This window comes from Aegilops tauschii, chromosome 4 (assembly GCF_002575655.3).
Source record: "Aegilops tauschii subsp. strangulata cultivar AL8/78 chromosome 4, Aet v6.0, whole genome shotgun sequence".
In the NCBI taxonomy this organism is placed as follows: Eukaryota; Viridiplantae; Streptophyta; class Magnoliopsida; order Poales; family Poaceae; genus Aegilops; species Aegilops tauschii.
This window is the reverse complement of record NC_053038.3, coordinates 348,311,441-348,383,529: the sequence shown is the minus strand read 5'-3', so window position 1 is coordinate 348,383,529 and position 72,089 is coordinate 348,311,441. Positions and strand designations below refer to the sequence as shown.

General features: G+C 44.0%; 1 pseudogene; it reads left to right on the top strand.

The window, feature by feature from the left end:
* The first annotated feature begins 25,642 nt into the window (after positions 1-25,642).
* LOC109783820 (AAA-ATPase At5g17750-like) lies at positions 25,643-50,463 on the top strand (annotated as a pseudogene).
* Positions 50,464-72,089: the final 21,626 nt, after the last annotated feature.

The window sequence follows — 72,089 nt, the reverse complement described above, 5'->3', positions numbered from 1 at the left end:
AGCAAATCCCAATCTCGAGCTATCAAGTCACTTAACATACTTTCCCATGAACCCATAAGCCGCCGTAATAGCCATCCAGTTACGGATGACGTTTAACAAACCCCAAAGTTCATGAAGCAAGCATGAAGAAACTCGATACTCTCATGGTCTAAGGAATTATGCAGACATTAACTATCTCTGTGTTATAAACCATTAACTTGTGACGAATGTATCTCATAGCATAACATCAATTCGGGTCGATTCAACACAAATGTCCTTCCTGACATTGTGCCCTCAAAATTGCTTGGCATAGACATGCCCATGATTGGGAAAACATAATCATCATGCAACACTTGAGCTAGTCTTAGAGGCACGACTAGGAATACATTTTACCGTTTATTATTCCACACGTGCATATGGGTTCTCCCCAGAGCCTTTATGGATATACGGGCTCAGGAACCACAGCAGTTATAGCATGGAACATAAACATAATTATGAACAGGGAGATAATCAATAACATTTATTATTGCCTCTAGGGCATATCTCCTACAGACTCCCACTTGCACTAGAGACAATAATCTAGCTTATGCTAATGCACTTCACACCTGTGGCACACCGGTGTAAATATGCTTCGCTTGTGGTATAGCCTGATGTCCAACGGATCTGACGACTTCAACTCCGTGTGTATCTTTGCATGTCCTCGCGTTTTCATTGTTTCACAAAATTCATATTTTGTGTGGACTTGGCTTTGTATGTATGTGAATCACAGGTCGAACCTGGATTCCTCAGACTGAGTTATGGAGCAACTATCTGCAGTAGTGGCCCATTGTCAAAAACCATCTTGGAACCATACTAAGTTCATGAATGAACTATATGATTCAACATCTTCTTTGTCACTTCTAAAGCTTCAACATACTTAGCCCTTGTTATAGAATTCGCCACAGTAACTAGTTTGAACAAATTCCAACTAACTATGCCACCACATTGTGTGTTACACAAAACCCATAATTTAAATCGAAAATCGCATGGAGAAAAGATGAAGACTGTATCGATGTAACATTTCACAACGAACTCTTCATGATCTCTGCTTGCGAGAAAACCATGTCATCAGTACTTACTCTAGTACTCTGTGACATCTTTCACTGTTGTCCCATGATCAGTAATTTGATCACTTTGGTATCCATACTCGCAACACCTTGGGAGTATCGGACATATCTGGTTGTTTTACATACCATGGAATACATGATTAATCCAAACACAAGAGTGTGTGGAATCTCCATCATGTATTTTACTCATCAGTGTTTTGGAACACCGAGTCTTGCAAAAACTCTTTCCATGTGACTTCGGCAAGAATCATGTAGCGACCAGACCTCAAATGGCCTGTGCTGCTGTGCACCAGTGTCATCCCTGGATCAGTAATGCTGACACGCACAGTACAAATGGAGGATTTATAACAGAGTAGCAATCACACACTTATTACATCGGATATCTCCATAGAGACTAAGTATGATAAACATGGCTTAAGGCCATCTAAAGCGATAACAGCGGAAGACTTGGAAGATAAGTGAGTCCATCAACTCCAGCGGCATCACTGAGTATAAGACCACGACCTAAGGCACCTTACTCGTCGTCTGAAAAGTCTGCAACATGAAACGTTGCAGCCCGAAAACGGGTCAGCACATAGAATATGCTGGCAATGTAACACATAGAGAGCAATGAACAATAATAATGCTATACTACATGCATATATGGCTGGTTGAAAGCTCTATGGTTACAGTTTTGCGAAAAGCCAATTTTATCCTACTTCAAAGGAATAATTTTATTTAACTATCATGGTGGTTGTGAAACATTGAGATGGTTGACAGCATCTCAATCCCAATTAAAAGATCATCAATAACCCAACCAAATTAATTAGAAGTAACATAGTGTTGAGATTCACATGATAATCCAAGTACTAGATACTCAAGTTGTCCATAACCGGGGACACGGCTAATCATGATCAGTTTGTACACTCTGCAGAGGTTTGTGCACTTTTCCCACAAGACTTGATCGCCTCCGTTGGATTACTCGCACTACATGGTGTTTGAGTAACGGATGACCAAGACACAGTCTTTCAGAAGTGTGCACACCTTACGTATGGGTAGACCGTTACACCTACTTTCCCCTACATCTGCTAGTCTACCACTGTAAGAGTTCACACAACTTAGTCAACTATGCTAGAGCCCATAATAGCTTGCGGCTGCACACGGAAGTTTCTAGCATGAAAAATCTCATGATCCCTTTGAACCTGGGTGGCGGTCCAAAGAAAAACAGGCAATCCTGGAATACCCAGGTACCTCAATCCACCCAGATGTGAGTTTAAGTTGCCACCTTAAGTAAACCATTAATTAACAATCTCACATCTGTCATGAATTTCACTCAAACCCAATCCACGTCTACGAGCATAGCATGGCAATAAAATAGCAACGTAGAAGTAACTCCCAAGGGTTTGATAGATAAAACAGGTAATAGGTACTACCTCAACTACTTACCAATACCCACAGTTTATTAGATCCTAATCATGCAATGTGTTTGAAGAAAACAGATCTAATGCAATAAAACTGGGTATGAACGGGGTATGATCAAAGTGTTACTTGCCTTGCTGATGATCCGCAAAACCTAGCGATTCGAAGTAACAAGCGGCACACTCCGGGTACTCTATCGCAAACAAACAAGCATACAATCAGTACTCAACTAATGCACAGGTAAAACTCGAATGAAAGATCCAACCAGAAAGTTCAACTTAAGAACTCCGGTTTGCAAAAAGAATCAACTCGAAAGAAGCAACGAAAGTCAAACGGCGGAAGAAAGAAACTTCGTTAGCTAATCTGGATCTAGGTCAAATTTTACTGTAGCAAAAACTTGTTTGAGTAGATTAAACGGAAAGAGAATTTCGAGACGAAACTCTAGGCGTTTGAATCGCCTGAATCCGATGAACGAGCGAGAAGTTAAACAGAAACGAAGATTCGATCAGAAATCGAATCTGAGAAAATAACGAGAAAATCCGCCGAAAAAGAAAAACGGACGAACGATTAAAGAACGGACGTTCGTTAACAGAGAAAAACCGACGAACGCGTTCGTTAAAACGAACGGTTCGGTGAACGCTCGTAAAATAAGAAAACCGAAAAAAAAACCTATCTAGGGTTTTTTTTTAAAACGAAGGGTTTTTTACGGTCAACGGGGCGAGGTCTACCTCGTCGGGGTAGAGCTCCGGCGGGGCTTGGGCTAGCTCCGGCGAGGGCGGCGGGGCTCGGGGCTCGGGGGGCGCTCGGGGCGGCGAGGGGCGGCTCCGGCGGCGGGGTGCGGCGGCGGCGGCGGCGGGGTGCGGCGGCGGGTGCGGCGGCGGCGGCGGCGTTCGGGGAAGAGGGAGAGGCGAGGGGGGGTATATATGAGGGGGGGTTCGGCGGCTTGGGGGAGGGGCAAGCCGAGCGGCGGCGTAGCCGGGGCGGACTCCGGCGGCGATCCCGTCTCCGGGACGGAGACGACGGGCGGCGGGGTTGGGCCGTCGGCTGGGCCTTTGGCCCAGTCGGCGCGCGGGCGTTTTTTTTTTAAATAAGTTCCGCGAAGAAAAATGCGTAGAAAAATAAATAAATAATCAGAAAAATATGAAATAAATTTTCCCCGTCTAGTTAGAAAATCTAGAATAGGGTGAACATTTTTAAAATCAAAAATAAATATTTTGAAAACATGCATATTTTTAAATGCAATAAAAAATACAAATAAAATCCAAATAAATTTCAAATAATGCTTTTAAGACTTTTCCTCCAGTATTTCAATATTTTGGAGAAGTCATACTTTTTCCTCTCATTTATTTTAAGAATGAAATATTTTTCCGGAGAGAAAAATAATTAAAATACCAATCCTCGTTTGAAAAATCAAATATGAAAATTCGAGAAAATCCCCAACTCTCTCCGAGGGTCCTTGAGTTGCTTAGGATTTATCGAGGATTTGTCAAAATGCAATAAAACATGATATGCAATTATGATCTATGTATAACATACCAAATTGGAAATTTGGGATGTTACAAACCTACCCCCCTTAAGATGAATCTCGCCCTCGAGATTCGGGTTGGCTAGAAAACAGGTGGGAGTGGTTTTTCCGTAGATCTTCCTCTCGCTCCCAGGTGGCCTCATCTTCCGTGTGGTGACTCCACTGAACTTTGCAAAACTTGATAACCTTGCTGCGGGTAACTCGGCTGGCATACTCGAGAATCTTAACTGGTTTCTCCTCATAAGTCAAATCACTTTCCAACTGAATCGCTTCCAGTGGCACAGTATCTCTCAGTGGTATCTCAGCCATCTCTGCGTGGCACTTCTTCAACTGCGAAACATGAAATACATCATGTACTTCAGACAATCCTTCGGGCAATTCCAGCTTGTAAGCAACTTCTCCCATACGTTCCAACACTCTGTATGGTCCGATAAAACGGGGCGCTAACTTTCCCTTAACTCCAAAGCGCTTCACTCCTCGAAGGGGTGATACTCGATACACTCGGTCTCCGACTTCGTGAACTGTCTCTTTTCGTTTAGAATCAGCATAACTCTTCTGCCTGGACTGGGCTACCTTGAGCCTATCGCGAATCAACCTTACTTTCTGTTCAGACTCCTTAATCAAATCTGGTCCAAACAACTGACGGTCTCCAACTTCGTCCCATAACAACGGTGTTCTACACCTCCTTCCGTACAAAGCTTCGAAAGGGGCCATCTTCAAACTGGTTTGATAACTGTTGTTATATGAAAACTCCGCATATGGCAAATTCTCGTCCCAACTTGATCCATAATCTAGCGCGCAAGCTCTCAACATGTCCTCCAAAATCTGGTTGACTCTCTCGGTCTGTCCATCTGTCTGTGGGTGAAATGCTGTACTAAATTCCAGCCTGGTTCCCAATGTTTCATGTAGCTGCTTCCAAAACTTCGAGGTAAATTGGGTTCCTCTGTCTGATACAATAGTCCTCGGAACTCCATGCAAACATACTATCCTGGTCATGTATATCTTTGCCAACTTAGCACTGGTGTAGGTGGTCTTCACTGGAATAAAATGAGCTACTTTCTACAATCGATCAACTACAACCCATATTGAGTCATAGCCTGAACGAGTCCTGGGTAATCCTGTGATAAAATCCATGCCTATTTTATCCCACTTCCATTCGGGTATCGGCAATGGTTGTAGCAATCCTGCTGGCTTCTGATGCTCTGCCTTCACTCTCTGACATACATCACAAACTGCTACATACTCCGCAATATCCTTCTTCATTCCGGTCCACCAGAAAGTATTCTTCAAATCCAAATACATCTTGGTATTCCCTGGGTGAATCGAGTACGGTGAATCATGGGCTTCTTGCAAAATCAACTTTCTGATCTCCGGATCATTTGGCACATATACGCGGTCCTCAAACCATAGGGTATCGTGCTCATCCTCCCGAAATCCCTTGGCTTTTCCTTTGCTCGTCTTCTCCTTTATCTCTTTAATCTCCTTGTCTGACTTCTGAGCTTCTCTGATCCTTTCCATCAAGGTAGACTGAATCTCCAATGTCGCTAAATAGCCTCTTGGGACTATCTCCAAACATAGCTCGCGAAGGTCCTCGGTTAACTCCTGAGGTAACTCTCCTGTCATGAGGGTGTTGACATGACTCTTGCGGCTTAACGCATCTGCTACTACGTTAGCCTTTCCAGGGTGATAATGCAATCTCATATCATAATCCTTGATGAGCTCCAACCATCTCCTCTATCTGAGGTTTAAGTCCTTCTGCGTGAAAATATACTTCAAACTCTTGTGGTCCGTATACACCTCACAATGGTTTCCGATGAGAAAGTGTCTCCATGTCTTCAATGCATGCACCACGGCTGCTAATTCCAAATCATGTGTAGCATAATTCTTCTCATGGGGTTTAACTTGTCGTGAAGCATATGAAACAACTCTTCCTTCCTGCATAAGCACTGCTCCAAGTCCTCGACGAGAAGCGTCGCAATAAACTTCATAGTCCTTGCGTTGATCTGGCAGAATCAACACTGGTGATGTAACCAATCGTTTCTTCAACTCTTGGAAACTAGCTTCACATTCCTCAGTCCAATTGAATTTGGTGTCCTTCTTCAGTAGTTCAGTCATGGGCTTAGCAATCTTCGAGAAATTCTCGATAAATCTCCGGTAGTATCCTGCAAGTCCAAGAAAACTCCGGATTTCTCCAACTGTCGCGGGTGATTCCCAACTTGTCACTGTGTCAACCTTGGCAGGGTCTACTGCTATTCCTTCTCCAGAAATAACATGTCCAAGAAATCCAACTTCCTTCAACCAAAACTCACATTTGCTGAACTTGGCATATAACTGATGTTCTCTGAGCTTCTCAAGTACCAATCACAAATGCTCCTCATGCTCTTCTTCATCCTTGGAAAAGATTAAAATATCATCAATGAATACCACAACGAACTTATCCAAAAACTCCATAAACACTTTGTTCATCAGGTTCATGAAATAGGCAGGCGCGTTAGTCAGTCCAAATGACATAACGGTATACTCATATAATCCATATCTGGTGGTAAAAGCCGTCTTGGGTATATCCTGCTCTCGAATCTTTAACTGATGATACCCTGATCGTAGATCGATCTTGGAAAATACTTTAGCTCCTTGCAGGCGGTCAAACAAATCATTTATCATTGGCAGTGGGTACTTGTTTTTGATGGTCACTTCATTCAATCCTCGGTAATCAACAACCATCCTTAGTGATCCATCTTTCTTCTCCACTAGAAGTACTAGTGATCCCCAAGGTGACGAACTTGGGCGAATATAGCCTTTATCCAGTAACTCCTTGATCTGCTTCTTAATTTCCTCCAAATCCTTAGCGGGCATCCCGTACGGTCTCTTAGATATTGGCCCGGTGCCTGGCAAAAGTTCAATCAAGAACTCAATGTCTCTATCCGGTGGCATGCCTGGCAACTCTTCTGGAAATACATCCAGATAATCCTTCACCACTGGTACTTCCTCCTGTACAACTCCTGATAAGGAATTCACTTGAGTCCTCTTCGGCATATGCCTGGATACATACTTGATCCGTTTTCCTTCTGGGGTGGTAAGAAAAATCGTCTTGCTGGCACAATCGATGTTTCCTCCATACAACAATAGCCAATCCATTCCCAGAATCACATCCAAACCTTGCGATTCCAAAACAATGAGGTCTGAGGGGAAAACATGCCTACCAATGGCCAATGGTATCTGAAAACATCCTTGGGTGGCCATATACTCTGCTCCTGGCGAGGTTACTAACATAGGGTTTCTGAGAACTTTGGTGGACATCTTAAACTTATTCACGAATCCCCTTGATATGTATGAATGCGATGCACCAGTATCGAAAAGAACAGTTGCAGTAAATGACTTAACCAAAAACTTACCTATTACTGCATCAGGCTGAGCTTCAACCTCCTCCACGCTCACGTGGTTCACATGTCCTTTGTTGAACGGGTTCGGCTTCTTCCCAGAGCTTCCATTGCCATTTCCATTTTGGGCTTCGGGACATTCGTTGGCATAATGTCCCTTCTTCTGGCACTTAAAACAAGTGACTTGGCTCAGGTCCCTCTTGGCTGGGGTAGATGGGTTGGTGCGGTTCTGTCCGTTGCTTCCTCCATTCCCATTTCCATTCTTGGAGCCATTATGGTTGTGCGAACTACCTCCTCCATGGGTATGCTGAAACTGTCCTCCCGGCTTCGGGGTAAAACGGGGCTTCTGCTGGGCTCCTGAGTTATACTTCCCTTGTCCATACTTCCTCTTACGGTTTTCAATCTGCTATTGCTTCCCTTCAATCATGAGAGCTCTATCTACCAGTTCCTGGTAGTTGTTGAAGGTTGCTACCATCAACTGCATACTCAGCTCATCATTCAATCCTTCCAGAAACTTTTCCTGCTTGGCTGCATCTGTAGCAACGTCATCTGCTGCATAACGTGCTAACTTACTGAATTCCTCCACATACTGGCCTACGGTGCGTCCTCCTTGGCGTAGGTTACGAAACTCACGCTTCTTCATAGCCATAGCTCCTGCTGAAACATGAGCTGTACGGAAAGCTTGCTGAAACTGGTCCCATGTGACAGTGTCAATAGGGTGCGTGGCTGTATAATTCTCCCACCATGATGCTGCGGGTCCATCAAGCTGATGTGCGGCAAAGTGCACTCTTTCCGCATCTGTGCATCCTGCGGTGGTCAACTCCCTTCCAACTTTGCGGAGCCAATCATCTGCAACAATCGGCTCGGTGCTACTGGAAAACACCGGCGGGTTTAACCTTAGGAAACGGGCTAAGTGATCAACAGGTGGTGGTGGCGGTGGGTTGTTGTTGTTGTTGTTGCCTTGGTTCTGAACTAACATTTGCATCAGGGCATTCTGTTGCTGAATCAACTGGGTGATCTCTGGCGGAAAAACAAATCCGGTGTCGCATCTCGGAGGCATCTGATGGGTTTAGAAAAAGATGAGAATTAAGAATAGAATGAGGTCTAGAGAGAAAACACTACCCATATGCTCATGAGACGAATTCAATCAATATCACTCAATCAATCCAAACAAGACAAAACAATCGATCTAACTAGCGTTACAAAGTGCTTGAACTATACTACTGAATGGAGGTAAAACTACTACTGGTAGGGTGGTCTACTAGAAATTTTGATCCGTTGAAGACTCCATGATGTCTGCTCCAGCTTCATCAATCCATTCGTCTTCACTTGGTTCCGAGTCGGTGTCGTCGATGATGATGTAGTTATCCGGACAAGTGCATTCGTCGACTTCTGCTTCTGGTACTGGATTTCCCACGGATGCTCCAATCTTCTTCTCCAGGTCGTCAACCTTCCCGACTAGTGCGTTGATTTCCTCCAAATAATCTTCGCGTGTAGTCTTGAGTTCTTCTTGGAGTTCCTTGATCTTCGTAAATGCCTTCTTTAGTTCTTCCTTGTCCGTGCACATCTGGTTTTCCTGGCGACGAATATGTTGGTTCTGCTCCTGGATGAAAGCTGCAATTGATCCATCCTTCTTGGTCTTGATCATCTCCCATTGCGCGTCTCGACATCCACAAATTTGATAAATCGTATCCTTAAGCTCCTGGTGGTAGACTTCTCCAATGCGTCCCATGGCGATGTGTGCGGCCATGCTCTTCCCTAAACTCCAAGTTGGTGCTTCAAAAGCCAATCTCATGGGTTCCGTAATTGGTGCGAACGTCCTTCCTGGAATGATAACTTGAATCTTCCAGCTCTCCTCTTCAGGTAATGTGGCGTTGTAGGTTCCGGTGACGCTTGGTATTCCTATGTTCAAGTACTTGGTGACTTCCTTCAAATGTCGTCCAAACGGCGTGTCTTCATCTGGTTGCATGAACTTGCTCTTTGCATTCGCCATTCCTAAAAGAGTAGAAAGTGGAGAGGAGTCAGAAATGAGAAGAGAGAAGCTTTCTAGGGCTTAAGCTTAGTGGTCGTGTCCTATAGTCAGCGTGTGCTCTGATACCAACTTTGTAGCGACCAGACCTCAAATGGCCTGTGCTGCTGTGCACCAGTGTCATCCCTGGATCAGTAATGCTGACACGCACAGTACAAATGGAGGATTTATAACAGAGTAGCAATCACACACTTATTACATCGGATATCTCCATAGAGACTAAGTATGATAAACATGGCTTAAGGCCATCTAAAGCGATAACAGCGGAAGACTTGGAAGATAAGTGAGTCCATCAACTCCAGTGGCATCACTGAGTATAAGACCACGACCTAAGGCACCTTACTCGTCGTCTGAAAAGTCTGCAACATGAAACGTTGCAGCCCGAAAACGGGTCAGCACATAGAATATGCTGGCAATGTAACACATAGAGAGCAATGAACAATAATAATGCTATACTACATGCATATATATGGCTGGTTGAAAGCTCTATGGTTACAGTTTTGCGAAAAGCCAATTTTATCCTACTTCAAAGGAATAATTTTATTTAACTATCATGGTGGTTGTGAAACATTGAGATGGTTGACAGCATCTCAATCCCAATTAAAAGATCATCAATAACCCAACCAAATTAATTAGAAGTAACATAGTGTTGAGATTTACATGATAATCCAAGTACTAGATACTCAAGTTGTCCATAACCGGGGACACGGCTAATCATGATCAGTTTGTACACTCTGCAGAGGTTTGTGCACTTTTCCCACAAGACTTGATCGCCTCCGTTGGATTACTCGCACTACATGGTGTTTGAGTAACGGATGACCAAGACACAGTCTTTCAGAAGTGTTTGCACCTTACGTATGGGTAGACCGTTACACCTACTTTCCCCTACATCTGCTAGTCTACCACTGTAAGAGTTCACACAACTTAGTCAACTATGCTAGAGCCCATAATAGCTTGCGGCTGCACACGGAAGTTTCTAGCATGAAAAATCTCATGATCCCTTTGAACCTGGGTGGCGGTCCAAAGAAAAACAGGCAATCCTGGAATACCCAGGTACCTCAATCCACCCAGATGTGAGTTTAAGTTGCCACCTTAAGTAAACCATTAATTAACAATCTCACATCTGTCATGAATTTCACTCAAACCCAATCCACGTCTACGAGCATAGCATGGCAATAAAATAGCAACGTAGAAGTAACTCCCAAGGGTTTGATAGATAAAACAGGTAATAGGTACTACCTCAACTACTTCCCAATACCCACAGTTTATTAGATCCTAATCATGCAATGTGTTTGAAGAAAACAGATCTAATGCAATAAAACTGGGTATGAACGGGGTATGATCAAAGTGTTACTTGCCTTGCTGATGATCCGCAAAACCTAGCGATTCGAAGTAACAAGCGGCACACTCCGGGTACTCTATCGCAAACAAACAAGCATACAATTAGTACTCAACTAATGCACAGGTAAAACTCGAATGAAAGATCCAACCAGAAAGTTCAACTTAAGAACTCCGGTTTGCAAAAAGAATCAACTCGAAAGAAGCAACGAAAGTCAAACGGCGGAAGAAAGAAACTTCGTTAGCTAATCTGGATCTAGGTCAAATTTTACTGTAGCAAAAACTTGTTTGAGTAGATTAAACGGAAAGAGAATTTCGAGACGAAACTCTAGGCGTTTGAATCGCCTGAATCCGATGAACGAGCGAGAAGTTAAACAGAAACGAAGATTCGATCAGAAATCGAATCTGAGAAAATAACGAGAAAATCCGCCGAAAAAGAAAAACGGACGAACGATTAAAGAACGGACGTTCGTTAACAGAGAAAAACCGACGAACGCGTTCGTTAAAACGAACGGTTCGGTGAACGCTCGTAAAATAAGAAAACCGAAAAAAAAACCTATCTAGGGTTTTTTTTTAAACGAAGGGATTTTTTTTAAAAAAAACGGTCAACGGGGCGAGGTCTACCTCGTTGAGGTAGAGCTCCGGCGGGGCTTGGGCTAGCTCCGGCGAGGGCGGCGGGGCTCGAGGCTCGGGGGGGTGCTCGGGGCGGCGAGGGGCGGCTCCGGCGGCGGGGTGCGGCGGCGGCGGCAGCGCAAGGCGGCGGCGGCGGCGCGGCGCGTGTGGGCGGCGGGGTGCGGCGGCGGCGGCGGCGGCGTTCGGGGAAGAGGGAGAGGCGAGGGGAGGTATATATGAGGGGGGGTTCGCCGGCTTGGGGGAGGGGGCAAGCCGAGCGGCGGCGTAGCCGGGGCGGACTCCGGCGGCGATCCCGTCTCCGGGACGGAGACGACGGGCGGCGGGGTTGGGCCGTCGGCTGGGCCTTTGGCCCAGTCGGCGCGCGGGCGTTTTTTTTTTAAATAAGTTCCACGAAGAAAAATGCGTAGAAAAATAAATAAAAAATCAGAAAAATATGAAATAAATTTTCCCCGTCTAGTTAGAAAATCTAGAATAGGGTGAACATTTTTAAAATCAAAAATAAATATTTTGAAAACATGCATATTTTTAAATGCAATAAAAATTACAAATAAAATCCAAATAAATTTCAAATAATGATTTTAAGATTTTTCCTCCAGTATTTCAATATTTTGGAGAAGTCATATTTTCTCCTCTCGTTTATTTTAAGAATGAAATATTTTTCCGGAGAGAAAAATAATTAAAATACCAATCCTCGTTTGAAAAATCAAATATGAAAATTCGAGAAAATCCCCAACTCTCTCCGAGGGTCCTTGAGTTGCTTAGGATTTATCGAGGATTTGTCAAAATGCAATAAAACATGATATGCAATTATGATCTATGTATAACATACCAAATTGGAAATTTGGGATGTTACAAACCTACCCCCCTTAAGATGAATCTCGCCCTCGAGATTCGGGTTGGCTAGAAAACAGGTGGGAGTGGTTTTTCCGTAGATCTTCCTCTCGCTCCCAGGTGGCCTCATCTTCCGTGTGGTGACTCCACTGAACTTTGCAAAACTTGATAACCTTGCTGCGGGTAACTCGGCTGTCATACTCGAGAATCTTAACTGGTTTCTCCTCATAAGTCAAATCACTTTCCAACTGAATCGCTTCCAGTGGCACAGTATCTCTCAGTGGTATCTCAGCCATCTCTGCGTGGCACTTCTTCAACTGCGAAACATGAAAAACATCATGTACTTCAGACAATCCTTCGGGCAATTCCAGCTTGTAAGCAACTTCTCCCATACGTTCCAACACTCTGTATGGTCCGATAAAACGGGGCGCTAACTTTCCCTTAACTCCAAAGCGCTTCACTCCTCGAAGGGGTGATACTCGATACACTTGGTCTCCGACTTCGTGAACTGTCTCTTTTCGTTTAGAATCAGCATAACTCTTCTGCCTCGACTGGGCTACCTTGAGCCTATCGCGAATCAACCTTACTTTCTGTTCAGACTCCTTAATCAAATCTGGTCCAAACAACTGACGGTCTCCAACTTCGTCCCATAACAACGGTGTTCTACACCTCCTTCCGTACAAAGCTTCGAAAGGGGCCATCTTCAAACTGGTTTGATAACTGTTGTTATATGAAAACTCCGCATATGGCAAATTCTCGTCCCAACTTGATCCATAATCTAGCGCGCAAGCTCTCAACATGTCCTCCAAAATCTGGTTGACTCTCTCGGTCTGTCCATCTGTCTGTGGGTGAAATGCTGTACTAAATTCCAGCCTGGTTCCCAATGTTTCATGTAGCTGCTTCCAAAACTTCGAGGTAAATTGGGTTCCTCTGTCTGATACAATAGTCCTCGGAACTCCATGCAAACATACTATCCTGGTCATGTATATCTTTGCCAACTTAGCACTGGTGTAGGTGGTCTTCACTGGAATAAAATGAGCTACTTTCTACAATCGATCAACTACAACCCATATTGAGTCATAGCCTGAACGAGTCCTGGGTAATCCTGTGATAAAATCCATGCCTATTTTATCCCACTTCCATTCGGGTATCGGCAATGGTTGTAGCAATCCTGCTGGCTTCTGATGCTCTGCCTTCACTCTCTGACATACATCACAAACTGCTACATACTCCGCAATATCCTTCTTCATTCCGGTCCACCAGAAAGTATTCTTCAAATCCAAATACATCTTGGTATTCCCTGGGTGAATCGAGTACGGTGAATCATGGGCTTCTTGCAAAATCAACTTTTTGATCTCCGGATCATTTGGGACTAATTTTCATGTGTTGCTTTTCATAAGCTCAAACAAATATAAGTGAAGATCATGAGCTTAAAAAAAATTCTTTCTCTCAAACTAATTTAAGTGAAGCAAGAGAGAATTTCCTGAAAATTTTACTAACCCTCAAATATATCTAAGTGAAGCAAGAGAGCATTTCTTCAAAAATACTAAGCACACCGTGCTCAGAAAGATATAAGTGAAGCACTAGAGCAAGTCCATAGCTCATAAAAATTTAAGTGAAGCACAGAGAGCAATTCTAACAAGTCATGACATAATTTTGGCTCTCTCAAATAGGTGTGTCCAGAAAGGGATCAAGACTTAAAACACAAAATAAAACAAGCAAATACTCATATCATACAAGACGCTCCAAGCAAAACACATCGTATGTGACGAATAAAAATGTAGCTTCGAGTAAAATACCGATGGTCGTTAGAGGAAAGAGGGGATGCCACTCGGGGGCATCCCCAAGCTTAGTTGGTTGCTCATTTTTGGGGATATCTTGGGATGCCGGGGCATCCCCAAGCTTAGGCTCTTCTACTCCTTATTCCTTCATCCATCGTAAGATAACCCAAAACTTGAAAACTTCAATCACACAAAACTCAACAAAACCTTCGTGAGATCCGTTAGTGTAAGAAAAATAAATCACTACTATAAGTACTGTCCCAAACCAATTAATATTTTGTTTTTGCATTATATCTACTTTATTCGAATTTTTCTATGGAAAAAAATCATCAAAGAAAACCATAGAGCCATCAAAATAAGCACACAACGCAAAGAAAACAGAATCTGTCAAAACCAGTCTGTAGCAATCTGATTTGTTCGAATACTTCTGGAACTCCAAAAATTCTAAAAAACTAGGACGACCTGGGTAATTTGTATATTAATTTTCTTCAAAAAGAATTCGCATTTTAGCACGCTCTAATAAAAAATAAGAATTGTTTTCGTGAGCGCAAAAGTTTCTGTTTTTTCAGCAAGATCAAACAACTATCACCCAAGAAGATCCTATCGGTTCTACTTGGCACAAACACTAATTAAAACACAATAAACACATTCATAACAGTAGCATAATTGTGCTAAAACTCAAGAACAGAAAGCAAAAAGCAAAAATAAAATTTATTCATTGGATTGCCTCCCAACAAGCGCTATAGTTTTACGCCCTTAGCTAGGCATAAAGCAAGAATCTAAGTTTTGTCATCTTTGGTTCGAGATCCATAAGATGCCCTTACGATTGATTCATATGGTGGACTAATTCTTGTTCTAGGAAAGTGTTCCATACCCTTCCTCAAAGGAAATTGGAACTTAATATTGCCTTCTTTCATATGAATCACGGCACCGATAGTGCGTAGAAACAGTCTACCAAGAATAATTGGACAAGACGGATTGCAATCAATATCAAGAACAATAAAATCTATGGGCACATAATTCTTATTTGCAAGAATAAGAACATCATTAATTCTTCCCATAGGCATTTTAATAGTGGAATCTGCCAAGTGCAAATTCAAAGAACATTCTTCAAGATCGGTAAGACCAAGCACATCACATAAAGATTTCGGAATTGTAGAAACACTAGCACCCAAGTCACACAAAGCAAAAAACTCATAATTTTAATATTGACTTTGATAGTAGGTTCCCGTTCATCATGCAATTTTCTAGGAATTGATACTTCTAATTCCAATTTTTCTTCAAAAGCTTTCATCATAGCATCAACAATATGTTTAGTAAAAGCTTTATTTTGTTCATAAGCAAGGGGTGAATTTATCATGGATTGCAACAAAGAAATACAATCAATCAAATAGAATCACTCCTTGGCGTTTTAAATGCTAAAAGGTTTTAGCATCTTGTCAATATGTATTCATTGCTTAGCCCCATTAGGTAAATCTATCTCCATAGATCATCATGCCTAATATTGAGGCTATTTGGCCTAAGCACTTCATCAAAAAACTATTTGCAAATGAAGTCCTAATTCGTGTCAAGAAATTTATTTCCAATTACCAATGTGCCAAGCACATAAGGTTTTTAGAAATATTATTACGCTCCCACTTACTTTCTTGAATTACAAGCATCTTCGTTACCCATTGATAAAGTCAAACCCCTTTGACCATTTCATCAAAGCACGAAGATTCCAACTGCATTTTGCTCTCTTCTGTCCATCCCTGGAACTCTGAAGTTTGCACCCTTACTAGCATCCTTTGGATAGACAAAATGCCTTGGACTGTAACACATGCAAGTCCTTGGTTTCATTTCCATCAGATGGAAATCCTATTGTCATCCATGTTTCATATCTCATGATTGAAATATGTATTAATTGCTAGTTCAACCCGAACCGACTTTAAGCATCGCTACGATGAAAACAACATCATCGTAGTCAACTCTTGAACTTGTTGTTTCAACAAGTCGAGCTTTATGGATAAAACATTTTTATCCATATCAGTTTTAAGTTCCATAAATATTCGTTAGACTCTAAGTCTTCCGAAAGGTGTATCAAGGTTTAAATCTTGAATCACTTATATGGAAACTAACTCGGGTTGTATTGGCATTTAGCCAATTCCGGAGCCAGGGCCCATCAACGCTTCCTTGTGTATCGTAGGTATAATGTTGTCTAACAACAATATCTCGTTTGCGCACCTGAGAGGTTTGCACGAGCCTTGCCTACGTGGTTCAGCTGCAAGTTCGACCGAAGTTCATACATTTTATTGTAGAGACTTCCGTATCAGTCACAGTAGGAAACTCTGGAATTACTTCCAAGGTCTCTTTCCTTTGATCTGATGACGTAGATACTGTTTATCTCGTCGAGTTGCACTATTCTCCCACTCACCTTTTTGAAAGAACCATTCTATTTAAAAGCACACCGTTTCGCGGCAAAACTATTTGCCTCGGTATAGTGAGGGAGGAATACCCAACATTTTGGTATAACCTACAAAGTAGCACTTGTCTGATTTGGAATAGGTTTGTAACCTTTTACACAAGCCCCATATTCCAAATGTTAAGAAAAGATATAACATGGTTGGGCGTACCATACCATGGCTTCATTTCAACAGACCCGATGTAGCTCTTTTTAGTGTAAAAGCCGCAGTCTCTAAAGGATCACTTTAAAAGGGATAATGGCAAATTTATTTATGTCATCTTTGACCTTACCATGTCATAAATGGTTAGATTACATCTCCACGGACTTTTCACTTGCAGTGGTGTTCCAGGAGGTGCAAGTTATGGAACCCCTTTCACAACTCATCAGACATTTGCTAAACATGTAACTCAAATATTCCTTTGTGCAATCAAATTGCAGAAACATAATTTTCTTGTTACAATAACTTCTACTTCATTTTTGAAAACCTTTCGAATGATTTCAAACGATCCAGACTTACGTCTCATCAAGCAAATATCCATATATCTACTTGAGTCATTTCTGAAGATATATAAATCCACTACTTGCAACAACATTTATTGAACTACACACATCGAAATGTATGATCACCAATAAGTTTGTTGCTCGTTCCTTATGGCCTGTGAACGGTATTTCAGTCACTTCACTTTTCGGAGAAAAGTTGCAAGTGTCAGATGATTCAAAATCAAACGACTTCAAAATCCATCATAATGGAATTTTTCCATGCGCGTTTCTCCAATGTGACCAAATACAGGCCACACATGTGTGGTATTCTCATAGTCTTGCGACATTTAGCGTCAGTGTTATGGATGTATTATATTACCATCAATATTCATAACATACATCCATCTTGGATGGAAGCATGGCCCTTCATGTTATTCATAATACTTAACAACAATTGTTGTTTTTATGAACAACTCTTTTGCAACAAACATTGTGCAATGGGCTAGAGTTTATGAAACTCTAAAATGAATTATGAAAGTAAACCCAGAGGTATTGTATTATTATCAATATTCATAACATACATCTCATTCATAATGAAAGTATGGCCCTTGTGTTATTCATAACATCGAACATAAAAAGTTCTCTTATGAACAACCTTCTTGCAAGATACCTTATGCAATGGGATAGAGTTTGTAAAACTCTAAATGAATTATGAAAATAAATACAGACGGCAATACACCGATGGAAGGTATAGTAGCATTTACTATGTTCCCTGTGTATACCTTAACCTCATTTCTGGCTAGCCTTTTAGGCCATAGTAGTTGTTACATTGATTCGTAACAGAATGCAATCGAGTGGGTATCTTTGTGATTAACTCACAATACCCAAGAATTAGTGATTAACATGTTTAACCATAATTCCCAAGAACTATATCTTTGACCAGCCTACTATACATCAAAAACTTGTATGACATTCATACATGAGCTGGATATTCCAGTCATCTTTCTTTCTGCCTTTATACTTCTAACAGTTTAACTTTTAGTATTTCTCCTACTCGCAAAAGAAGCACCCAACTTAAGGGTGGCGTTAGCCCCGGACTTCCTAGGCGTGTAAGTCATACTAACACCCTTTGGACACTTCCTTTCTCTTTAAGTTGTTGTTTTATTCACCTTTCATTATATGACAGGCGTTCTTCTGGATCCCTTTCCCAACAGTCAAATGCATAGTAAACAGTTTTACTAATACTTGCAAACAAACATTGCTTTGTTTGTATCTGAAAATAATTTTCAGTTCCATGAATATCATATAACTATCCCAACTTTCAAAGTTTGGGTTTCATGGAAGCAAACATATTCCACTTGACCGTAACAGAATTCTAGCTTTTGGATCGAAGGACGAGAGTCACATGATCCATAGCATTAGCGGGAGGATACGGAAAGCATGCGATAGGACAAAGTCCTTCTCGGCACTTTTGAGGACAATCCTCATATTACGTTACCAATCGTAAAGTTTTAACCAGATATTTAACAGCTATGCAATTTTAATAAGGAAGGTGGAAATGCGAGCCATTATTCTATAACTATTATGCAAACCACACTTAGACAGTGTTCAAAATTAATTGCATTGAGAATTAAACATGTTAATTCAACAGTGCGCTCCCACTCAAATCAATATCTCTCGAAATTGATTGTGAGTGTTACAAGACCCACATTTCAATTGTTCGTCATTGGTGTAACACCACTGATGACGAAAAATCTCAACCGGTAGGCCAACTTGCCAATCACATCTCTATGTGACTCTTGTTCATCTTTCGATGCGTGTGTTCCGAGCTCATGACGGTCATGCCTGAACGTCAAGACAACCAAGTGGTCTCGCTGCGAGGTCTCAACTCACCCGCCTCACACTTCTCTAATCGTTCGTACCCGTGTGACACGGCGCACCCCGAAAAGATAGGTGCCGTGACGGTGCTACACTTGGGAGAACACTAACTACTTGGTATTTTTGTGAGAGATCACCCTAATAAAAAGCGACTACCGCGCAATCAAGAAGGGTGCAACATAAGGGATAAACATCTCAGGCAATTCATAATAGCATGATATGGTATAGCCCTTTCTGACGGAGAAGTATTTCATTTCTTCGTCTTCGGCATTCGTGTTGGTGTTCACCTTCGCGAAGATTGCCACCACCTTGTCGATGCACCAGATAATATTGCTATCTCCATAGCGTATAAAATTAATGCATTACTTAAGGTTGACACGCAGGTCATTAAAGTGCAATCATATGGCTCCAGCCATCATGCCGAACCATGACACGCAGGTCATGTTAATCAAATTACATCATATAGTCATCTCATACATAATCGAATTAGTATGAGCACTGCTATACCACATCACATGCACATCCTGCAAAACCAAGTTAGACGCCTCTAATCGGTTTATGCAAAATTTATTTTACGTGGCTTCTAAGGTTTTGACTTAAACCGCAGCGACCAACGTTCATCATCAAGTATGATAGTTCATGTCGCTAGATTAACTTTGCAGGGTGTATGAAGCACGAGACAATAAAATCTCGAACCCCATACTAAAATTCGTCATACGCATGACCCCCGTGCAGATCATATCTGCATTGCCGTGTCGTCTGCGAATTTCATCTTTCTTTTGACTACGGCAGAACCCAAAGAACTGATAGCACTTCCATGATCAATCAGGATCACGGATTGCCAGAACTTTGTCAAATTCCACCATGCTGTCTCGAGATTGAGCAAACGCAAATTCTAGGGAAGCAACAAGAACACCGGGTAACAGATTTCATCTGTCACCCGCATAAATAATTTTCAGCAATAGATCTCATCTACTACCTAATTATATTATGCAATACCCATACATCTCTACGTATTCTAGATCGCAACCTGCATCTACGCATAGCACGGCTCATGATGCCACTGAAGGGTAACGCGGCAGAAAACAAAAAATTTCCGACCTACGCACCAGCCCAGGACCACTATGGAGACTGCATACAAGGTTTGATCTTTTTCGTTACCGACTCGTAGCGCAGCGGGAAGTAGAGTCGATGACGATCGGCGGTGCAGATCCCCGCAGCTAGGATTTACAACCTCCCAACCGCGAGGATGTATACCTTCATCTGCTCCTCAGACAGCCCTCCGGGAGGCGGTCGAACAGCCCCCCGGACGGTGTCGCGGACAGCCCTTCGGGAGGACCTTCGAAACTCGAACGGTCACTCGGACAGCCCTTCGGGAGGACCTTCGAAACTCGGACGGTCACACGGACAGCCCTTCGGGAGGCACTCACGAACTAAGACCGAAACTACGATCTCTCTACAGAGTTGCACACATACGGTGTCATCTATTCGGCAAGGCTTCGCCGTCCAGAACTAGTTCCCACCGGAACCCAGACAGCCTTTCGGCTCTACGAAACTATTTCGCTGGGAGGGAGAGAGAAGCCAGATCATGCATGGCACTTGTATGTGAGAAGGGATGATCCTTTAGGCAGCCCCCTCCACCCCTATTTATAGGCCAAGCCCAAGGGTGGCTTCTCCAAGAAGCCAAGGGGGGAAATACCAAAAAGGCCCTCAAGGTGGCTTCTCCAAGAAGCCAAGCAAAAAGCACTTTCACTATTCATGACGACATTTTTCAGCGTCCGTTCGAACTGAAAATATTTATGTGGGCTCAGAACATTTCCAGTACCCACTAAAATAATTTTCAACGTGTTCCGAAACAATTTCGGTTTAGTGATTTTCATCTGCGAAAAGCAAACAAGAATGCGTTTTCACTATTCATGAAGACAATTTTTCGCGTCCACTAAATCCGAAAATATTTCTGTGGGTCTTAGAATAATTCCAGTACCCACTAAAATGATTTTGGATTCGTTCTGAAACAATTTCAGATTAGTGAATTTCATCTGCGAAAAACAGCCAAAGCGGTACCGGCAGCTCCGAAACATTTTCGGTTTTTATTTCTGAAAATTCCAAAAAGTTTCCAGAATGATTCTGGCACCCTCCAAGAATTATCAGGCATGTGCCGAAAACATTTTGACTTAATGGCATACCCCGAAACCACTTTTTCGGTTTCATCGAAACTCATCCGATGACCTCTTTCTGCGGAACCTTTTCCGCTGTCCGAAACTTTTCCGGTGTCCGAAACTTTTTCGGTGATTTTCTCTCAGACTCCTTGTCTAGTATTCAGCAGATAGATGACCCTTAAGCGTGTGACCATATAGGTTCGGTGAAGTATAGACATGACCCGGAACCCCTTCCGATCAATGATCAACATCGGAGTCGTGGACACCCATATTGACCCCTATACCCACACGAATAAATATTCGAGTGAACCTCCAGTTGCCGTGTGCTATTCCTGTTGCTTCGCGATATGTTACAAATACCCGAGGTGAGACATGTTGGCATTCCCGTGGATCAACAACTTGTCCACTATGCTAGTTACCTCGTTACCGGTTTTGTTCTCTTTTCTTGTTTCGTGTTCCGGCATCCCCATGATCAAATCACAAAGTGTCTGGCCAGACGATGATGGACACCGTAACACCGAGAGGGCCCGAGTATATCTCTCCATCGTCGGAGGAGCAAATCCCAATCTCGAGCTATCAAGTCACTTAACATACTTTCCCATGAACCCGTAAGCCGCCGTAATAGCCATCCAGTTACGGATGACGTTTAACAAACCCCAAAGTTCATGAAGCAAGCATGAAGAAACTCGATACTCTCATGGTCTAAGGAATTATGCAAACATTAACTATCTCTGTGTTATAAACCATTAACTTGTGACGAATGTATCTCATAGCATAACATCAATTCGGGTCGATTCAACACAAATGTCCTTCCTGACATTGTGCCCTCAAAATTGCTTGGCATAGACATGCCCATGATTGGGAAAACATAATCATCATGCAACACTTGAGCTAGTCTTAGAGGCACGACTAGGAATACATTTTACCGTTTATTATTCCACACGTGCATATGGGTTCTCCCCAGAGCCTTTATGGATATACGGGCTCGGGAACCACAGCAGTTATAGCATGGAACATAAACATAATTATGAACAGGGAGATAATCAATAACATTTATTATTGCCTCTAGGGCATATCTCCTACAAGGGAATCATAAACCTTAACACCAATATTCTTACTAAAGTATAATTACTCATCAACATAACTCACATATCACATCATCATATCTCAAAACTATTACTAAGTACCAAGTTTATTTTGTCCAATGATCTTCATGAAAGTTTTTATTATATCCTTCTTGGATATCTATCACTTTGGGACTAATTTTCATGTGTTGCTTTTCATAAGCTCAAACAAATATAAGTGAAGATCATGAGCTTAAAAAAATTCTTTCTCTCAAACTAATTTAAGTGAAGCAAGAGAGAATTTCCTGAAAATTTTACTAACCCTCAAATATATCTAAGTGAAGCAAGAGAGCATTTCTTCAAAAATACTAAGCACACCGTGCTCAGAAAGATATAAGTGAAGCACTAGAGCAAGTCCATAGCTCATAAAAATTTAAGTGAAGCACAGAGAGCAATTCTAACAAGTAATGATATAATTTTGGCTCTCTCAAATAGGTGTGTCCAGAAAGGGATCAAGACTTAAAACACAAAATAAAACAAGCAAAGACTCATATCATACAAGACGCTCCAAGCAAAACACATCGTATGTGACGAATAAAAATGTAGCTTCGAGTAAAATACCGATGGTCGTTAGAGGAAAGAGGGGATGCCACTCGGGGGCATCCCCAAGCTTAGTTGGTTGCTCATTTTTGGGGATATCTTGGGATGTCGGGGCATCCCCAAGCTTAGGCTCTTCTACTCCTTATTCCTTCATCCATCGTAAGATAACCCAAAACTTGAAAACTTCAATCACACAAAACTCAACAAAACCTTCGTGAGATCCGTTAGTGTAAGAAAAATAAATCACTACTATAAGTACTGTCCCAAACCAATTAATATTTTGTTTTTGCATTATATCTACTTTATTCGAATTTTTCTATGGAAAAAAATCATCAAAGAAAACCATAGAGCCATCAAAATAAGCACACAACGCAAAGAAAACAGAATCTGTCAAAACCAGTCTGTAGCAATCTGATTTGTTCGAATACTTCTGGAACTCCAAAAATTCTAAAAAACTAGGACGACCTGGGTAATTTGTATATTAATTTTCTTCAAAAAGAATTCGCATTTTAGCACGCTCTAATAAAAAATAAGAATTGTTTTCGTGAGCGCAAAAGTTTCTGTTTTTTCAGCAAGATCAAACAACTATCACCCAAGAAGATCCTATCGGTTCTACTTGGCACAAACACTAATTAAAACACAATAAACACATTCATAACAGTAGCATAATTGTGCTAAAACTCAAGAACAGAAAGCAAAAAGCAAAAATAAAATTTATTCATTGGATTGCCTCCCAACAAGCGCTATAGTTTTACGCCCTTAGCTAGGCATAAAGCAAGAATCTAAGTTTTGTCATCTTTGGTTCGAGATCCATAAGATGCCCTTACGATTGATTCATATGGTGGACTAATTCTTGTTCTAGGAAAGTGTTCCATACCCTTCCTCAAAGGAAATTGGAACTTAATATTGCCTTCTTTCATATGAATCACGGCACCGATAGTGCGTAGAAACAGTCTACCAAGAATAATTGGACAAGACGGATTGCAATCAATATCAAGAACAATAAAATCTATGGGCACATAATTCTTATTTGCAAGAATAAGAACATCATTAATTCTTCCCATAGGCATTTTAATAGTGGAATCTGCCAAGTGCAAATTCAAAGAACATTCTTCAAGATCGGTAAGACCAAGCACATCACATAAAGATTTCGGAATTGTAGAAACACTAGCACCCAAGTCACACAAAGCAAAAAACTCATAATTTTAATATTGACTTTGATAGTAGGTTCCCGTTCATCATGCAATTTTCTAGGAATTGATACTTCTAATTCCAATTTTTCTTCAAAAGCTTTCATCATAGCATCAACAATATGTTTAGTAAAAGCTTTATTTTGTTCATAAGCAAGGGGTGAATTTATCATGGATTGCAACAAAGAAATACAATCAATCAAATAGAATCACTCCTTGGCGTTTTAAATGCTAAAAGGTTTTAGCATCTTGTCAATATGTATTCATTGCTTAGCTCCATTAGGTAAATCTATCTCCATAGATCATCATGCGTAATATTGAGGCTATTTAGCCTAAGCACTTCATCAAAAAACTATTTTCAAATGAAGTCCTAATTCGTGTCAAGAAATTTATTTCCAATTACCAATGTGCCAAGCACATAAGGTTTTTAGAAATATTATTACGCTCCCACTTACTTTCTTGAATTACAAGCATCTTCGTTACCCATTGATGAAGTCAAACCCCTTTGACCATTTCATCAAAGCACGAAGATTCCAACTGCATTTTGCTCTCTTCTGTCCATCGCTGGAACTCTGAAGTTTGCACCCTTACTAGCATCCTTTGGATAGACAAAATGCCTTGGACTGTAACACATGCAAGTCCTTGATTTCATTTCCATCAGATGGAAATCCTATTGTCATCCATGTTTCATATCTCATGATTGAAATATGTATTAATTGCTAGTTCAACCCGAACCGACTTTAAGCATCGCTACGATGAAAACAACATCATCGTAGTCAACTCTTGAACTTGTTGTTTCAACAAGTCGAGCTTTATGGATAAAACATTTTTATCCGTTTCAGTTTTAAGTTCCATAAATATTCGTTAGACTCTAAGTCTTCCGAAAGGTGTATCAAGGTTTAAATCTTGAATCACTTATATGGAAACTAACTCGGGTTGTATTGGCATTTAGCCAATTCGTGAGAGTGATGAAGCGGTGATGGCGAGGTTCATGGGGGAGAATCCATAGTATGCCCAGAACGAGCTAGAGTACTATTGGAAATGTCTGGCCGAGCAGAAGAAGAAGACGGCGAAGCACGAGGACGAGGCTGGACCCTTGACGGTGATCCCTGTCGATCTGACTCAAAGAATGAGGATGAGGAGCTCCACGACTCTACGACCCCACCACCGACGCGTTCTGGGCACGGTTCGTGAGTGATCATGACGAGTAGTTTTATCTACTCCTAATGTCTCAGTTGATAGCCTCGTACACCGGTTTTATTTCGTCTCACCTCCCACCACCCACTCCATGCTGATTTTTTTACCAATTGTTTTGTTTTTCTCTCCACTCATTTATTACAAATCAACACTTTCCTAATGTATAAAAGATTACGGATCTAACTTTACTAACTTATTCAAATCAACCGATCCCTCTCTTTAGGAAACAAATAATGAAATTTAAGGATATTAACATGTAAATAATGACAAACAAATCTCATTATGAAAGCATTATGTATCTACTTATTTTGTTACGGAATCTCTACTTCTAATGTCTCAGTTGGTAGTCTGGTACACCGGTTTTATTTTCGTCCGGTTTTATTTTGTCCCACCTCCCCCCCCCCCCCTCCATGCTGATTTTTTTATCAATCAGTTTATTTTTCTCTCCACTCTTTTATTACAAATCAACACTTTCCTAATGTACAAAAGATTGTGGATCTAACTTTTTTAACTTACTCAAATCAACCGATCCCTCTCTTTAGGAAACAAATAATATATTTTCAGGAAACAAATAATGAATTTTAAGGAAATTAACATGTAAATCATGACAAACGAATCTCATTATGAAAGCGTTATGTATCTACTTAATTTGTTACGGAATATTATCTGTGTTCATATTCTATCAGCGTTCCGGACGCCCATGGCCACCATCCTCATTGACGAGGCCGCCGCTGCCAGCTCCGGCTCCACCAATGACCTTTACGACGCTGCACAGCTCTACCTTGGCTCGCGCTGCCTTGCCGCTGCCTCACTGTGCACCTCTACAAGTCGCGCCAGTCGAGCATGCCCCGTCGAGCGAAGCGCGGGACACAAGCACAACTCGTACAACGTCTTCGGCAGCGTCAGCGGCGACCACCGCAACCTCCAGTTGTAGTTCCCCCGCCAGCACCATGACTTCGTGCATGACACCTACATCCCCGATGTAATCGATGAGGCCACCAGGATGTGGCTAAAGTCATGGGTGCGCAGGCTCTACACCAACTATGCGGCCGCGCCCAGCGATGACCACATCCGCCTCTGGACCTTCCACACCTTCTCCCACCCTTTCACCTTCGACACGCCCACCGTCAACCTGGCACTCCGCGAGGAGATCTGCGCCGACCTGCCCCGCTTCAACGCCCGGCGGGAGCACTAGGCGTGCATCGACCATGCCTGGAAGCGTGAGTACCAGCTCCACGGCCCGCCCGGCACAGGCAAGACCAACCTCGTGGCCACCATCCTGAACCTCCTCGAGTTCGGCGTCTATGCGCTGGAGCTCACCATGGTGCCCACCAACTCCCACCTTCGCCGCCTGCTCATCTCCACCATGCCCAAATCCGTTGTCGTCGTCGAGGACATAGACTGCTCCCTTGACCTCTCCGACCGGAAGAAGAGCTCTGGTGGCCGACGAGGACAACACGCAGCCGGCGAACTATCCCCGCCTGTCACGGCGGCCATGCCAGTGATCGGGCGTTGATAATCCCCAAGTCCAAGGAATCATCGTAGCAATTTCCAAAGGTGGGAGTGATAAGTATGGAGTGTAGAACCCACAAGGAGCTAAAGGTAAGATCAATATTATCTCAAGTCCTATCTGCATACACCGAACGTTTGCTTCAATCTAGAAACAAGAAATAAAACTACGTTGTGGGTATGAAGAGGATAACCTTGCCTGATATTGGAGAACTAAAATATAAAAGTGGGTGCTGTTAACATAAAGTTAGAATATATTACTATAAATTAAAAATAGCGATTGTGGAATAATGATGGGTCGGTGTGCGGAATTATCCTCGGCAATTGCTAACAAGATCGGTAGTTGTCATTGCAATTTCATATGAGGGAGAGGCATAAGCTAACATACTTTCGCTTGTTGGATCATATGCACTTATGATTGGAACTCTAGCAAGCATCCGCAACTACTAAAGATCATTAAGGTAAAACCCAACCATAGCATTAAAGTATCAAGTCCCCTTTATCCCATACGCAACAACCCCCTTACTCAGGTTTATGCTTCTGTCACTCAAGCAACCCATTATAAGCGAATCATGAACATATTGCAACACCCTACAGCGGGAATCCCTCACCTGTGCGCGGCATGGAAGGCACCATAGGACAGCACCAAATAAAACATACAACTCAAACCAATCTAGATCATCAATCAACCCAAAGGACAAAAGAAATCTACTCAAAACATCATAGGATGGCAACACATCATTGGATCATAATATGTGGCATCAAGCACCATGTTCAAGTAGGGGATTACAGCGGGGTGCGGGAGAGTGGGCCGCGTAAAAGAGATGAGGATGGTGATGAAGATGGTGATGTTGATGAAGACGATCACCGCGCCGATGGTTCCCCCGGTGGCACTCCGGCGGCACCGAAAGAGAGGGGGAGAGGTTCTCCCCTTGTGATTCCTCCTCCATGGCCTCCCCCTTAGATGGGGAGAGGTTCTCCCTCTGGTCCTTGGCCTCCATGGCGATGATGGTCCCCTTCGGGATCCTCCTCCATGGACTCCGGTGATGATGGCCCCCTCCAGTAGGGTGCCAGAGAGGGCCTAGATTGGTTTTTCGTGGCTACAGAGGCTTACGGCGGAGGAACTCCTGATCTAGGTTTTGTTCTGGAGTTTCCTCAATTTATAGGAGTGTTTGGCATCGGGGACGAGTCAAGAGTGTCCACGAGGGGGTAACAAGACCGGAGGGCGCGCCCCCCACCCTTGTGGTGGCCTCGGGACTCCCCTCTGGTATCTTTTTGCTCCATTATTTTTTATATTTTCCAAAAATATTCTCTGTAAATTTTCAGCCCATTTTGAGAACTTTTATTTCTGCACAAAAACAACACCACGGTAGTTCTCCTGAGAACAGCGTCAGTCCGGGTTAGTTCTAGTAAAATCATACAAAAATCATATACAATTTTTGTAAACATGGCAAGAATACTTCATAAATTATAGATACGTTGGAGACGTATCAGCATCCCCAAGCTTACTTCCTGCTCGTCCTCTAGTAGGTAAATGCTAAAAGAAATAATTTATGAAGTGTGAATGCTAGCAAGTGCACAAGTTTGATAAATGATAATTTCAATCACTTTTTCCAGCATCATTATATATCATAAACAAGAGCTCATCTCAAAAAACTTCCCATGATCAAGTAGCAAGCTATTCACAAGTTAAAGTATAGACCATAAAGTTTCTTGAAAACTAACAAACCATGTTCTTAGTCATCAAACAATTGCAATTCATCTTATTTTCAGGAAGGGTCTATGTAAGAGCTTTGATTTAGCAAACTCCACATACTCAACTATCATATAGTCTTCTATGATTGCAAACACTCAAAGCATATTTTTAGAACAAATAGCATCCGTCAAACACAGAGAAATATAGGGGCTTAATGTTTCGCCTCCCAACTTATTTATCATATAGATAATTGTCAACAATAATAATTCATGATCAAATACATTTGAATGGTCATATATGCTTGTATCTTTCCCCACTACATGATGCTTGCCAACTGAGAATAATTGAGGTTGAAATAGGAAGGGATACTATTGACTCTTGCATAAAATTAAATACATGAAAGTAAAAGATATGCCCTTCGTAGAGGGAAGCGGAGGTTGTCATGCGCTTTTGAATGTTGGATGTGCAAACCCTTAATGCAAAGGAACGTCACGTTGTATTGCCCTTTGTGATAGCAACCTTTATTATGCAGTCTGTCGCTTTATTTCTTTACCACCACAAGTTCGTACAACGCTTATTTTCCCTTACAATAAATACATATTTAGGAGCAAATTTTTTTTGCATCGATGACAACTTACTTGAAGGATCTTATTCAATTCATAGGTAGATATGGTGGACACTCATGGCATGAAACGGGGTTTAGGGGGTTTGGATGCACAAGTAGTATCTCTACTTAGTGCAAAATTTTGGCTAGCAAAGGATCCTAAGCAAGCACCACATGTTAGGGGATCCAAAACAATACAATTCTATGCAAATATACCCAAACATAACTCATTACATTGTCTTCCTTGTCCAACTTCAACTAATTTGCTCAAGTTTGAAAATAATTAATAGGGATCACAAGCATAGAAGATGTCCAAGATAGTATATTTATATGTGAAATCTCTCTTCCTTCAATATTCTTTCATGAATTGTTCAAGTGACCAATGTTTTGTTTGCTAACTTTCAATAAATTTTACCACCTGTACTTCTTATAACTGTAGTCATTACTCCTCACGGGATAAGCATATGAAGCATATATAATTTCAGATCTATGATATTCAATTCATTCAACCATTTACTCATAGGATATAAGTGAAGCACATGAGTAATGACAAACTACTCCAAAAAGATATAAGTGAAGAACACTGAGTAGTCAAATAATTAACTAGCCATAGGAGGACTCTCTCTCATTCAAGATTTCAGATCCAATGATTTAATTCAAACAGCAAGCAAAATGAAAATACACTCCAAGCGAAACACATATCATGTGACGAATGAAAATATAGCTCCGAGTAAGGTATACCGATGGTTTTGAAGACGAAAGAGGGGATGCCTTCCGGGGCATCCCCAAGCTTAGGAACTTCAGTCTTCCTTGAATATTACCTTGGGGTGCCTTGGGCATCCCCAAGCTTAGGGTCTTTTCACTCCTTATTCTCCTCGTATCGATATCTCACCCAAAACTTGAAAACTTCAATCACACAAAACTTAATGGAACTTCGTGAGATGGGTTAGTATGATAGAGAGTAAATCATTCACTTTGGTATTGTCAAAGACAAGATTCATAATTGTTCTCACACAATGCCTACTACATCATATCATTTCTACAATTTATATTGAGCAATATAAGCCATAGAAACTAGAAAACAAGCAAAACTATGCATTGAAAATAGAATCTGTCAAAAACAGAACAGTCTGTAATGATCTGAATAACAACCATACTTATGTTACTCCAAAAATTCTGAAAAATTAGGACAACATAGAAATTTTTTATATAAATCATCTTAAAAAAATCAGAATTTTTCTACGCTCCAGTGAATTTAAACAATTCAGTGACTGGAGGCAAAAGTTTTTGTTTTTGCAGAGAATCAAATCAACTATCATCCACACTACCCCAAAGGCTTTACTTGGCACTTTATTGAGACAAAAACTATAAAACATGATTACTACAGTAGCTTAATCATGTGAACACACACAAACAGTAAGGATAAATATTGGGTTGTCTCCTAACAAGCGCTTTTCTTTAATGCCTTTCTAGCTAGGCATGATATTATAATGATACTCTTCCAAGCCCAATTCCGATGATAATTTTATTCATACTCTAAAAGGTACAAGTGAAGTTCATAGAGCATTCTACAAATAATTTAGATTTACCAATATCCAAGCTCAAAATATATAAGTGAAGCACACGAAGCATTCTATAAAGCCATACTAAAAAGATTTAAGTGAAGCACAAAGAGCATTCTATAAAGCCATACTCAAAAGATTTAAGTGAAGCATAAAGAGCATTCTACAAATAAATGAAGGGCTATTTCATACTAGCATGGAGCATATAGGAAAATAAAAGAGGAATAAACACAAAAGACGCATATCATGTGAACAAAACAAAAACCTAGGTATACCGATAATTGTTGAAGAAGAAAAATGGGATGCCAATCGGGGCATCCCCAAGCTTAGATACTTGAGTATCCTTGAAATATTTACTTGGGGTGCCTTGGGAATCCCCAAGATTGAACTCTTGCCTCTCCTTATTCTTCTCATATCGGTAACTCCTCATTCTTCAAACACTTCATCCACACAAAACTTAACAAAAAACTTTGTGAAATCCGTTAGTATAATAAAGCAAATCACTACCTTTAGGTACTGTTGTAAACTCATTCCAATTTCATATTAGCATTATATATACTATATTCCAACTTCATCATGGTTCATACCCCCCCCCCCCCCCCCCGATACTACCCATAGATTCATCAAAATAAGTGAACAACACATAGAAAACAGATCTGTCAAGAACAGGACAATCTGTAGCAATCTGGAACTTTCGTATACTTCTGTAACTTCAAAACTTCTAAAAAATTAGGACAATCTAAAAAATTTGCAGAGTAGTACTGTGTAAAAATTTCAAGATTTTATCATGCTCTAGTAAAAAATAAAAATTCAAACACTACAGCAAAAGTTTCTGTTTTTCTGCTGCACACACCAAACAAGCAATTTAAACATTCTAAAACCAAACGTTGGCACATTATTTTTATAATACAATGAATATATACAAGGGGATACTTAATTTTGAGAAATTTCCATGAAAAATTCTACATTGTTTCCATGAGCATGAACTCAAGTGTTCAAGGTCGACCCTCACTTCTCCAATGCATAACCTTCCAATCACTTCTCTTTTTGAAAAAGTTTTTAGGCATAACAGGCAAGTAATTTTTTTTGTATTTTCATTCTTTTAAATTTTTTTGTATGTTTCACCCACAACTAAAGAGATAAAAAACAAAAGGGAAAACAAAATAGTGAAGGAAGCAAACAAGCACACACGAGCATATCAACCCCACGCTATTGCTCCCCGGCAACGGCGCCAGAAAAGAGCTTGATAATCTCCAAGTGCAAGGAGTCATCGTAGCAATTTCCAAAGGTGGAAGTGATAAGTATGGAGTGTCGAACCCATAAGGAGCTAAAGGTATGATCAATATTCTCTCAAGTCATATCTGCCACTAATACGACTCTGCGTACACCGAACGTTTTCTTCCATCTTGAAACGAGAAATAAAACTACGTTGTGGGTATGAAGAGGATAACTTTGCATGATATCGGAGAACTAAAATATAAAAGTGGGTGTTGTTAACATAAATTTAGAATATATTAATATATATTATAAATAGCGAGTGTGGAATAATGATGGGTGGGTGTGTAGAATTATCCTAGGCAATTGCTAAGAAGATCGATAGTCGTCATTGCAATTTCATATGAGGAGAGGCATAAGCTAACATACTTTCTCTTCTTGGATCATATGCACTTATGACTGGAACTCTAGCAAGCATCTGCAACTACTAAAGATCATTAAGGTAAAACCCAACCATGGCATTAAAGTATCAAGTCCCCTTTATCCTATACGCAACAACCCCCTTACTCGGGTTTATGCTTCTGTCACTCAAGCAACCCACTATAAGCGAATCATGAACGTATTGCAACACCCTATAGCGAAAATCTCTCACGTGTGCGCGGCACAGAAGGCACCATAGGACAGCACCAAATAAAACATACAACTCAAACCAATCTAGATCATCAATCAACCCAAAGGACAAAAGAAATCTACTCAAAACATCATAGGATGGTAACACATCATTGGATCATAATATGTGGCATAAAGCATCATGTTCAAGTAGGGGATTACAGCGGGGTGCGGGAGAGTGGACCACGTAAAAGAAATGAGGATGGTGATGTTGATGAAGACGATCACCGCGGCGATGGTTCCCCCGGTAGCACTCCAACGCCATAGAAAGAGAGGGGGAGAGGTTCTCCCCCGTGTGTTTCCTCCTCCATGGCCTCCCCCCTAGATGGGGAGAGGTTCTCCCTCTGGTCCTTGGCCTCCATGGCGATGATGGCCCCCTCTGGGATTCTCCTCCATGGCCTCTGGTGATAATGGACCCCTCCGGCAGGGTGCCAGAGAGGGCCTAGATTGGTTTTTCGTGGCTACAGAGGCTTACGGCGGCGGAACTCTCGATCTAGGTTTTCTTTTGGAGTTTCCTCAATTTATAGGAGTGTTTGGCGTCGGGGACAAGTCAGTCCACGAGGCGGTGACAAGACCGGAGGGCGCGCCCTAGGGGGGGCGCCCCCACCCTTTTCGTGGCCTCGGGACTCCCCTCTGGTATCTTTTTGCTCAATTATTTTTTATATTTTCCAAAAATATTCTCCGTAAATTTTCAGCCCATTCCGAGAACTTCTATTTCTGCACAAAAAGAACACCACGGTAGTTCTGCTGAAAACGGCGTCAGCCCGGGTTAGTTCTAATCAAATCATACCAAAATCATATAGAATTGTTGTAAACATGGCGTGAATACTTCATAAATTATAGAAACGTTGGAGACGTACCAGGCATGAGTCAATAAGCCTCTCTAGTGTCATCAACTTGGTGGATTTGCTCTGGTCATCCTATGTCAGCGAGCGCCCAATGATCTTCACCACCAACAACCCGGAGCGGCTGGACCCGACACGGCTCCTCGCGGGATGCATGGACCGCAACATTGAGCTCGGCTACTACTCACCTAGCCCATCGTAGTCCATGTGCTCGCCAAGAACTACCTCGGTGTTGGCGAGGACAGCGATGGCGATCCTGACACGGTGGTGTTGGGAAACGTTGCATGGAAAACAAAAAAACTCTATGCACATGCAAGATCTATCCATGGAGATGCATAGCAATGAGAGGGGCGAGTGTGTCTATGTACCCTCATAGACCATTAAGCGGAAGCTTTTATCAACGTGGTTGATGTAGTTGTACACCTTCACGATCTGCACGATCAAGTACCGAACGTACAACACCTCCGCGGTCAACACACGTTCAGCTCGATGACGTCCTCGCCTTCTGATCCAGCAAGACAGGTGAAGTAGTAGATGAGTTCCGGCAGCACGATGGCATGGTGACAGTGCTGATGCAACTATCTCCGCAGGGCTTCACCGAGCACTATGAAAATATGACGAGGATGAACAAAAGGGAGAGGGGCGCCGCACACGGCTTGGGGATCATTGTGTGTGTTGCCCCTTTCCCTCCCCGCATATATATAGGTGGAGGGGGGGAGGAGGCAGCCCTAGGCGCGCCCCCTCCCTTTCCTTCCCTTAGGCGTGGAGGAAAAGGGCAGGAAGGGGCCGGCGGCTTGCCCTGCCTCAGGAGCCTCCCCCCTTCCATGTTATGGAGCATGGGGGAAAGGAAAGGGGGCTGGCTGCCCTAGGGCGCCCCCTCCTTCCTTCTGGTGCGTAGGGAAGGGGAGGTGGAGCACACCCAGCCCCCTTGTGGGCTGGTGCACCTCCCTCCTTGGCCCATGAGGCCCACCAAGTAAGTATAACCTATTGGTGGCCTCCCGGAACCCCTTCTAGCATCTGATGCATTCCGAAACCTTTCCGAAACCTGAATACCTTCATCCCATATATTAATCTGTACCTATGGACCATTCCGGAGCTCCTCGTCATGTCCATGATCTCATCCGGGACTCCGAACAACATTCGGTCACCAACTCACATAACTCATATAATACTATATCGTCAACGAACGTTAAGCGTGTGGACCCTACGGGTTCAAGAATGATGTAGACATGACCCAGACGCCTCTCCGGTCAATAACCAATAGCGGGACCTGGATTCCCATGTTGGTTCCTACATATTCTACGAAGATCTTTATCGGTCGAACCTTTATGACAACATACGTAGTTCCCTTTGTCTGTCGGTATGTTACTTGCCCGAGATTCGATCGTCGGTATCTCCATACCTAGTTCAATATCGTCACTGGCAAGTCTCTTTACTCATTTTGTAATACATCATCTCGTAACTAACTCCTTAGTCACTTTGCTTGCAAGCTTCTTGTGATGATCTATTACCGAGAGGGCCCAGAGATCTCCGATATACAGAGTAATAAATGCCAATCTCCATCCACGCCAACTCAACATACACCTTCAGAGATACATGTAGAGCATCTTTATGATCACTGAGTTACGTTGTGACGTTTCATAGCACACAAGGTATTCCTCCGGTATCCGGGAGTTGCATAATCTCATGGTCGAAGGAACATGTATTTGACATTAAGAAAGCAGTAGCAATAAACTGAACGATCATATGCTAAGCTAACAGATGTGTCTTGTCCATCACATCATTCTCCTAATGATGTGATCCCGTTATCAAGTGACAACTCATGTCCATGGTTAGGAAACCTTAACCATCTTTGATCAACGAGCTAGTCTAGTAGAGGCTCACTAGGGACACGGTATTTGTTTATGTATTCACACATGTATTTAAGTTTCCGGCCAATACAATTCTAGCATGAATAATAAAACTTTATCATGAATAAGGAAATATAATAATAACAACTTTATTATTGCCTGTAGGGCATATTTCCATCAGTCTTCCACTTGCACTAGAGTCAATAATCGAGTTCACATCGCCATGTGATTAACACCCATAGTTCACATCGCCATGTGACTAACACCCAAAGAGTTTACTAGAGTCAATAATCTAGTTCACATCGCCATGTGATTAACACCCAATGAGTACTAAGGTGTGATCATGTTTTGCTTGTGAGAGAGGTCTAGTCAACGGGTCTGCCACATTCAGATCCGTATGTATTTTGCAAATTTCTATGTCTACAATGCTCTGCATGGAGCTACTCTAGCTAATTGCTCCCATGTTCAATATGTATCCAGATTGAGACTCAGAGTCATCCGGATCGGTGTCAAAACTTGCATCAACGTAACCCTTTACGACAAACTCTTTATCACCTCCATAACCGAGAAACATTTCCTTGGTCTTCTTAGGTAACTAAGGATAATTTTGACCGATGTCCAGTGATCTACTCCTGGATCACTATTGTACCCCCTTGCCAAACTCATGGCAAGGCACACAACAGGTCTGGTACATAGCATGGCGTACTTTATAGAACCTATGGCTAAGGCATAGGGAATGACTTTCATTCTCTCTCTATCTTATGCCGTGGTCGGGCTTTGAGTCTTACTCAACTTCACACCTTGCAACATAGGCAAGAACCCTTTCTTTGACTAATCTATTTTGAACTTCTTCAAAACTTTGCCAAGGTATGTGCTTTGTGAAGGTCCTATTAAGCGGCTCGATCTATTCCTATAGATCTTGATGCCCAATATGTAAGTAGCTTCACCAAGGTCTTTCATTGAAAAAAATCTTATTCAAGTATCCTTTTATGCTATCCAAAAATTCTATATCATTTCCGATCAGCAATATGTCATCCACATATAATATCAGAAATACTACAGAGCTCCCACTCACTTTCTTGTAAATACATGCTTCACCATAAGTCTGTATGAAACCATATGCTTTGATCTCCTCATCAAAGCGTATATTCCAACTCTGAGATGCTTGCACCAGTCCATAGATGGATCACTGGAGCTTACACACTTTTTCAGCACCTTTAGGATCGACAAAACCTTCTGGTTGCATCATATACAAATCTTCTTTAAGAAATCCATTAAGGAATGCAGTTTTGACGTCCATTTGCCACATTTCATAATCATAAAATGCCGCAATTGCTAACATGATTCGGACAGACTTAAGCATTGCTACGGGTGAGAAAGTCTCATCATAGTCAACCCCTCGAACTTGTCGAAAACCTTTTGCGACAAGTCGAGCTTTGTAGACAGTGACATTACCATCAGCGTCCGTCTTCTTCTTGAAGATCCATTTATTCTCAATGGCTTGCCAATCATCGGGCAAGTCCACCAAAGTCCACACTTTGTTCTCATACATGGATCCTATCTCAGATTTCATGGCCTCAAGCCATTTATTGAAATCTGGGCTCATCATAGCTTCTTCATAGTTCGTAGGTTTCCCGTGGTCTAATAACATGACTTCCAGGACAGGATTATCATACCACTCTAGTGCGGAACGTATTCTGGTCGACCAACGAAGTTCAGTAGTAACTTGGTCTGAAGTTTCATGATCACCATCATTAGCTTCCTCTCTAGTTGGTGTAGGCATCACGGAAACGGTTTTCCCTCATGTTCTCCTTTCCGATTCAAGAGAAGGTACAACTACCTCATCAAGTTCTACTTTCCTCCCACTCACTTCTTTCGAGAGAAACTCCTTCTCTAGAAAGGACCCATTCTTGGCAACAAAGATCTTGCCTTCGGATCTGTGGTAGAAGGTATACCCAATTGTCTCTTTAGGGTATCCTATGAAGACGCACTTCTCTGCTTTGGGTTCGAGCTTATCAGGCTGAAGCTGTTTGACATAAGCGTTGCATCCCTAAACTTTAAGAAACGACGGCTTAGGTTTCTTGCCAAACCATAGTTCATACGGTGTCGTCTCAATGTATTTAGACGGTGCCCTTTTTAATGTGAATGCGATTGTCCCTAATGCATAACCCCAAAATGATAAAGGCAAATCGGTAAGAGACATCATAGAATGCACCATATCTAATAAGGTATGATTACGATGTTCGGACACACCTTTATGATGTGGTGTTCCAGGTGGCGTGAGTTGTGAAACAATTCCACATTGTTTTAAATGAAGGCCAAACTCGTAATTCAAATATTCGCCTCCGCGATCCGATCATAGAAACTTTATTTTCTTATTACGATGATTCTCCACTTCACTTTAAAATTCTTTGAACTTTTCAAATTTTTCAGACATGTGTTTCATAAAGTAGATATACCCATACCTACTCAAATCATATGTGAAGGTCAGAAAATAACACCCGTCGCGTGCCTCAACACACATCGGACCGCATACATCGGTATGTATTATTTCCAATAAGTCATTAGCTCGCTCCATTGTTCTGGAGAACGGAGTTTTAGTCATCTTACCCATGAGGCATGGTTCGCAAGTATCAAATGATTCATAATCAAGTGATTCCAAAAGTCCATCCGCATGGAGTTTCTTCATGCGCTTTACACCAATATGACCATAGAAGGTTTTTACATGCAGTGCCACAAGTATGTTGCACTATCATTATCAACTTTGCATCTTTTGGCATTAATATTATGAATATGTGTATCACTACGATCGAGATTCAATAAACCATTACATTGGGTGCATGACCATAGAAGGTTTTGTTCATGTAACAGAACAACAATTATTCTCTGACTTAAATGAAAAACCGTATTTGCAATAAACACGATCTAATCATGTTCATGCTCAACGCACACACCAAATAACATTTATTTAGGCTCAACGCTAATCCCGAAGGTAGAGGGAGTATGCGATGGTGATCATATGAATCTTCAAACACTTCCAACACACATCGTCACCTCGCCCTTAACTAGTCTCCGTTTATTCTGCAACTCCTGTTTCGAGTTTCTAATCTTAGCAACTGAACCGGTATCAAATACCTAGGGGCTACTACGAGCACCAGTAAGGTACACATCAATAACATGTATATCAAATATACCTTTGTTTGCTTTGCCATCCTTCTTATCTGCCAAGTATTTGGGGCAGTTCCGCTTCTAGTGACCATTTCCTTTGCAGTAGAAGCACTTAGTCTCAGGCTTGGGTCTAGCTTTGGGCTTCTTCACGGGAGTAGCAACTTGCTTGCCATTCTTCTTGAAGTTCCCTTTCTTTCCCTTGCCCTTTTCTTGAAACTAGTGGTCTTATTAACCATCAACACTTGATGCTCTTTCTTGATTTCTACCTCCACCGATTTCAGTATCGCGAAGAGCTCGAAAATCGTTTTAGTCATTCCTTGCATATTATAGTTCATCACGAAGCTCTAGTAGTTTGGTGATAGTGACTGGAGAATTCTATTAATCACTATCTTATCTGGAAGATTAACTCCCACTTTATTCAAGCGATCGTAGTACCCAGACATTCTGAGCACATGCTCACTGGCTAAGCTATTCTCCTCCATCTTGTAGGCAAAGTACTTGTCAGAGGTCTCATACCTCTCAACACGGGCATGAGCCTGAAATACCAATTTCAGCTCTTGGAACATCTCATATATTCCATGGCGTTCAAAACATCTTTGGAGCCCCTATTCTAAGCCGTAAAGCATGGCGCACTAAACTATCAAGTAGCCATCAGATCAAGCATGTCAAACGTTCATAATGTCTGCATCAACTCCTGCAACAGGTCTGTCACCTAGCGGTGCATCAAGGACATAATTCTTCTGTGCAGCAATGAGGATAATCCTCGGATCACGGACCCAGTCCGCATTATTGCTACCATCATCTTTCAACTTAGTTTTCTCTAGGAACGCATTAAACTTCAAGCGAACGGTAGCACGGGCCATTGATCTACAACATAGATATGCAAATACTATCAAGAATAAGTTCATGATAAATTAAGTTCAATTAATCAAATTACTAATGAACTCCCACTAAAATTAACATCCCTCAAGTTATTTAAGTGATACATGATCCAAATCAACTAACACATGTCTGATCATCACGTGAGATGGGGTAGTCTTCAATGGTGAACATCTCTATGTTGATCATATCTACTATATGACTCACGTTCGACCTTTCGGTCTGCAGTGTTCCGAGACCATGTCTGTACATGCTAGGCTCGTCAAGTTTAACCCAAGTATTTTGCTTGTGTAAAACTGGCTTACACTCATTGTATGTGAACGTAGAGTCTATCACACCGGATCATCATGAGCTGCTTCGAAACGACGAACTTTAGCAACGGTGCATACTCGGGGGGAGAACACTTTATCTTGAAATTTAGTGAAGGGATCATCTTATAATGATACTGTCGTTCTAAGCAAAATAAGATGCATAAAGGATAAACATCACATGCAACCAAAATATGTGACATGATATGGCCATCATCATCTTGTGCTTTTGATCTCCATCTCCAAAGCATCGGCGTGATCTCCAACGTCACCGGCTCGACACAATGATCTCCATCGTTGCGTCAGGGTCATCTTGCCAAATATTGCTTCTACAACTATTGCTAACGCATAGCGATAAAGTAAAGCAATTACATGGCACTTGCATTTCATACAATAATTAAGAGATAACCCTAAGGCTCCTGTCGGTCGTCGATATTACAAAACATGATCATCTCATACAACAACGTATACCACATCACGTCTTGACCATATCACATCACAACATGCCCTGCAAAAACAAGTTAGACGTCCTCTACTTGTTGTTGCAAGTTTTACGTGGCTGCTATGGGCTTCTAGCAAGAACCGTTCTTACCTACGCAAAAACCACAACGGTGATTATCAAGTTTGCTATTTTAACCTTCTACAATGACCAGCCATAGTCAAATTTGATTCAACTAAAGTAGGAGAAACAGACACCCACCAGCCACCTTTATGCAAAACAAGTTGCATTTCAGTCAGTGGAACCAGTCTCATGTGCGTGGACATGTAAGGTGGTTCAGGCCGCTTCATCCCATAATGCCTTCGAATCAAAATAAGACGTTGATGGTAAGTAGTATTACCATCACCGCCCACAACTCCTTTGTGTTCTACTCGTGCATATCATCTACGCATAGACCTGGCTCATGATACCACTGCTGGGAAACATTGCGTGGAAAACAAAAAAATTCTACGCACACGCAAGATCTATCCATGGAGATGCTAGCAACGAGAGGGGAGAGTGTGTCTACATACCCTCATAGACCTTTAAGCGTAAGCGTTTATCAACGCGGTTGATGTAGTCGTACACCTTCACGATCCGCCCGATCAAGTACCGAACGTACGGCACCTCCGCGTTCAGCACACATTCAGCTTGTTGACATCCTCGCCTTCTTGATCCGGCAAGACGGGGACGTAGTAGATGAGTTCCGGCAGCACGAAGGCGTGGTGACGGTGGTGATGCAACTATCTCCGCAGGGCTTCGCCGAGCACTATGAAAATATGACCGGGATGAACTAGAGGGAGAGGGGCGCCGCACACGGCTTGGGTATCATTGTGTGTGTTGCCCCTCTCCCTCCCCACATATATATAGGTGGAGAGGGAGAGGAGTCAGCGCTAGGCGCGCCCCTCCCTTTCCTTCCCTTAGGCGTGGAGGAAAAGGGCAGGAGGGGGCCGGCGGCTTGACCTGCCTTAGGCGCCTCGCCCCCCCCCCCCCCCCTCCATGTATGGAGCATGGGGGGAAGGAAAAGGGGGTCGGCTGCCCCAGGGTGCCCCCTCCTTCCTTCTAGTGCGCAGGGCAGGGGAGGTGGACCGCGCCCAGCCCCCTTGTGGGCTGGTGCGCCTCCCTCCTTGGCCCATGAGGTCCACCAAGTAGGTATAACCTACCCATGGCCTCCCGGAACCCCTTCCGGCACTCCGATGCATTCTGAAACCTTTCTGAAACCCGAATACCTTCATCCCGTATATTAATCTTTACCTCTGGACCATTCCGGAGCTCCTCGTCATGTCCGTGATCTCATCCAGGATTCCAAACAACATCCGGTCACCAACTCACATAACTCATATGATGTTATATCATCAATGAACGTTAAGCGTGCGGACCCTATGGGTTCGAGAATGACGTAGACATGACCGAGACGCCTCTCTGGTCAATAACCAATAGCAGGACCTGGATGCCCATATTGGTTCCTACATATTCTACGAAGATCTTTATCGGTCGAACCTTATGACAACATACGTAGTTCCCTTCGTCTGTCGGTATGTTACTTGCCCGAGGATAATAGAAAACAAGAATGGAGTGATGATGAACTCAAGAAACTTTAATCTCCATACCTATTTCAATCTCGTCACCGGCAAGTCTCTTTACTCGTTCCGTAATACATCATCTCGTAACTAACTCCTTAGTCACTTTGCTTGCAAGCTTCTTGTGATGTTATATAACGAGAGGGCCCAGAGATACCTCTCTGATATACAGAGTGACAAATCCCAATCTCGATCCACGCCAACTCAACAGACACCTTCGGAGATACCTGTAGAGCATCTTTATGATCACCCAGTTATGTTGTGATGTTTGATAGCACACAAGGTATTCCTCCGGTATCCGGGAGTTGCATGATCTCATGGTCGAAGGAACATGTGTTTGACATTAAGAAAGTTGTAGCAATAAACTGAACGATCGTATGCTAAGCTAACGGATGGGTCTTGTCCATCACACCATTCTCCTAATGATGTGATCCCGTTATCAACTGACAACTCATGTCCATGGTTAGGAAACCTTAACCATCTTTGATCAACGAGCTAGTCTAGTAGAGGCTCACTAGGGACACGGTATTTGTTTATGTATCCACACATGTATTTAAGTTTCTGGTCAATACAATTCTAGCATGAATAATAAACCTTTATCATGAATAAGGAAATATAATAATAACAACTTTATTATTGCCTCTAAGGTATATTTGCATCAGGTGGTGGACGGCTTCATGGCCGAGGCTAAGGGCCTACTCTCCACCGACGTGTGCATCACGCTGGCCAGCATCGGCGGGGTGTTCATGGGCTGCGATGGCGCAAGCGCCTCTGCCGCCCTCAGGAGGCTCGTCAGCAAGCTGCGTGGAAGGAAAGACATGTCGATCGCCGAGATGGTGCAGTCCGGTGCATTGACAGGTGAGAAGATGGAGTGAGCCAGACCAGATACTGAGATTGACCAGTAGTACATGGCTTGTTGCAGCATTTCCCGGAGAATTGCTGAAGGAATTAACTTCAATAGTTATGATATCAGCACCAGATTGATCGATGTATGTGTTCGTGTCATCCTGTTGCGGGATTTGCATACAGTGAAAGCTTGGTATATAAACTACTTATTTCAGATGTACTATGATATCTACATTATTCTAGTATGGTAAATCCCCTTTTGTCTCTTAGTTCTGTTAAAAGTTATAATATACAATGCCTATTCAATCAACGATAGTTCTCGCGATCTAATGTTGTCGAATTTTTGTGCAATCTAGATTATGTACTTCTGTCAAGCTCGAAAGGATACATTCATCTATTTTTTAGCAGTTTCCTCTTTTATATTTACCTTTCAGAAATTAACCAACAATTAAAGACGAAAGTATTATAGCTTTGTCTAGTCAAAATAAAAATATCTTCTACATGTTGTACTTATGTTTCATGATTTAAACTGACTGTCCTGATAACAGGTGATGTGGAATCCTTTTAGAAAATTGGCATCCAATATGGGTTGGGATTTTTCTAATATTGGATTGACAGCCCATGCAAGACTTGATTTTTGGGGCATCTAATGTTATCTTCTCTTCTTTGTGTGTATGCTCATCACGGGTTGTTTAAGCTAACTTATCTGATAACCTTTCTTAGATAGATCATTTGATCTTTGCCTATCATATGTTTTATTTCAGAAAAAATATTCCATATGTTTTATTTCTTTTCCATCCTTGCATGGGAAATGTTTCAAATGCTCACCCGGAGCTATTTATCTGTTAAGAAATAAGGTCAGTTATTTATCTATTTTTCTGTTAGGAATATGATTTTTTGTCACCAGCCTATGTATGAAGAAGATTTCATAAATTGTCACACTAATATTTATTTCAATAGAAGAACTTTTTGTCCATTTGTTGCATAGCAGACGGGATCATTCACCAGCAGACTCAAGCGGAAGCAGCTACAGGGGGCACAAATGTGTGATACGTTGAAGAGAATGATATCTCTACAATCTGGACGTTTCCCAGATTCTCGAGATCATAGCAGCAAGAAAAACTTGGTAAGTTGTCCCTTTCATGTCAATCTTTGTTAGAAGGGATACAACCAATTAGTAACCATATAGATGGTTTGATTGATCACAATGTTTTTGGCACAATCTTGGCCTGGATTTTGGCTTCTAGGATATACTGTAGCCGCCGAATGTTAACACTCGGTAAATTAAGCTGAGCCAAAATTAAGTTTTAAGTCATAGGAGAGGGAGTGTGTGTGTGTATGTGTGTGTGTGTGTGTGAGAGAGAGAGAGAGAGAGAGAGAGAGAGAATGAAGGTGGGGCGGAGGAGGGTGGGATAGAGTTTGGGAGCGAGAGACATATATAGGTGTGAAAGAAAGGGTGTAAGGAGAGAGTGGTACTAACATATTACAATGAGAGAGATATGTCAGATAGAGAGAGGTTTAGTGTGAAATATAGTACAAGTGCGCCCTTACGTGTTTGAAATTCAAAGTTTGTGTTCACGGAGGTGGAAGGGGGGATTACAAGCCGGATCTTTCACTAACTAAGCTGGCAAACATGGAGCGGGGTTGCGGCGATAGTTGGTGGAGAAAGAAGATGTTGAGTGTTTTATTGATAAAAAGGTAAATTGTACATGTGCATGAAAATTTTATAGGTATACATTTTTTTCGAAAAAGATTCCGGGCTATTGCAAAAGTTTATCAGAAGTACAAATTGTTGGAAATATGCCCTACAAACAATAACAAATTGGTTATTATAATATTTCTCTGTTAATTATAAACGTCTATTATCCATGCTAGAATTGTATTGATCGGAAACTCAGATACATGTGTGGATACATAGACAACACTGTGTCCCTAGTGAGCCTCTACTAGACTATCTTGTTGATCAAAAGATGGTTAAGGTTTCCTAGCCATAGACATGAGTTTTCATTTGATAACGGGATCACATCATTAGGAGAATGATGTGACGGACAAGACCCAACTGTTAGCATAGTATATGATCGTTCAGTTTATTGCTACAGCTTTCTTAATGTCAAATACATATTCCTTCGGCTATGAGATCATGCAACTCCCAGATACCGAAGGAATATCTTGTGTGCTATCAAACGTCAAAACGTAACTGGGTGATCATAAAGATGCTCTACAGGTATCTTCGAAGGTGTCTGTTGAGTTGGCATGGATCGAGATTAGGATTTGTCACTCCGTATATTGGAGAGGTATCTCTGGGCCCTCTCGGTAATACAGCGTCACAAGAAGCTTACAAGCAAAGTGACTAAGGAGTTAGTTACGGGATGATGTATTACGGAACAAGTAAAGAGACTTGTTTGTAACGAGATTGAACTAGGTATGGAGATACCGACAGTCGAATCTCGGGCAAGTAACATACCCAAAGACAAAGGGAACTACGTATGTTGTCATAAAGGTTCGACCGATAAAGATCTTCATGGAATATGTAGGAACTAATATGGGCATCCAGGTCCCGCTATTGGTTATTGATCGGAGAAGCGTCTCGGTCATGTCTACATCATTCTTAAACCCGCAGGGTCCAGACGCTTAACGTTCGTTGACTATATAGTATTATATGAGTTATGTATGTTGGTGACAGAATGTTGTTTGGAGTCCCAGATGAGATCACGGACATGACGAGGAGCTTCGGAATGGTCCGGAGGTAAAGATTGATATATAGGATGGTATGGTTAGGCCAAGGGGTAAGGCCCACGGCGCTTTAGGTCGGTGCAAAAGGATGTTTTGCATAGGTCAGGGACCAAACGCCGAAGACCCTAGTGCCTGGCCCTGGGCCAGATGCCGAGGCACATGGCGTCTGGGCCATACGCCGAGGACTGTGGCGTCTGGTGCTAGAAGTCCGAGAAGGACTCTTCCTTGCGGGCAAAACTGACTTTGAGGAGGCTTTTTCTCCAAGTTTCGACCCCGGGGCTCAACATATAAATAGAGGGGCAGGGCTAGCACCCGTAACACATCAAGAATCACCAAGCTGTGTGCCGGCAACCCCGCCCCCTCTAGTTTATCCTCCTTCATAGTTTCCGTTGTGCTTGGCGAAGCCCTGCGAAGATTGTTCTTCACCACCACTGTCACCATGTCGTCGTGCTGCCGGAACTCATCTACTACTTCGCCTCTCTTGCTGGATCGAGAAGGCGAGGACGTCATCGAGCTGAACGTGTGCTGAACACGGAGGTGCCATACGTTCGGTGCTTTATCGGGACGGATCGTGAAGGTGTACGACTACATCAACCGCGTTGATAAATGCTTCCGCTTAGCGATCTTCAAGGGTATGAAGATGCTCTCCCCTCTCGTAGTTATGCATCTCCATGGTTAGATCTTGCGTGTGCATAGAAATTTTTTGTTTTTCATGCAACGTTCCCCAACACAAATCACCTCAAACGTAATAAAAGTGACATCGAGGTCTCCACTACTGTTGTCAGATGTGCAGTCGACGTGCCGCTATCGCCGCTCCCCTACCGAAGCCGATTACCGACAGTACGAAAGTCTTCGTAGACATGCCCCTAAGGACCAACACCCTGGAGCCGTAATTGTCGTTGTTAAATTCTTGGATAGATCTGTAGGAATTGACATCAAATCTCACCGTCGCGTACGAACGACAAGAAACCCTAACATCGCCGCCCCAAGGAGACAACGGGAATCTACAGCAGAGCTCCGTCGACTACATCTAGATGGACTAAAACCATTAACCCAAACTACTAGCTGGAGAGACACCTAGAGGGGAGGCAAATCCATAGGCTCGCCAGAGAAGTCTGGAGAGGAGAGTTTTGCCTAGCCACTGAGGGAAGGGGAGAAAACTCTCGGAGAGTTTTATGTATCTATAGACATACGTTAACTTGATTAAAGTCGAACAACCAAACTAATATATGCATCGTTGCAACGCACGAGCAATATTATTTTTCATGTGAAATCATTATGCTAATTATATATATTGCATGTGCAGGATGCAAATGAAGCTAAAGACAACATTCGTGACCTTGTATATAAATATCTTAAGCGCATCAAATAGATATTAGTTTGTAACATATATTTTTTGGATCATTTATCTCTATGCACACATCCTCGAGTTCCATTGCATGTGAAGTGGATTTTAATTATTTTTTATTGTTCCAGGCTATCTTTTCTATACATATGAAATTTGAAATGCATTATATTTATTGGCTCTCAATGTACACATCCTCGGGTTACATTGTAGGTGAAGTGGATTTTAAGTACTTTTCGATTGTTCCAGGCTATCTTTTATATAGATATGAAATTTGAAATGCTTTATAAGTATAGCTGTAATAAAAGAGTCTATATCTGCAAAATTTGATATGCATTGTTTTTCATTAGTGCACTTGTGAAGAAAAAAAAGTCCGTGGTAACGCATGGACGTTCTACTAGTTATGTTAGAGATGATCAAGTAGAATTAGTATGAAGTAGTATTGCTGTAATCTATGTTTGTTTGAAATGAACTTGGCGTGTTTGCAATAATCTAGTCGTTGCAATTTTACATCATCTATTGAGCACTAGTGCCTCATTTTACATTGTCTGTTGGAGTTAGACGTTTGTGATGATGCAAACAAGCACTTTTTGATGGGGTATAATTCACTCCAACCACAATTTAGTTCCCCTGCAAAAAACAAAACCACAATTTAGTGATGTAAAATACACCTATGCTCCAAGAAGATTGACGTGTGTGTCAGCGCACACACCTAATCCTAGCTGAAGCTATATGCCGCCTATAGCGACGAGGAAGAAAGGATCGCCTACATGGAGTGCTAGTTGGGTCGAGGCCTGGGCTTTTTTATTCAGTTTTCAATAGACAACTGGTTTTCCTGTATGTGCGTCCATCTGTCCGTATTAAATGGACCGGGAAAAAAAATCTATCCATGTTAAACCGTCTTTGTACATGTGGTCTTTTTCTGTTTCTTTTTCTTTTGTTTGTTTTCTTGGCATTCTTTGTTTTTCTTTGTTTTCATCAGTTTTCTTTTGGTTTCCTATTTTACATATGTTTTCTTTTTTCTTTGGTTTCTTTGGATTTTTTATTTTCTTTGGTTTTTTTTCTCCTTCTGTATTATTTGTCAACATGTCTAATTTTTTAATGCATTTATACATTTTTCACATACATCAAGAACATATTTTTGTACATGTTTAATATTTTTCAAATACATGATAAACATTTGTCGAATAGATGATTAAGATTGATTTTTAATAAATATTTTGATGTCTACTTTTTCGCACATTGCACATTTTTTCGTATACATCTAAAATATTTCTCATATAAGTTTAATATTTTTAGATATATGATTATCTTTTTTCAAGTACTTGCTTTAAACATTTTTTTGAATACGTGTTTTACAATTTTTTGAATACATGTTGGACCTTTTTTTGTATGATACAAAACATTTCTTTTCACCACTCTCCGAGAGGAACCTTCACACCCGACCCCCGGGTTAGGTTGGGTGGAATGGTGGATATTTTTTTGCCACAAGTGCGAACTTAGTCCTTGGTAAGACACGAGGGGGAGGCAAGGTCTTCAATCATTCATTAAGTGCCTGCGGTGAGACTGTTGAACTGTCACATACATTGTAACGTTGGGTTGTTGTATATCTCCTTCTGTTGTAACAAGGTAGGCCTAGTCTTTAGGGATAGACCTAATCTAGTGCCACCATTCGGGACGTGCCCTGCATGTAGGGCTGGCTTTCTATATGTACGTGTAAACTGAAGGAAATATGCCCTAGAGGCAATAATAAAGTATTATTTATTTCCTTATATCATGATAAATGTTTATTATTCATGCTAGAATTGTATTAACCGGAAACATAATACATGTGTGAATACATAGACAAACAGAGTGTCACTAGTATGCCTCTACTTGACTAGCTCGTTAATCAAAGATGGTTATGTTTCCTAGCCAGACATGAGTTGTCATTTGATTAACGGGATCACCTCATTAGGAGAATGACGTGATTGACTTGACCCATTCCGTTAGCTTAGCACCCGATCGTTTAGTATGTTGCTATTGCTTTCTTCATGACTTATACATGTTCCTATGACTATGAGATTATGCAACTCCCGTTTACCGGAGGAACACTTTGTGTGCTACCAAACGTCACAACATAAATGGGTGATTATAAAGGTGCTCTACAGGTGTCTCTAGAGGTACTTGTTGGGTTGGCGTATTTCGAGATTAGGATTTGTCACTCCGATTGTCGGAGAGGTATCTCTGGGCCCACTCAGTAATGCACATCACTATAAGCCTTGCAAGCATTGTGACTAATGAGTTAGTTGCGGGATGATGTATTACGGAACGAGTAAAGAGACTTGCCGGTAACGAGATTGAACTAGGTATCGAGATACCGACGATCGAATCTCGGGCAAGTAACATACCGATGACAAAGGGAACAACGTATGATGTTATGCGGTCTGACCGATAAAGATCTTCGTAGAATATGTAGGAACCAATATGAGCATCCAGGTTCCGCTATTGGTTATTGACCGGAGAGGTGTCTCGGTCATGTCTACATAGTTCTCGAACCCGTAGGGTCCGCACGCTTAAAGTTACGATGACAATTATATTATGAGTTTATATGTTTTGATGTACCGAAGGTTGTTCGGAGTCCCGGATGTGATCACGGACATGACGAGGAGTCTCGAAATGTTCGAGACATAAAGATTGATATATTGGACGACTATATTCGGACACCGGAAGTGTTCCGGAGAAGTTTCGGATTAAACCGGAGTGCCGGAGGGTTACCGGAACCCCCCGGGGAAGTATTGGGCCTTAGTGGGCCTAGAGGGGAGAGAGAGGGCAGCAGCCAGGAGGTGGCGCGCCCCCTCCCAGGAGGAATCCTAGTTAGACTAGGAGAGGGGGCGCAGCCCCCTTTCCCTCTCCCTCTCCCTCTCTTTCCTTCCCCCCCCCCTCTTTTCCTTGTTGGACTAGGAAAGGGGAGTCCTACTCCTACTAGGAGGAGGACTCCCCCCCTCTCCTTGGCGCGCCTAGGGTAGCCGGCCTCCCCTTGCTCCTTTATATACGGGGGCAGGGGGCACCTCTAAATACACTTGATATACGATATTTTAGCCGTGTGCGGTGCCCCCCTCCACCATATTACACCTCGATAATACCGTTGCGGAGCTTAGGCGAAGCCCTGCGTCGGTGAAACATCATCATCGTCACCACGCCGTCGTGCTGACGAAACTCTCCCTCAACACTCGGCTGGATCGGAGTTCGAGGGGCGTCATCGAGCTGAACGTGTGCTGAACTCGGAGGTGCCGTGCGTTCGGTACTTGATCGGTCGGATCGTGAAGACGTACGACTACATCAACCGCGTTGTGATAACGCTTCCGCTGTCGGTCTACGAGGGTACGTGGACAACACTCTCCCCTCTCGTTGCTATGCATCACCATGATCTTGCGTGTGCGTAGGAAATTTTTTGAATTTACTACGTTTCCCAACATAAACAGTTATGGAAAAACAGTGTGATTGATCGCTCAGTTTGGTTATCAGAGCTATGGCTTCCCCTTCCTCCTCTCCCGAGCGAACGGCTAATGTCGCCGCCGCCTCCGGCAACCCCATCGATGCGCCTCCACGCGCTCCGGTTTCTGACGAGACCTCTGGCTCCGGTGGTCTTCCTCTTGCAGCCATCCCACCCACCCCCTCGACCCTGCCTTCCTCCTCCAATCCTCCCCCACCTCTCCCGTCCAGCGTCGCCGGCGTCATCGACTTCAAGCTCGCGCTCGACGGCCGCAACTTCACGCGCTGGAGGAACTACATCACCCTGATGCTTGCGCGACACCACGCCGAGGATCCTGTCCGGGCCGTCTCGACTCGCCGGCTAGCCGACCCGGCATGGCGTGATGACGACACCACCGTCGTCCTTTGGTTCTACACCACGATCGAGGGGGACCTCCTCGACATCGTCGCCCCCGCCAGCTCCTCCGCCTTCACCATCTGGACGCGGCTCCACGAGTACTTCCTCGCCAACGAAGCTGAACATGCTATGCATCTGGGCCAGGAGTTTCGGGCGTGTGTGCGCGGCGACCTCACCGTCCACGAGTACTGCCGCCGGCTGCAAGGCATCGCGGCCGCCCTCGCCGACGCTGTGAGCCCGTCACAGATCGCACCCTCACCTTGCAGATGCTCGATGGGCTGGGGCCCAAGTTTGTGATGCAGTCGGCGATCCTCCAGTCCACCGTGCCCCTGCCCACCTTCAACTAGGCGCGCGCACGTCTCGTCCTCGCCGAACTATCCATGGACAAACATGTCCGCGCTGAGGGGGCTCAGGTCCTTGCGGTGCAGCATGATGACCGCGGCCCCTCCGGTGACCGTGGTGGTGCGCGCGGTGGCGACCGCGGCGACCGGGGCGGAGATCGCGCCCCTGCTGGCGGTGGTGGTGGCCAGCTCGGCGCAAACCGCAGCCAGCACGGTGGGCGCAGACGCGGCCGCGGCCGTGGGCGTGGTGATGCCCCTGCTGGACGTGGCGCGGGTGCTCAGCCGTGGCTAGGCTACTTCGCGTCGATGGGCGCACCCTTCCCTCCGCCACGCAGCCCGTGGATTCGCCGAACTCCGCCGGCGTCCTCGGCCCCCGCCCCGGTGCGCCCACACAGGCCTACCCGCTGTTGTACGCGCCCACTCCGGCCCCTCCAGGCCCTGTCTACGGCGCACCTCCAACCAGCTGGGACGCCGCGGCCATGTACCACGCCGCCCCCAGCTATGGCACCGCCTTCCACCCCAACGCCGAGTGGATCATGGACACGGGCGCTGCATCCCACGTCATCGGCGATCCAGGTACCTTGACTTCATATCATCCCATCTTAGCGCCTTATACTCGTCATATCATTGTCGGCAATGGCTCTCGTCTTCCCGTGCTCGCTATTGGTACTACTCATCTCCCACCCAAACCCTTTTATCTACGCCATATTCTTCTTTCCCCTAATATAGTCAAGAATATTATTTCCGTTAGAAAGTTTACTCGTGACAATTTGTGTTCCGTTGAATTTGACCCCCTTGGCTTTTCCATGAAGGATCTAGCCACCAAGGAGGTACTTCTGAGGGTCAACAGTGATGGGGACTTGTATCCCTTCTCCGGAAATAATGGTGTTGCTCCCACTGCCGTCCTCACCATCTCCATGCACGACCTTTGGCATCGGCGGCTTGGACACCCCGGCTCCTCTACTTTTTCCCGTTTTTCTTTAGATTTTCTTACCGCATGTAATAATGATGTCCGTGCTTCCCATCTATGTAGTGCGTGTCAAATGGGAAAACATACATGCCTGTCCTTTGCCACATCCACCTCCTACACTACCACCCCCTTCCATTTAATTCACTGTGACATTTGGACATCTCCGGTTGTGAGTTATTCTGGCTACAAATATTGTCTTGTTATTGTTGATGATTATACTCATTTTTCTTGGACTTTCCCGTTGCGTACAAAATCTGAAACATGCGACACCCTCCTCTGCTTCTTTCAGTTTATTTTCACCCAATTTGGCGTGCTTATTAGGTGCGTGCAATGTGATAACGGCGGCGAATTCCTCACCACCTCCCTACATGACTACTTCTCTAACAACGGCGTCTCTTTTCGTCTCACTTGTCCCCATACTTCTCCGCAAAACGGTAAAGCGGAACGCCACATCCGTACGACGAATGACGTCGTCCGTACCTTGCTCTTGCAAGCCGGCATGCCTCCTCCCTTTTGGGTTGAGGCGCTGCACACCGCCACCATCTTGCTCAACATCCGTCCCTCGCGCGCAATACACCACTTCACGCCTCACTTTCTTCTCTATGGCGTCCACCCCACCTATGATCATCTCCAGACGTTCGGTTGTCTCTGTTTTCCCAACATATCTGCCACAGCCACACATAAACTCTCTCCCCGCTCCACCCGCTGCGTTTTCATTGGCTACCCTCGCGAACAGAAAGGATACAGGTGCTTCGATCTCGCCACTAGGAAAGTCATCATCTCGCGACATGTTACCTTTGACGAAAATTCCTTTCCTTTTTCTGAGACCACAGGATCTGAGGCGGCAGAAAATCCTCCCGCTGCCAAACCTGCCAGCCGCCCCATCAGCACCTCGTACCCATCCCACCCGTGCCCACCACCTGATTTCGCGCACGCCACTCCTGCACCGCCAACTGTCATGGCGGCCCCCTCGCACGCACTACCGCCACGGCCTCCCGATCCCACCGCGGGGCCCAGTCCGCTAACAGCCAGCGCCCCGCATGCATGCAACGCTCCCACTCCCGGCCTCCCCTCGGGATCGCGCCCGCGGACCCCACCCACTGCGGCTCGATCGGGATCTCCGCGCCCGACTCCCTCCACCCCGCGGGCCAGCCTCTCTTCCTCGATTGACGCGCGCGCCCACTTCTTTCCCACACACACGCCGCCACGTCTGCCTGTGTCCCCCGCTCGCCCACAGCTACCACCCCGTGCAGTCCCGATTTCACCACCTGCCAACCCACATCCGATGCGGACACGGGGCAAAACCGGTTATGCCATGCCCAAGAAAATTCTTGATCTTCATGTTAGTGACGCCCCCTCCCCTATTCCGTCATCGTACCGTGCAGCACTTAAGGACCCGAACTGGCACGCCGCAATGCTTGATGAGTTTAACGCGCTAATTCGGAATGATACGTGGTCTTTGGTTCCTTGTCCTGCAGGTGTTAACGTGGTGACCGGCAAGTGGATCTTTCGTCACAAGCTTCACCCCGACGGTACCTTGGCGCGGTACAAAGCTCGCTGGGTGGTGTGCGGCTTCACACAGCAGCCGGGCGTCGACTATGGGGAGACATTTAGCCCCGTGGTCAAACCGGCGACTATACGGGTCGTTCTCAGCATCGCGACGGCCAACGCTTGGCCAATTCGCCACATGGACGTCAAGAACGCCTTTCTTCATGGCGACCTTGCCGAGACTGTCTACTGCCAGCAGCCCGCCGGCTTCGCGGATGCCTCATTTCCCACACATGTTTGTCGCCTCAACAAGTCCCTCTATGGGCTTAAGCAGGCGCCACGCACTTGGTTCCTTCGGTTCACCCCGTTTCCTTCATTCACTTGGATTTGTGTCGTCCAAGTGTGACACGCCGCTCTTCATCTTGCGTCGTGGCACCTCTCTCGCGTACTTGCTCGTCTACGTCGATGACATCATCCTCACTGCCAGTACCACTGCTCTCCTCCAGTCGCTTGTCACCTCTCTCTCCGGTGAGTTTTCCATGAGTGACCTCGGTGACATCCATCACTTCCTCGGCATTAATGTCCATCGCTCCACCACTGGTCTTTTCCTGTCGCGGGAACAGTACGCTCTTGAGATATTGGACAGGGCTAACATGCTTAACTGCAAGCCCATCTCCACCCCCGTCGACACCTGTAGTAAGTTGTCTGGCACTGATGGGGTTCCCTATTCCGATCCCACACACTACCGCCGTCTTGCCGGTGCCCTCCAGTATCTCACACTCAAGAGGCCGGATATCTCTTATGCCGTGCAGCAGCTCTGTCTCGTCATGCATGCTCCTTTGGATAGCCACTACCAGCTACTTAAGCGTGTCTTACGCTACATCCGGGGCACGACTCACTATGGGCTTCAGCTCTACCGCTCCTCCTCACACGATCTCCTCGCGTACAGTGATGCTGATTGGGCCGGATGCCCTGACACTCGGCGATCTACCTCGGGCTTCTGTGTGTTTCTCGGCGCCAACATGGTCTCTTGGTCATCCAAGCGACAACACACAGTGTCCCGCTCCAGCACCGAGGCCGAGTACCGTGCAGTTGCCAACTGTGTGGCCGAGTCGTGCTGGCTTCGGCAACTCCTCAGCGAGCTTCATCGTCCCCCTCGTCGCGCCACGCTCGTCTACTGTGATAACGTGAGTGCTGTGTACCTGTCCACCAACCCCATCCAGCATCAGCGCACCAAGCATGTGGAGATTGACTTGCACTTCGTCCGTGACCGTGTGGCGCTCGGCGATGTCAAGGTGTTACACGTCCCGACTACGTCGCAGTTTGCCGATATCTTCACCAAGGGCTTGTCGTCTTCAGTCTTTCGTGACTTCCGCTCCAGTCTGAACGTCTTGCCGGGCGCCGTTCGGACTGCGGGGGGGTGTTGAACTGTCACATACATTGTAACGCTGGGTTGTTGTATATCTCCTTCTGTTGTAACAAGGTAGGCCTAGTCTTTAGGGATAGACCTAATCTAGCGCCACCATCCGGGACATGCCCTGCATGTAGGGCTGGCTTTCTATATGTACGTGTAAACAGTTATGAAAATAAAGTGTGATTGATCGCTCAGTTGAGACCCACAACGAATGAAGGGGGTGGAGGGAGACCGAAGAAGAAATAATTATGCGAACATCTTTTTACATTGGATAAGCATTTTTTAAACGTCACAAACATTTTTTTAACACATGAACATTTTTCTAAATGTAACATACCATTTTCAAATGGTACGAAACTTTTTCTTAAATAAACAAATTTCTTTTACATTCTATAACATTTCTAAAAACATCACACACTTTTTTAAAGCCATGATCATTTTTCTAGTGTCACGTACAATTTTTTGAATAGCACAAACATTTTCTAAACATTGAGCGAACATTTTTGTACTCTGAATTTTACACACAAAAATGCGATGAACACTTTTAAGAAAAATAAAAAATATTATTTTAATAATATATGTATTTTGTATTTCAAAAATATAAAGAAAGGGGAAAAACACATGTCCGATGTCAGCTCGGCATTACCGCGTGGTTTGTAGGCCGGCCCACTACCTGCTTCGCTTCACCGATGCGGTCTACTGTCTTGCACGAAGCGAGACATAGACCGGAAGAGCTATGATTTGCCCGTACCGATTCCTATTAGCACAGGTCACTCGCTGCCTCTGGTGTAAAAAAAAGGTCATTCGCTGCCTCTCGTGTCGCCGTAGGTTCGCTCTGCTTCGACTTTCTTCAGGGGGTTTCTGTTTTGTTTTCTTTTGTTTTTTTATCGGCTTATCTTAGGGGTTTTCCTTCGTTGTTATACTTTGTTTTTTTGGTGTTTTGAATGATTTTCCTTGGTTTTTCTTTCTTTGTTATTCTTAGGTTTTCTTTGGTGTTCTTTGCTTTTCTTTTCGTTTTTTTGTCGATTTTATAGGTTTTCTTAACACATGTCTACCTTTTCTCAGTACAAATGTACATTTTTAGCGCACAACACACAAAACACTATTTGACACACGTTGGACATTTTCAAATACATGATCTATATTTTTTAAAATACATATTTTGAAGACTTTTTCGAATACACGGCAGCATTTTCCCAATAGACGTTGTGCATTTATTATAATGGCAATAAAAAGAATTAAATTCTGCAACATTTTTTAAATTGCATAAAAATTAATAAAAAGATCACTGGCACTTTTGGAAACATGTGAATATTTCTTTAAAATGTCATATACATTTACTTTATGAAAATAAACATTTTAAAATCTATGGGAAAAATTACATTGCATAAACATTTTATAAATGCCATGAACATTTGTTTTTTGAAATGACGAATCTTTGTTTAAAATATCAGGTGCATTTTTTAATGGTACGAAACATTTTGTACATTACCCAAACATTTGTTTTACATTGTATACATTTTAAAAAAATCTGCTTACGGTTTTTTTAAACTGCACTAACAATTTTTTATACTATCTTAAGTTTTTTGAAATTCATGGTTTAAATTCTTAAGTACATTTTAGATTTTAAAATGTGCATTAAAATGTAAATAAAAATAGAAAAAACTAAACTCAAATGTCGTCAGCATGACGTCAGACCCACGTCTCTACTGGGCCTGACGACAACCGGCTCTTTGTAGCATGCTCGCGGGCGACATAGACGCGCTGCTATTTCTTTCTTGTTGTGAGTCAGAGTGATCACTTGCTAACGCGGGTAATGAGCCAGGCCTAGCAACGTGATAATGTGCACGCATCTCCTTGATGCATTACTAGATCATGTCCCATGCAAAGTATCCCCTTGAATGAGTGAATCTTTATGTGATCTATACTCGAATGAGGAGGTCAAAACAGCTCTCTTCCAAATGTTCTCATCAAAAGCTCTAGGGCCAGACAGTTTTCCTGCACGTTTTTATCAGCGTCATTGAGATATCTCTCGCGAGGAGATCACCAAAGTGGTCCTTAGAATTATGAGAAGGGAGGAAAGTGTGGAATGCATCAATGACACGATGTTGGTTTTAATCCCCAAGGTAATAAATTCAATTCTTCTTGCTCAGTTCAGGCCAATAAGCTTATGCAATGTGCTCTATAAGGTAGCATCAAAAGTGGTTTCTAACAAACTAAAGTTTAATTTACCTGAAATTATTTCTGAAGAGCAGTCAGCGTTTGTCCCAGGAGAGCTTATTACAGATAATATTATTTGTGCATATGAATGCTTACATTTTACGAAGAGACCAAAATCAAGTCAAATAGCTCTTGTGCACTAAAGCTCGAAATTGTGGAGGCATGTGACAAGCTAGAATGGCCTTACTTGAAGGCTATCATGGGCAAACTTGGCGTTTTCTTCACGGTGGATTGATACAGTAATGGGAATGGTCACTTCGGTATCCCTTTCAATGGTATTTAATGGATAGAAACTTGATCAATTCAAACCTACCAGAGGTATTCATCACGGAGATCCTATTTCTCCTTACCTGTTTTTTATTGCATTGGAGGCCTCTCGTGCCTTTTAAAATCTACTTCACAGTCATTGGTTGTAGGTGGTATCAAGGTGGCTCCTACAGCTCCAGTTGTGAACCATCTTTTATTTGCATATGACAGCATGTTGTTATTCAAGGCCAATGTTGAGGGAGCAAATGTGGTTTCAAACTTGATGGATACATATTGTGGTGCTTCGGGACAACTGATTAACAATAACAAGTTGTCAATCTTCTATAGTAGGGAGTTCCCTGAGGTTGTACGCGATAGTGTGAAGAGCACCCTGAATTTTCAGAGGGAATCTTTGAGTGATAAGTATATGGGAATGCCAACAGATGTGGGCCACTCTAAGAATGGAACCTTTAGGTATCTCAGGGACCATGTTTGAGAAAAGGTTAGAGGGCAGCACAAATATGCAAAATGGGTTATATATGAAGGGCTTTCTCTTGGCCCTTTGGGTGGCACTTTCACATGAATTTAGTATGTGGTTTAGGATGTATATAGGGAATATGGCTCCACTCCAAGTTCATCATGTGACCCCTCTTAATAGTCTGGTCATCCTATGACAGAATATAATGGTAAAATATGCATAGTTTAATTTTTCAACTTTTTTTCAATTTTATAATGGGGGTCGCCATCCATTTTTTTCATAGAACCTTTCAGACTAAACACCTCTTGGTATACTTTATAAGTAAGGTTACTCCTATAATAAAGTGTCATATACACCAACACCTACTTGAAAGATTAGATGTTCTTTCAACATTGCATTCACATGTTGTTTCTGGCATGCATCTTCTCTAAGATCTGAGATGAATTCGTGTAGCTCACACATATGCAAAATCTCATGTATGGACCAAAGCGCAAGCTTCCATATTTAAGTAGTTACTTGCATATTTTATTTTATTTTATTTTGAGTTTTTTCTTAATTTCCGTTGATATATTTTCTAACCAAATATACAAACATTCGGGCTAGCTTGAAATGACTTTCTAATCTTTATGATAATAACAATAATATTACGACTGGTGGAATGTTTCAAATTTCAAGTGCATAAAGAAAAATTATAGATGGCTTACAAACTATTCACACTTGCTTGAGAAAATTGTTCCAGGTAACTCAACATTTCACATTAGATTACTCTAGGCATGTGTTATTATGCCTGATTTCCTCTGGAAAACCATCCATGTTGGAACAACTGTGAAAAGTCATTTTCTTTACAAAACAAAGTCGTATTCTGTCGTGGTTTTGTCACGCAGATGTCCTAGAGAAAGGACTTAGTCGTGGAGCCATCGCAACGGGTTAGCTTAAAGGGGTTAAAGCGGACAAGGGACGCAGAGAGTTTATACTGGTTCGGCCCCTTGCGGTGAAGGTAAGAGCCTACAATCCAGTTGTTGTGGGATTGCTAGGGTTTCGATGACCAGGGAGCGAATACGCTTTGCCTGGGTCTCGAGTTGTTGTCTGTTCACCCTAAACCGCCACCGGGTCGTCCCCTTATATACACGGGTTGACGCCCGTCGGTTTACAGGGTCCCGAGGCTGGCTCATAAATGTGTCCAGCTCGGTCCCTGCTCTTTCTATCTTACAACACAAGTTTACATATCAATGTCGGTTTACGTCTACAGACCTTAAACCGTCTTTGGGCCCTGGGCCTTCATAAAGCACCACCGTCTGTCTTCATGGGCTTCAGGTATAGTAATCCATTATGGGGATAACCCGGCCTCTCCTGGCCGGTTTACGCCCAGTAGTAATATCCCCAACATTAGACCCCAGATTGATTTGAACTGGTTCATGTCAATCTTCAACGCATCATCATCTTCACAGAAATCTTGTAAACCGCCCTGATGTCATCTTCCAGAATCGTGATAAACTGCCATGACATCACCTGCTATTAAAAAATTGCATATAGCTCATCTTCCTTAACGAGCCTCCGACAATCGGGGCAACAGCTCTGCCATATATCTAACTTTTGGGCTCCTCGATTATCGCTCCTGTCACTTATCCCTTTGCCTTTATAAATAGGACTAGGGGGTCTTTCCATCCCCCCCCCCCCCCCCGTGCCTCTTCGCATCGTCTTCTTCCGCGCGCCGACCGAACCTTCGAGCTCTGCCGCCGCTGTCGATCTTCGCATCTGCCTCAACAACGGCCGCTGCATCAACCTGATCGTACCAGAAAGCCGCGGCGCCTCTCCGCTGTTCTTTTGACATTGGTAAGTCTTCTACCCTAGATCTTATCATTAGGGTTTGTACTTATCGGAGTTCTTCGTAGTTCTTGGAGCTGTTCTTCCTTGTTCCTCTTCAGTAGTACAAATGGCGAGTTAGATCTGATATTTTCCAGTGCCTTTGTAATTAAAACTCCTTTTCCTCATTAGAACATCTGCTTTGGGTAGAAAAACTCATCTGGAACTATTAAACTGCTTAAGCACCTGCGCTTTAGGTCAGAATATATTTTGATTTTCCAATGCACTGCAGATCTGAAATTACCATGCCAAGTTGTGAAACTTGTTTTTCCTTCACTTATGCATCTTAGATCTGTATCTTCAATACTAGAGTAGGCGGTTTAATCTCATAGAAAAATGATGACCCGGTAGGTACCATTAGTCCCCTGTTGAACCGCCAAGCCGCTTTATCTTTGTACATCTCCCATGTCTGATTTCGGTTTATCAATATGTACATATTTATGTCTTCTTCTGCTCTTGCACCGCTTTATACTTGTCCATCATAAACCTTAAACCGGCAATGACCATGTTTCAGCTTTCCATTGAAATGGCCAAACAAGTCTATGAGTGCAACTGGGTTCCTTCCCGGGTCACTGAAGAACAATTAGACAGATGTGTTGCAACTAGCGCTTTAGCCAAGAAAGAGGTCATCCACTGGAGGGCCCCTGGTCCGGAAAATCCTCCTGAACCGAAAGACGGAGAAGTAGTTGTTTTCGTTGACCATCTGGGTCGAGGCTTTAGCCCTCCCGGTTCAAAGTTTTTCTGAGATGTGCTTGCCAGTTTTCAGCTCCACCCTCAAGACATCGGTCCAAACTCTGTGCCCAACGTCTGCCATTTCCAAGTCTTTTGTGAGGCTTATCTTCAAGAGGAACCCACAGTTGAATTGTCTAGGGATTTCTTCTATTTAAACCGTCGCACAGAGTTCACAGATGGACCCAACACTGAACTCGGCGGAATGGCGATTCAAAAGAGGAAGGATGTCAGCTTCCCTCACGCCAAGCTTCACAGTCACCCTAAGGAGTGGAACCAGGCCTAGTTTTATTGCAAAGACACATCTCCAACTGATGAAAATCCTTTGCCGGGTTACCGCCCTCACCGTCTTAGCAATACACATCCCTTTCCCCAGAGACTAACTGCAAAGGAGAGGTCCAGCTATGCTCCACAACTGTCAAAGCAGAGCCTTCATGGCAAACGGTTTAACAGGTGTTGACTTTGCTCGGTGTTGGATAACTTGGAGCATACTGCCCTTAAGCCGATGCCCCAGTTTAATGTGTGAAATACACCGAGAGTTCGAAGGACCCTCAACGACACGTTGACATTCAGCTTACAGATGCGGAAGTTACTGAGGCTGTGAAGAAGATACTGAATGAACCGGAGGCTGTCTGTAGCCAGACCGGATTAAGTCCTTTCTGCACCTCCAACAAACCGCCAGTTGTAAGAATCATATGACTTCTTTGTTTTCAGCTTAATCCCTTGAAATACTCTCTCAAAATTTTGTTCATCTGTGCCAGGGTGATGATCCGTTCTGGAAGAAAAAACCACAGGATAAACTGGCAAAACCACAAGATAAACCGGCAAAGCCACTTCGTCAGAAGACCAAGGTTACCAAGAAACCTGCCAAGAAGAGGACTACGGCGTCTTCTGAACCAAATGCTGATGCTGACTTGGCTAATCCGGACTCAGAGGTAGAACTTGACTCCCTTGGTTCATTTTTCATACACCTCATTGACAATGACTATTATCAGGACGACGCTGAAGGCAGCCAAGCCGAGGATGCAGAGGTAATTATTCTTTCCTCCGGTTCAGATCCTCTGCCAACACAGACAATCCGTCAAGCAAACTGGAAAGTAAAATTTTCTCACCCCCTTGCTCATTTGGACCCAAACTTTCTTTTGAAGAAGCAGCAACATGAAGCCCGTTGCATAACCCGGCACAGCGGCCAGGTAGTTACCTCAGCCGGCTTGCCGAACACTCCAGTTCGGAAACGTCAATCAGAGGTCTCTTATACTCTTGACACTTCTTGCCCCAAGGCGGGTTGTTTTCGACAGCCTCTTAATCCGTCTGATTCGAATTATCAGGGAACACCTCACTCATCCTCTGGCAAGTCAACAGCCACACAGCTTCCAGCCCTCAAGACAGTTACTGGGTAAGCTATACCTTAAATTTGTTCTTAATATTTACGTTCACCTGACGTATTGATCTTTATGTTTATTCTTCTCAGTGCCAAACCTATACCCAGCAAGAAGGCTCGGTTAAACAAACCGTCAGACGAAAATGTGGTTATTGAACCGGAGATCAATGCTGACGGTCTACTTGATGATCCGCCACCACAGGATTATGACTTCGTTGTTGAACGAGTAGAAGTTGACACCACAGGTCACACTGACAAACCGACTAGTCCGGCTCGCACGGATAAATCAGCCAGCCCAGTGAAGGCTGCGGACCAACCGTTCACTCCAGAGAAAGCTGCTGATGAACCGTCCACTCCAGAGAAGGCTGCTGATGATAAAGAAGATGACATTATGATTACTGGTGTCAGCCACACCACTCCTGGCAACCCGGTCACTTTATCCAAGCATAGTGCCAAGGATGAACTTTCTGCTATGGGCAAAGGTAAATGGAACACCGATTTGTCCAGCTACGCCCATCTCAACGCCCAAGACATTTACTCTGGCTTCTTGAACCGTCTGTACACCAACCGCGACTATGAAACCGGTTTAGTAAATCTGATGAAGGAGCGCTATGAGGTAACCACACAACTGTTTTTCTTATGTCCATTTCAAATGTCAACTCCAGTAGCCCCCAAGGGCCGGTTTACGATGTTAATCTAAACCGGGACTATGTAATATCTTAACTTTGCATGCTTAGCCTCCAGGGACCGGTTTGTCTCTTTAAGATGAACCGGTACTTTAGAATTGCAATACTGTATCTTTCACTGGTGTAGCCCCCAAGGGTCGGTTTAACTTTATAAAGATGAACCGGGACTTTAGAAGAATTCCCATATCAGTACTTTGAGCAAACATACATTAGCCCCCAAGTGCCAAGAGTAATACTTGTATTGTGCTTGGGACTTGTAGAAATTTCCGAGAACAAGCAAATACGCATTAGCTCCCAAGTATCAGGTGCATAACTTGTTATGTGCTTGGTACTTCAAATATGTACCGTCAACTCATAATATGTCTGTTTCTTATAGGCTGAGCTGAGCAAAAAGGAATCTCAAACACCGATCTGCAAGAAAACATCAAGTCCCAGCAAACCGAAACCTCCAAGACAAAGGATGAGCTGACCAGCGCTTTAGCCGCTATGGAAAAGCTAAAGGAGAGTTTCAACAAGGAGCGGGTGGATTGGGACACAGAAAAATCCGCTTTGCAAAAAAGGGTGGAGGACGCAGAAGCAGCTCTTAAACCGGTAGTAGATGAGCTGACTGGCGTAAAGCGGCAGATACATGCCATGACGGCTGCTGTGTTTGGTAAACATCCTTGCTTCACATTTTCAACATATCTTCCCATACACTGCCGGTTTACTGATGCTTGTAATTATGCAGGGACTCGCATTAGTCATCTGGGCTCTGACGTACAGAAGAAATTGAAGGCTGCCTATACTCTTATAGAGCAGTTATATACCGGTGCGCAACATATAATCTGTACCACTTCACACAACAAGCCTCCCCCCACTTTAATCAAGGAAACCTTAGAAAGGTTGTCTATGCTGCCTGCCCGGGTAGAAGAGCTAAAGAGGTCTGCTACAAGGGTGGGTGCTCTGACCACACTAACCCGGGCAAAAGCATGGGTACCTGACCTTGATCCGGTGGAAGTGGCTAAAGGCTACCCCAGCTTAAAAGAAGACGGATCAAAATTTGGCAATGATGACCTCCGAGCCATAAACCGGGAAGTACGTCCACTGGCTTGTCAACTGGCTGAAGAAGTTGATCTCTCATATTACCAGGCGAGTTATGACGACAAAAACAAACGGGTTGCTGCACCAACTCCTGAAGCGCAAAATCTTATCCCGCCAATCCGTAAGCACACCTATGCCCCTGACATTGAACTCTCCACCCTTATAAGCGATGAAGCTGTATTCCAAGCCCTAACTGGGATCGATTGGGCAACCATTGACTTCCAGCCATTGGGTAGAGAGGAGGATGATGAACCCGTGCAAGGGGAGCCACAACCGTCAAGTCAAGCCGGTGAGGAATCATGATCCGGAGGCCGGTTTAGTCTCCCACGTGCTGCAATGCTTGTCGAAAAACAATTATCCTTTTGGGCACTGAAACGCCTTGTAATAGGCTAGTTAAAACACTTGGTCTACTATGCCATCGTGCATATTTATTTGTGCCTGACACTTGTTAATCTGCCATGCTTAATACATATGATGCTCATAATCCGTAGCAATTTATTCAAGCTATTCCTGCACACAAGAAGTTGATAGTGTCCTGGCGGTTTACCGCCGGACGAGTCATGATGCCAACATATATAGCCAGGGTTTATAACCAAGGCTGTGAAAAGATAATCAAATATGAAAATAATTGATACCTGTGACCTTGAGTCATAATGTTGGTTGACCAACTGTTGTAGTGAGGGTGATAACCCTAATCTGGAGTAATAATAACTCCTGTCATATTACACCAGTTTATGATAAAACCGTTCCGGGTTGTGATAAACACCAGTTTATCCATATTCAATTCTGACGACTTATAGCCGAAACCAGACCTGGTTAATAATCCCGGTTTATAACTGATCGTATACTGACAACTTGTAGTTGAAAGTCAAGCCGGGTTAATGAACACCGGTTTATCAAAACACTTTATAAATCTCATAAAAAGGAGGAAAAACTTTTCAAATAAAATCATATGAAAACTTGTAGTCGAGGCTTTTCACGGACTACCAGGCCCCAAATTCGAGGCTTTTCATGGGCTGCCAGGCTACTGAGTTAAACCATTCACAAAGCCTTTTAAGATGGTCCTCAATCCTTAACCAATCGTCGTTTTAACTTTGACAAGTTCAGGGTCTTATCAGATTGACTTGTCGAAGTTCGGCGGGTCATACCAGGTTTACCTGGACGGAGTGACTTACTTAAAAAGGCAGGCTAACCCAGGGTTTTAGGTGTATACACCAGGCTTCCAAGCCGAGACTTGATAGCCTATTACAAGTGTAGATTCTTTGTTCATTGCGATAGCAAAGAATCCCCAAGCAATATTTTGAGCTGTGCTTAGTGGGTGCCTATGTTTGAGTTGTTCTTTTGCAACACTCTCTTTGGCCTCGAAGTAATTTGGGTCGATCAAGAGGTGTGACTATGGTTCGAATACGACCAAGCCCCCAAGTGATTTTTCTGGTGGCCGCACCGATCAAGAGGTGTAGCTATGGTTCAAATACAACCAAGCCCCCAAGTGATTTTTATATAAAGCTTTATAAGCTGAATCAAGGTGTAAACCGAACGCCGCTTTATGAACAGAAGCCCCCATGTAACTACACATGATATAAGAAAAACAACAGATACCCCGCTTTAGCTAAGGCTCCGGTTTATTATATTGATCATAATATATACATTGTCATAACTATGTACATAAGCAGAGCGTATGGCTCAGGTATAGTAAGGCCGAAGATGAGCGATATTCCACGGCCGGTGGGTCTCCTCCTTTGATTTACGTGAGTCTTTGCGCTCTCAAACATCAATAAGGTAGTATGACCCGTTATGCAGATTCTTGCTGACCACAAAAGGTCCTTCCCAAGGCGGGGATAACTTGTGCATATTAGTTTGATCCTGAATGAGTCGGAGCACCAGATCACCTTCTTGAAAAGTTCTGGTTCTAACCCGGCGGCTGTGATAACGACGCAGATCTTGCTGATAAATCGCCGAACGAGCTGCTGCAATGTCACGCTTCTCATCCAACAGGTCAAGTGCTTCCTGTCGTGCCTTCTCATTGTTAGTTTCGACATATGCCGCCACACGAGGCGAGTCATGACGTATGTCACTAGGGAGAACCGCCTCCGCTCCATAAACCATGAAAAAAGGCGTGTAGCCCGTGGATCTGTTGGGTGTGGTGTTGATGCTCCACAATACAGAAGGTAACTCTTCCACCCAACAACCTGGTGTCCGCTGCAAAGGAACCATAAGCCGGGGTTTGATGCCTCTCAAGATTTCTTGATTGGCTCGCTCCGCTTGACCATTAGACTGGGGGTGAGCCACTGATGACACGTCAAGCCGGATGTGCTCACGTTGACAGAACTCCTTCATAGCACCTTTGGACAGATTGGTACAATTATCAGTTATAATGCTGTGTGGAAAGCCAAACCGGAAAATCACCTTTTTGAGGAATTGAACCGTCGTAGCTGCATCACACTTACTGACTGGCTTCGCCTCCACCCACTTAGTGAACTTATCAACCGCCACCAAAAGGTGGGTCTTCTTGTCCTTGGATCTTTTAAAGGTCCCAACCATATCCAGCCCGCAAGTCGCAAACGGCCAAGTGATTGGAATCATCCTCAATTCCTGGGCCGGAACATGAGCTCGGCGTGAAAATTTCTGACAGCCGTCGCACTTTTTCACCAAGTCTTCCGCATCATCATGAGCCGTCAGCCAATAGAAGCCATGACGAAAAGCTTTAGCTACCAGTGATTTTGAACCGGCGTGATGACCACAATCCCCTTTGTGGATCTTGCGCAAAATTTCGCGGCCTTCTTCAGGAGACACGCAACGCTCAAACACCCCTGTTACACTGCAATGATGTAACTCGCCATTGACAATAGTCATGGACTTTGATCGCCGGATTATCTGTCTGGCCAAGGTTTCATCCTCTGGTAACTCGCCATGGTTCATATACGCCAAATATGGAACCGTCCAATCCGGGATAACATGAAGAGCCGCCACCAGCTGAGCCTCCGGATCAGGAATAGCCAAATCCTCTTCTGTAGGGAGCTTGACGGATGGATTATGCAGCACATCCAGAAAGATGTTGGGTGGAACCGGTTTACGTTGGGAACCCAAGCGGCTTAAAGCGTCCGCCGCTTCATTCTTTCGCCGGTCCACATGATCGACCTGATAACCTTGGAAGTGACCTGCAACAATATCCACCTCTCGACGATATGCTGCCATGAGTGGGTCCTTGGAATCCCAAGTACCAGACACCTGTTGATCCACCAGGTCCGAGTCACCAAAGCACTTAACTCGGCTTAGATTAATCTCTTTAGCCATCCGAAGACCGTGAAGTAGAGCCTCATATTCAGCTGCATTGTTAGTGCAAGGGAACATTAAACGGAGAACATAACAAAACTTATCACCTCGCGGGGAAGTTAATACGACTCCGGCCCCCGAGCCTTCCAATTGCCTGGACCCATCAAAATGAATAGTCCAATAAGTATGATCCGGCTTCTCTTCTGACGCCTGTAACTCCGTCCAGTCATTGATGAAGTCCACAAGTGCCTGCGATTTGACCGCCGTCCGGGGCACATATTTTAACCCGTGAGGCCCAAGCTCAATAGCCCACTCGGCGACCCGACCAGTTGCTTCCCTGTTCTGAATTATATCTCCCAAAGGAGCAGAACTGACCACAGTGATGGGATGACCCTGGAAATATTGCTTAAGCTTCCGGCTCGCCATGAAAACTCCATACACCAGCTTCTGCCAATGTGGGTACCTTTGCTTGGACTCAATAAGTACCTCACTGATATAATAAACCGACCGTTGAACCGGATACTCCTTTCCGGCCTCCTTGCGCTCCACCACAATAGCCACGCTAACGGCCCGGGCATTAGCAGCCACATATAACAACAATGGTTCTTTATCAATAGGAGCAGCAAGGACCGGCGGATTAGCCAGCTGCCGCTTTAAGTCCTCAAATGCTTCATTGGCGGCGTCACTCCAAACGAAGTCATCTGTCTTCTTCAGCATCTGATATAAAGGGATGGCCTTCTCACCAAGGCAACTGATAAACCGGCTCAAGGTGGCAATCCGGCCCGCCAGGCGTTGAACATCGTTGATACACTTCGGTTTAGCCAAAGAAGTTATAGCCTTGATTTTTTCCGGATTAGCTTCAATTCCCCTGTTAGACACCAAAAAGCCCAACAGTTTGCCTGCTGGTACACCAAAGACACACTTGGCCGGATTAAGCATCATTTTATAAACCCGGAGGTTATCAAAGGTCTCCTTCAAGTCATCTATCAATTCTCCTTCTTTCTGGATTTCACCACAATATCATCCACATAAGCATGAACGTTGCGGCCGATCTGATCATGAAGACAATTCTGCACACAGCGCTGATAAGTCGCCTGGGCACTCTTAAGCCCAAAAGGCATCGATACATAGCAGAAGGCTCCAAAAGGAGTTATAAACGCTCTCTTCTCCTGGTCCTTAACTGCCATTTTGATCTGATGGTAACCAGAATACGCATCCAGAAAACTCAAACGCTCACAACCCACCGTAGCATCAATGATTTGATTAATACGAGGGAGGGCAAAAGGGTCTGCTAGACAGGCCTTGTTGAGATCTGTGTAGTCCACACACATACGCCAAGTGTCGTTCTTCTTAAGTACCAGCACCGGATTAGCCAACCATTCAGGATGAAATACTTCAACGATGAATCCAGCCGCCAAGATCCTGGGTACCTCCTCACCAATAGCCTTGCGTCTTTCTTCATTGAACCGGCGAAGAAACTGCTTGACCGGTTTATACTTGGGATCGACATTGAGAGTGTGCTCAGTGAGTTCTCTCGGTACACCTGGCATGTCAGAAGGTTTCCACGCAAAGATGTCCCGATTCTCACGGATGAACTCGATGAGCGCGCTTTCCTATTTCGGATCCAAGTTAGCGCTGATGCTAAATTGCTTGGATGAATCGCCAGGAACGAAATCGACAAGCTTAGTCTCATCAGCCGATTTAAACTTCCAGGCCGGATCATGCTCTGTAGTTGGCTTTTTCAAGGAAGTCATATCCGCCGGATCAACATTGTCCTTATAGAACTTCAACTCCTCTGTTGCGCAAACCGACTCAGCATAAGCCGCATCACCTTCTTCACATTCTAAAGCGATCTTGCGGCTCCCATGGACCGTGATGGTCCCCTTATGGCCCGGCATCTTGAGCTGCAGATAGACATAACAGGGCCTCGCCATGAACTTAGCATAAGCCGGTCGTCCAAACAGGGCATGATACGGGCTCTTGATTTTCACTACTTCAAAAGTCAATGTCTATGATCTAGAGTCATGCTCATCTCCAAAAGCCACCTCTAGAGCTATCTTACCAACAGGATATGCCGATTTACCAGGCACTACACCATGGAAGACCGTATTGGACGGCTTAAGATTTTTATCTGTTAACCCCATGTGACGGAAGGTTTCATAATAAAGGATATTGATACTACTCCCCTCATCCATGAGTACCTTAGTGAAGTTATAACCTCCAACCTGAGGCGCCACCACCAATGCCAGATGACCCGGATTATCAACCCGGGGTGGATGATCCTCTCTACTCCACACGATCGGCTGCTCAGACCAGCGCAAGTAACGGGGCACCGCCGGTTCAACGGAATTCACTGCCCTTTTATGAAGTTTCTGATCGCGCTTGCATAGACTAGTGGTGAAGACATGATACTGCCCACTATTCAACTGCTTTGGGTTGTTCTGGTAGCCCGACTGCTGCTGTTGCTGCTGATCGCCCTGATGATTATAACCACCTTGGTTGCCCTGATTGCCTTGATTACCATGTCCGCTCTGATTACCGTGAAAACCTGAACCGGAACTGCCTCCACCGTAACCCGGCCCATGAGATCCAGGGCCTGAAACGCCGCCCGGTCCGTGATCATACCGAAAAAAGTTGGAATTTTTGAACTCCTGCATGATATAACAATCTTTCCAGAGGTGCGTGGACGGTTTGTCCTACGTCCCGTGCTTTGGGCAAGGCTAGTTTAACAGATAAGACAAGCGCTCCGGATTAGGACTTGGTCCTCCACCACGCTGGGGCGGTTTACCCTTACGCCTCTGGCCTTTGTCCTGCGTGTTGGTATTAGCCATAAAATCTAAACTGTTATCCGCCTTACGCTTACCGCTGTTTCCATGACCCGCCGGGTTATGCTGCTGCCCCTTGGTGTTGCCGCTCTTCTTTCCCTTCCCTGTCTTGTCATCGTCAGACTCGGGGTCCTTGGTACTATCAGAGTCGGCATACTTTACCAGAGCTTCCATAAGTGTTCTCATGTCATTACAATGACGTTTGAGTCGTCCCAACTTCAACTTCAGAGGTGCAAACCGGCAATTGCCTTCCAATGTCAAAACTGTTGTATTAGCGTTGATGCGGTCCGATGAATGCAAAATCTCTGAAACCCGACGCACCCAACGAGTTGTTGATTCTCCTTCCTCCTGGACACAGGCAGCTAAGTCCACAATTGACATGGGCCGCTTGCATGTATCCTTGAAATTCTGGATAAACCGGGCCCTTAATTCGGCCCATGACCCAATGGAGTTAGCCGGCAAGTTCTTCAGCCAAGTGCGGGCTGTCCCCTCCAGCATCATGGTGAAGTATTTAGCACACGCCGCATCGTCCACATCCAGCATCTCCATTGCCATCTCATAGCTTTCAACCCATGACTCGAGGGATAAATCGGCGGTGTAATTCAGCACTTTACGTGGGCCCTTGAAATCCTTTGGCAGGCGCATGTTGCACAGCGCTGGGACGAGACACGGCACTCCCAAAGAGCTGGAAGTAACCCCTGGTTCCACCGATGTGGTTGGACGAACCGGAGTAAGTTGGCGGGCTTCATGCTGCGCCGCTAACTCGGCCTCTCGATCCACCACATCCTGAGCATCACCACCGCCACCCGCCGGGTTATGGCCACGGGGCGGATTACAATTTCGCGCACTGCTTGACATGGCCGGTTCATCGATATGCCTGCTGTAACTCCGGCTTGGGCGGGGAGTAGAATGGATCCTTTCGCGACTATATGAATAAACCTGCTGCTGAGTCAAAGCTGTCTGAAGGAGCTCCCTAGCCCGTCGCGTCTCGACCGCTACTGAGGACTCGCCTTCGATCGGGAGGGCCGCCAGTCGTGAAGCGGCAGCGACAATGTTATCCATCGGGTTAGAGTAATGACCCGGCGGTGTTGGGACGTGGTGTGACAAAACGTTGTTCTGACGAGGCGGATCAGTCGGACGTGGCTGAACCGGCGCCCCCGTTCCAGGTGCCTCCGCCCGGTTTATCACTGGCAGATTACTGGTCCCCGCTCCTGTGGTATTAAAGAGGTTCTTGGCCTCATAAACCGGCGGTAGGTGACATCGGTACCTTCTCCTCATGACATCGTTTGACGCGCTCTGATCCAGCATAAGCCGGTAAGCCTGTGCATCCAATGCGGCCCGTTCCGCAGCCATCCTGGTATTCTCAGCTGCCAGGTCGGCCTTGGCCTGGGTTATCTGATCTTTCACCTTCGCGATTTCCGCATTATGCTCATCTTGATTCGCCGGATTAACCTCCGCCATCAGTGCTGCCAAAGCGTCAAATAAATCAGATAAAACCTGAGCCGGCGGTCGCACGGGGCCTCCTGCCCCGGCCGCTGTCGCTGCTACTGATCCGAAAACCATTGCCGCTGCGGTCGAAGAGTGGAGCGTCGGCTGTGTACCGGCCATGAAGATCGCAACCCGGTTTGGCGAATCAAAGGGGTCCGGAATACTGTCGCCATCGGAACAGCCCCCAATCCGGCCATCTTCACTAGTACAATGACTCGGTCTCTCCGGTCGATGACTCGTCGCCGGAATAAACGACGGTTTCACCACCAGATTTCGATCTATCCTCATATTCCACTCCGTGGATAACTCCCACGAAGGCACGCTTCATGACAGGCTTAACCCGGGCAGATTTCGCACGCTGAGCCGTCTCGATGATGTCGGTGCAGATGTCCGGCTCAAGGCCCGGTTCGCCAATCTTGCCAATGAAAACATGGATGCCGCCGAAGGGGACCCGGTACCCGTACTCGATTGAGCCGGCCTCGGGGCCCCAGCCTGCGTCGTCGATGTAGAGCTGGCCGCGACGACTCTTGGTCATCCGGCCCACAGCGTAGCCCTTGAGTCCTTCGAAGCTGCCCTCTAAGAACTCGAAACCATCATGCGATAGCCCCACGGTGGGTGCCAACTGTCGTGGTTTTGTCACGGCAGATGTCCAAGAGAAAGGACTTAGTCGTGGAGCCATCGCAACGAGTTAGCTTAAAGGGGTTAAAGCGAACAAGGGACGCAGAGAGTTTATACTGGTTCGGCCCCTTGCGGTGAAGGTAAGAGCCTACGATCCAGTTGTTGTGGGATTGCTAGGGTTTCGATGACCAGGGAGCGAATACGCTTTGCCTGGGTCTCGAGTTGTTGTCTGTTCACCCTAAACCGCCGCCGGGTCGTCCCCTTATATACACGGGTTGACGCCCGTCGGTTTACAGGGTCCCGAGGCCGGCTCATAAACATGTCCAGCTCGGTCTCTGCTCTTTCTATCTTACAACACAAGTTTACATATCAATGTCGGTTTACGTCTACAGACCTTAAACCGTCTTTGGGCCCTGGGCCTTCATAAAGCACCACCGTCTATCTTCATGGGCTTCAGGTATAGTAATCCATTATGGGGATAACCCGGCCTCTCCTGGCCGGTTTACGCCCAGTAGTAATATCCCCAACATATTCGATATTCCATAGATAGAAAGGTAAACAGTAGCATGATTTTCATAATCGTGAAAACAAAGTTAACAGTATCCTTGACTTGTATCTTCTGTTCTCCTAGCGCGTTAAATACATTGTTCATCTGGGACATTCAGAACACATGATAGATGCTTCAGGTGATCTGATGAGTGTATTTTTTATGCTCATCACACAATTGTTTAAACCGATTTATCTTATAAAATCTGAGACACTCCCTCTGATATTGCTACTAACGACTAATGAATGCTTGAGACTGTGAAATCCTCTCTTTATT